At 47.0% G+C, this 70,122-nt stretch overlaps 3 protein-coding genes across 3 annotated transcripts; all 3 read left to right on the top strand.

The window, feature by feature from the left end:
• The first annotated feature begins 32,349 nt into the window (after positions 1 to 32,349).
• LOC130265064 (uncharacterized) lies at positions 32,350 to 38,282 on the top strand. The gene is made up of 14 exons (XM_056513837.1): positions 32,350 to 32,838; positions 32,969 to 33,033; positions 33,139 to 33,288; positions 33,472 to 33,620; positions 34,480 to 34,630; positions 34,858 to 35,045; positions 35,143 to 35,280; positions 35,539 to 35,653; positions 35,800 to 35,937; positions 36,152 to 36,614; positions 36,760 to 36,861; positions 37,206 to 37,308; positions 37,572 to 37,628; positions 37,924 to 38,282. Exons 1-14 carry the CDS (start codon positions 32,721 to 32,723, stop codon positions 37,943 to 37,945), a joined length of 1,959 nt encoding a protein of 652 aa, XP_056369812.1. The 5' UTR covers positions 32,350 to 32,720; the 3' UTR covers positions 37,946 to 38,282.
• Positions 38,283 to 40,235: 1,953 nt separating this feature from the next.
• LOC130264972 (maestro heat-like repeat-containing protein family member 7) lies at positions 40,236 to 46,171 on the top strand. Its single transcript, XM_056513671.1, has 15 exons — positions 40,236 to 40,724; positions 40,855 to 40,919; positions 41,025 to 41,174; positions 41,358 to 41,506; positions 42,366 to 42,516; positions 42,744 to 42,931; positions 43,029 to 43,166; positions 43,425 to 43,539; positions 43,686 to 43,823; positions 44,038 to 44,214; positions 44,346 to 44,501; positions 44,647 to 44,748; positions 45,093 to 45,195; positions 45,459 to 45,515; positions 45,811 to 46,171. Exons 1-15 carry the CDS (start codon positions 40,607 to 40,609, stop codon positions 46,008 to 46,010), a joined length of 2,007 nt encoding a protein of 668 aa, XP_056369646.1. The 5' UTR covers positions 40,236 to 40,606; the 3' UTR covers positions 46,011 to 46,171.
• A 1,966-nt stretch (positions 46,172 to 48,137) lies between these two features.
• Positions 48,138 to 54,049, top strand: LOC130265078 (maestro heat-like repeat-containing protein family member 7). The gene is made up of 15 exons (XM_056513871.1): positions 48,138 to 48,600; positions 48,731 to 48,795; positions 48,901 to 49,050; positions 49,234 to 49,382; positions 50,242 to 50,393; positions 50,621 to 50,808; positions 50,906 to 51,043; positions 51,302 to 51,416; positions 51,563 to 51,700; positions 51,915 to 52,091; positions 52,222 to 52,377; positions 52,523 to 52,624; positions 52,969 to 53,071; positions 53,335 to 53,391; positions 53,687 to 54,049. The coding sequence occupies exons 7-15, from the start codon at positions 50,970 to 50,972 to the stop codon at positions 53,884 to 53,886; spliced, it is 1,122 nt and encodes a 373-aa protein (XP_056369846.1). The 5' UTR covers positions 48,138 to 48,600; positions 48,731 to 48,795; positions 48,901 to 49,050; positions 49,234 to 49,382; positions 50,242 to 50,393; positions 50,621 to 50,808; positions 50,906 to 50,969; the 3' UTR covers positions 53,887 to 54,049.
• Positions 54,050 to 70,122: the final 16,073 nt, after the last annotated feature.

Below are 70,122 nucleotides of genomic sequence, written 5' to 3'. Positions count from 1 at the left end.
GGGTCTGCGGGCAGACTGAAAAGCCAGAGGAACCTTTGGAGGGACAATTACAGTCTTACTCTTCACTCTGGCAGGGGGAAGGTATAAAGGAGCGAGGAGTGTATCAGAGAAACACTGGAAAATAGGAGAGAGGGGACACCTGTGAGAGTAAGGTATTGTAATCAGATTCCTTCCTCTGGCATCTCACACATGAAAGTAGAATACATATTGCAACTTTTCACCATATTCTGCCAGCAAAAAGGTAGCTTACCCAGCTGAAGAGGTTTCCTTTCCTCCAGATCCCCTGGCAGATTGCACACAGTTCCTCCCCCAAACTGAGCACAGATGCAGAGCTCTGCAGGCAGCTCCCACCTGCACGCCCGTTGGACAGAAACAGAGCAAAGCTGCTTTCTCCCAATGTCAGAAGGGACAACCAATGCTGCTATGGAGTGAGATAATGGCTTTGTGTTAGTAATGAGACTAACAAAAATGATGTGAAACAGTAGCACGAAATTATTTAGCAGGTATGTGGAAGACAGCACAAATGCCAGGGAAAAAATAGCCTAGAATGAAAGCAAATTAGTGTGTTTACACCACTTTAAAAAAAACATTTAACTTTCCAGACAGACAAATCCATAGTTTTATAGCCTTAAAATCTCTAGACCTAATGGATATAAGTGTCTTCTGGCTTTACCTGTTTTTGTTTTTGTTGATAAAGGGTGAAGAGGAGAAAGAGCTCATTAGTGCAGCTATGAAGTAAAACTGGGAGGCCACAATGGTAATGGGAAGTACCAGGAGAGGGAACTTTTGAGGAAAGGCAGGAGAATCTAGAGACGTCATCTGCCATATTTCTTATAATTTTTTGGAGGGAGTTTATTGTAAAATTTCCCACTGTCACACTTTCACAGTGTGAAATGAGTGAATAAGATAATTCACTCTGGATGCAATCTCTTGCAGCATTTAGTCCAACCACTTCAGACCACAATTTCCCGCAGAGTTTTGACACAAGCAGAGCTCTGTGTGTGAAGCAGACACCTCTCTGGGAAAGGTGAAACCCAAGCTACTTTTACTTACCTCTCTAAGTGCTTGCCTAGTAAACAAACAAGCCCAGATTGGAGATACCTTCTAAGTTAGTGTGTGCTTTTTTCCCCATTACAGATGTTCTTCAGATGTTTTGACAAAAATATCTCAAGATTTCTGAGTGATCAAAGATATCTTTTCCCAAACAACTGTGTAATACTTCACATGATAATATACCTCAAAGATATATGGTAAACAGTGCATTAGGTCCTTCACTTTAGAACGGTATGAGAACTCTATAAACACATATTCAGGGGAAGGGAGAAGAAAAGGAATAATATTGCAGCATTGGAGAGCAAGACAGGAATTTTGATCTGTTTAATGATTTCCAGTGTCTAGTGAAATAACAGTTTGAATTGCTTGTTTGGAAAGGAGCTATTATTTTACTGAAAACTTATATTGAAAAGATTGATGTGCTCTCAAAGTCAATTTTTATTAATTTCCCTTGCAATTTTCTGCACTTTTTCAAAAGACAAGTCTTTCCTTCCCAAAACAAGCATCATAAACTCTATAGAGATTTCTCTTTTGTGCCCCTTTTAAGGAGGAATTCAACTATTAAATGTTGAAAGAAAGGCTGTCTGTACTCCACTTGCCACAAAAACCACACTAAGCAGAGCTGGCTATGTTGATTAAAAGTCAGTTCAGGTACATTTTCAGAGCAATCTGGTGGCTATTAATAGGTGTCCAATGATCAAGGTTTTGGGATTAAGGGGTATGTGCCAAAGAACTGCAACAAATGCCATTTGCCATTTTCCCATTTTGGCATTTGTGCAGGCTGTCTTTGGCACTGGTCCTCCAGATCTGCACAGGAGAGTTAAGTACATTATGTAAAGCAGATTGATTTTCTCATGCACTGCACAGCAAAGTGAAGGGAAAATTGTAGCAAGCATAAGCCTAGACAGCCTAGACAGATAAAAATAACAAAAGAAGATAACAAAAGAAATGAGATAACACCAACACAGGATTTTGTGTCAATTTCATGCTTATAGAATTTCCAAGGACCCCTAAATATGTCAAAATACTGTAGTTTCTGAGTTCTGTGAAATTCCTTGCTATTCTGCACCTATTAATTCTACCACTGCTAGATTATAATTTGTGCAGATACATTTACTCTGTGGCTGTGCAGGCACATCCAGGTAACACCAGAATTAGTTTATCTTTCCAAACCAAATTTTCCTGTGAGAGCAGCAGTGCCCACGATACCACAAAAGCACTGTATTCTGCTGAGATGTCACATGGACTGTTATGGTCCTGGGTTTTGAGGTAAGGGGATGCAAAGTGAAGGAAAAAGTGCTTTTTGGTTTGTCCCCTCTGCTGAGGACATATTTGGAAAAACACCCAAATGTGTCAGGCCAAAATAAGGGCAAAATACCACTTATGATGCCACTATTAATTCTCAGTTCCATGAAGCAGCAATTCAGCAGCCACACCTCTAATATGGTCTATTTCTGCATGGGCTGCTTTCCCTGAGGTATTGTGCTGATTTTTCACACTTCCTCGCAGATTTTCGAAGGTTTGTCATGGTTTAATTGCAGCCAGCAATTAAACAAGCTGGGACTGGGAAGGAAAAACAGAAGGGTAAAAGCTAAAAAAACTCATGGGTTGAGATAAAGACAGTTTAACAGGGACGCCCAGTACCATGCTTACAATTTTCTAGAGACATGTATTTTCAAAAAAATCATAAAACTAAACAGTGATATTTTTATGGTATTTTCAGCCTTGATTTCAGTTCAGTAATTGTCACAAAAATAACTCCCTAAAGATTATTATGTGTGACAGCTTCCCTATCTGTTCTATTTCAATATTCTTTCATATTTAATTTGCTCAGTTTAAGACCTCAAAGATGCATTTTCCTGCTGTTAGACAGCAAACCCAGCTGGGGATTTGAAAGATCAAGCTGAGACCTTTTTAATTCTTAAGTTTTCTGCAGGTACAAACTTGGCAGCTTGAAGTTGACTGACAATTTGGGTGTTGATGGGTAAGGTGGGGTGACACCCCACTCATTAGTTTGTTCTTCTGGTGTTAATTTCGGACTAGAGTACTGCAGAGATTGGAAGCTACAAAAATGCAGTTTTCCATGTGTATATTTTAGACCAGTGACTTCCATTGACAGTTGCGTGCTTTTTGTTAATGAATTAGTCCTGACTGGAAGTTTGCTGTTTAGAGGTCAGCAAATCACTGCAGAAGCACTAATTATATGGGTATATTGACATTATCTCTTGGGCTTGAAGTGTTTTGGTATCTCAGAGGATTTTTTGAAGATGAATACCTTCCATTCATTCATACCTCACACCCCTGTTGTGGTACTGTGTCTGCTGAAAGCTTCAACTCCTTCTGAAGGCGCCCAGCATGGGCATCAGCACCAGCATAAAAGTTGATATAATTCCCATCAGTTCTAGTCAGCTCAACTCATTATTTTTTGACATTAAGCTACATTTATGATACGATTATAATTTTGTCATTTCAGACATGGCTACGAAATTTTTTATGGCTGGGAGCTCGGTTGGGAGGACAATGTAAAAATGCAAGAATAGGCAAATGTGCGTGTTTTATCAGTTATATTACTAGTTCTGAAGAGTATTTTATGACGTGCTAGATGTGGAGTTGCAGTAGGCTAATTCAGGAAGAACATGCAGCTTGGTCCTTCCTTATGGAGAGATCACCTTGTATTCCAGAGCTTTAAAGCCTAAGGAAGGAAGCCTAACAAACATAGCATTAACCCAGGACAGGAGCTACTAAAGAGTGTACTTATGCTGTCATTCCAGGGTCCCCAGAAGGACTGAATTTGACTGGTTGTACTGAGATATACAAAAAACTCATCCCTGTTAGAGTCTGGACGCCCTCAATATCTCTGTATTCTGGGTAAAGGGTGGGTTTAGGCACACTTTTGAATATGTTGCATGTTTTCTGTTCAAATATGGAACTTCACCATAGACATTAACACATAGGAGGAATATTTTTCTGCTTTGCTTTTTTTTTTCTTGTATAGTTCTTCTCAACACATTTTGTTGTGAAGATTATTTTCATGTCTCAAATTAAGAGGAAAAATTGATAGCATAAATAAAAGACATTATTATGAGCTTTCAGAAGAAAAAAAAAAAAACAGAACAAAACAGAGTATTTCTTTTTTGGTCTCTTTTCATCAAGAATTCTTAGACTCTGTTGCATAAACAAATACAAGTCTTTTATGCTGTTATGAAAGACATGGTTACCTCTTTTGAAATTTGCCACATTAATTTTCTTTTTCAATTTGGCCTTGCCTATTTTTCTATTTCCTGAGTGGCAAAAAGGGTAGAAATATCATTAAAAATTTAGTATATAGTTGTATAAGGATCTTTTATGCAGCCTCTTATGCAATTAAATAAACATTTCCAATAAAATGTAAGAAAACACATATCCTGAGAGAGAAGGTTGAGGTGTGTGACTCATAATGTGACAACAGACAGTTTCAAATGCTTCCACTGCAATACAATCTCACACATCTAAACACTATTTTTCTATCTCCCTATTCTAGGTCTGAATAAAATTAATTTTGTAGAAGTATTAAAATGTGTATCCTTGGCTCTGCTTAGTACACTCCAGAATATTTACAAAATTCATCTGCTTAAACACTGAATTCATAAATGCAGCCAATATCTCTGTTAAATAAGGTGTTTGAGAAATATGTGTTCACTTTTCTGTGGTATTCTTTGTAGAAGGTCTTCTCATGAGGGTCCAGCACACTTCAGACTTGTAAATTATTAATGTACCTTGTATCTCATTAGCTGTATATTATATATGTATATTATGGAAATCTACCTAAGCTGCTACCCCTAGTTTCATTAAAATAGCAAATGGTTAAAAGAGGGGGAGAAACATTATTGTGCCTTTGCAATTAAACTGGATTTGTAAGAAAGGTAGAAGCTCACAATTTTGCCATTTCTTCAGCTGTAATTTAAAAGAACCATATGACATGCAGACTGATGAATAATTCATGCTTCATTTATTAGCCTGGTAACCCTATTGCTGGCCTCATAAAAATGAGGATAATAAGCTTTTCTTTCTCATGAGTAACTGGAGAACTGTGTGTGCATGTGTATGCATGTGTGTCTGTGGTTTTTGCGCTCACGTATTTCAGTGTGTGTTTGTGTATGAATACTTGTATCAAAAAAGAAGGCTCCCTAATAACTTCTGCTGTTCAGTACTTGCACAAACTACATTGTGGGTAGAAGACCTCACACTTATATCAGCAATACGGATCATGATACTGAAGCTCATCAGTATGAGACAAGTTTCCTCATGGGCTGGCATTTTCACACAGGCACTGAAGAACAGCTCAGCCCCAGATCATCCTTCTTGAAGCACAAAAGCCACCTACTTATCCTTGCTCACTCTAGCATAAAGTATGGGAACAAATCCAACAAATGTCGTCCTGAAATAACAGGAGAGAAAAGAGAAATGGAAGATGAGTATTTCTTAGTTTTTCCCTGGGCCAAAATTGTGACAATAAGGCAAAAGAATTGTTACTGAAGGAAGCTCTCCTGAAAGTTCTTTAGGTATTAAAAACTTTAAAAAATAAACTGAAACTGAAATACAATCCAGTTTCTTCCTATGGACATAGCTGACAATCTCATTAGTATCTAACCAATATTTTTCCTATCAAAAATGGGACTTTGAAGAAAGCAAATCCTCTTGCTGAGGATTGTAACACCATTCTCTTTTGCAAAAAAATTACTAAATGACTAAATAAGATTTGAACAGAATGTTTTGAGCTTTTTTGTTTCAGGTGACCTTATTAAGTTGGAAAGAATCAGAAGACAATTAACCAACATTACTTAAATTTACCATTTTCATTATGCTTTTTTTCCCCCTCTTATTATTTAATTTTACAGAAAATTTCTCAATGCCCAACTTCATAGCTCTTTTCACCTGCTGCAACTCAAAATATCATTACCTGGCAACTTGGAGAAAATTTGCTCTTGAACTTTTTCTTGTAAGTAAACATGCTTCTGATGTTGGTTCATTATTACAATTATTGAAGCATAGCTAAACGGGAAATCTTTATTGAAAGCAGTTAAAAACCGTTTTCAAGGAAAACATTTAGTTCACTGTCTTCAAAGAATATGTCAAAACCTGCAGGTAGAAAAAAAGGATTTATTTTACAGAAGGTGACGAGACACCTTTCACCTACAAATGCAGTAATTATAATTACTAGCACAAACGGATTGTTTCCTTGTGTCAGCAAGAGTGCTGCCATTGGTACCCTGTCTCAAGTACTGAAGCTGCACTGTATTTTATCCCACAATGTAGGCATTGCATATGTTGCCTCATTTTGTTATATTCTCTATAACTGACTTAAAAAAAAAAAACCAAAATCAAAAAAAACAAAAAAAAAAAAAAACAAACAAAAAAAAAAAAAAACAAAAAAAAACAAAAAACAAACAAACAAACAAAAAAAAACCCAAAAAAAAAAAAACCCGTTGGTCTAGGCTAGAAGTTCAAAAGCTGAAGACAAACTGCTTTGGCAGGATTGATAGTGATGAACATTAATTTTTCTAACATGATTTTCCAGTAAAGAGGTTGTAGTCCCCAGAGGTCTTCTGCAAAACTCATACTCTGATTAAAGAGTGAGATCACATTTACTCCATCCTGCAAACCCAGGGCAAATACCTTAGACTTTGCATACCCACCCTCACATCCATGTGCCTGGAAAACCTCCAAACATTAGGTCAAGTACATACTTTAATCCACTTTTATGGGTTCATTTACCCTTTGGGTGATCTTCAAGACATCCTTCCCCAAATCACACAGTGCTCAACACTATTTCTTAAACACTACTTTTCTTTATCTCAGGCAGCCTGGAGCTTTATCTGGTTCCATGTACAGCCAACATCTGCCCAGAAAGATCCTGATCAATAGCAAGTCAATGAGCTAAAGTGCTGAAAAATACAGAAAGAAGCTACTGGTTTTCTGTTAGGCTCCAACATCAGCAGTCCTCAACCATTCCTCTAATAATTAGCAATTTATGGTCAATTACATTAGAATCTCCATCTAAAGATGAACTCTGATAGTGGACTAGTGCGGGATACAAGACCCCCCCACCAGTCCATGATAGGGAATGCAGGTAGGATCTCCACTGCTCTTTTATGAGTGATTAGCCTTTAATCTGTAACTCGGTTCAAATTTATTTGTTTCATTGTTATTTGGATTTTTTTTCTGTTTGAAGAAATTACGTGCATTTGAAGGGTTAGCAAATCTTTTGATGAAGTACAGCTCAATATAGACTGAGACAAGCAAAATCAGGAAAACTTCCTGTGTCTACATAGTGGATGCTATTGCAAAGTTTGAAGGTAAAATTTTTAGGAACACTTAAGCGCGAAAAAGGAAAAGGGGCTAGACAAAACCAGATGAAAGCTGCAGGTAGAATGGACACTGGTTTTATGGCAGAGGACATCCTGTGTATCCTGTATCTACTTTTAATTGGAGTTCCCTTCACCTTGCTTCTAGATGCCTTAAGAAATTTTTATCAATCTGTGTATTTCTACTGTGAATGTGCTGAGCACAAAAAAGTCTTCCATGTCCTTAGTGCTATCAACAGGGAACATCATGAGTGATGCCCAGTCTCTGCTCTGCTGGGCACTGGCTCTTTCGAAGCTCTTATTAGGAAATAATCTGTAGCCCTGGTCCATAGTGGATTTCAAGCCTAGATGGTGAATTTTTATTCAACATCCTTTCTAGCAGTTATGGTATTTCTTGTGCAGTGCTCTGGGACCTTGTGTGAAGGGCACTATACAAGTATAGGGATTGGGTTGGCTGAGTAATTCTTTTTGACTTCATCAGGCTGTTAATCCTGCATGCCTGTGGTGATAAACCCAGAAAATCCCAGATAGTCCTACATAATATTCAGGGAGAGCTGGCAACAGCTATAAATACATATCAAACTGTCAAAAACCATTACCATTTAGACTACTCTGCAGTCCTTTCCAAATTACATTAGAATATCCAGGCTTGACTTCAACTCTTCTCCCCCACACTCTTTTTCTTCCCTCTTAATGACAAGCTGCTTAGCTTGCCAGCATAATAATGCATGCTTCCTGCACACCTACCTTTTTACTACAGCTCTGTGTTTACCCTGGTCCCCCTTCCATATGACTCACAGGCACAGTGAGTAGCTGTAGTTCTGTACATAAACAAACAATTTTTGGCAGTTTTCAAAACTAAAGCATCCCACTGCCAAAAGGCTTCTGTTTACCACACAGAACAAATGTTGTTACTACTGTAATTCCAAAACCGCATCTTAATACATCCTTTCATTAAAATGCCGTGGTAGTCTTAATGTCTAATTAGATATGTAACAAAATAACAGAAGAGGTTTTTCTTTTTCTTTTTCAATTCTATCTTGGATGCTAATCAAAGATAAATAACAGTTTAGCATCTGCCTTGCTCCACAGGAACACTGTACTGAATAAAATTATAATTATCACAAAAGTGTTACTCCCCCTGATAAGATGAAAAGCCCACATTCCCTTCAAATTGCCCAAAAAGCCCTTCTCCCCACCTTGTAAGGGAGGAATAGTCATCAATACCAGAAAGAATGTATTTGACAACCACCTTCACTGGGTAATGACAACAATGTAAATTAGGGATGTCTGTGCTCGGGTCAGTAGAAAAGCTCTGAAAAGAGATTAAATACTTTTCTCAGAAATATGTAAGTTCATGATGCCATTGTTTTCAGTGTTGTTTTCTTCACTTGGCTATATATGCAAAGGCTCAAGCAAGTACTCAGGCTGAGAAAACTGCAACGTAAAAACTGCACCCCAGAAGTTTTTGAAAGAGATCAGCTCTTGGGGCATAACCCTGTTCTAAAACCTTTTGAACCTGTTCTTTCAACTGAATGAAATTCAGATTTTACTCGCACTTTAATGGGGAGTGCATCTGCTTTCTATTTGGAAACTTTCTACAGGATGTTGAGAAATAAAATGGTGGTTAGATTTTTCCTGCCTCTCAAGATGAAATATTTCTATAGCTCTTTACTTGCTAGTATCCCATTGTCTCTGCTGCACTATCTTTCACGTCTCCATTCTTCCAGCACTGACTCTTCCAGCATTTAATTGGTCATGTACTAAATGAGCTGCATCCCTGAGCAGGCTAAAGTCACAATTAAATTCCTTCGGGTGGAGTCCTCTGGTGGATCTGGTGGTGGATCCTCTTCACCTGCAAGGAGAGGAGCTCACTCACAGTCAGGTTCTTACCTGCCCTTCCCCTCACCAACTACAGTCTCTGTTCCTGTTATTTCATTCACTCTACGGAAAGTTTTAATTTAAGAGTGAAAACGCATCAGCCAGAAACTACCAGCCTGCTCTTCTTTTTGTTTTCCTGAAAATGAGAATTTGACTCTTTAATGCACTAATGTTTGCAGGTGTTGCATTGCAGGACACTGTAATGCCATATAGTGGAACTTATGGAAGCATACCAAGATACTTAAGATACAGAGAAGGATTCATTTGGTGGGATTCATTCTAAACCTTACAGTACTTCTACACAGCATGTGAAAATGCAGACTTGTGTTAATGCACTCATCATGACATCACTACCTCCCTATTCTTCACTACTTTGGAAACCATGACCATTTGCACTGGTATTATGCTGAAATAAAAACCATTTCACAATATTTCATGATGGCATCTAAGTTGCTCCACAATGGTCCTTACCTAAATACGAAGACAGAGAGATGCAGTATGATAAAATAATATATGACACTGGGGAAACTAAAGCCAAGATGCCAAGAAAATGTGCAATGCTTTAGTACTGAGGGGAACAGTGCTGTCTCTCCCTATGCTCTCTATCAAATATGTAGCTTCACATTCTGTAAGAGCAGAGAGCTAAGGAATGAACTGGTATTTTCTACTACCAGGTACACTTCAAAAGTTTTGCCTATTACAGACAGACTAGTTGAAGTTTAAACAGGAGCACTAGAATGCAAAAAATGTATAAGAAAAAAACCCCCACTCATTAGCCTCAGCTTTGATATTTGACTGTTTATATCAATAACCTTATTCCCTGGAATGAGAAGCTGGTCCTGTAAAAAAAAATAGTTGTTCTCTTCAAACTAATACGTGAGGAAGCAGTGCATTCCTTCCAGAAATGCCCTCTCAGTTTCTGCTGTACTTTTAAAATGACCACTGACAAGGAGTCAGGTACAAGAGAAAAACAAATATACATATATTCATGTATGCATATATTCATATATGCATATATACATATATATATATACACACACACACACATATATATATATATATACACACATATATATACATAAGTATATACACACACATACACACATATATATAAGACCTTCAGGTCATAGTGGTAAAGGTCAGGAAATTGTTCAATATGCATTGTGTCTTCTCAAAGGAGACAGCCCTTAGGAAAAATATCAATAATCTTAAAATTTACTTAGGTCTGTAAAGGTCTGCAGTAAATCTGAGCTTTCTCAAAGCCTAAGTTTCTGTACTTTCCAGGGATAATGAGAAAATCATATAGAAATGAGCAAAACTTGAGTACAAATATTCCAATACTTTTTCTCTATACTATCTGTATCAAGATGTGAAAACATCTAGATAAAAACATGTATTTATATTGAACTCTGAAACTTTATTGTTCAACAATTTCTATCCTAATTAAAAACCTTAATCAGTAATTACATAAATGAAAAAAAATATTCTTGTATAACAGTCAACTCCCATTGTAAGGCTTCCCATGAAGAAAACTTTCATTTATTTGTGGAAAAAAAAATCAGAAGCATGAAAAACAGATAGACTTTACAAATAGATCAGTTTCTTGGGGGCTTATTATAGTCCTGAGTACTTTCTGAAAATAGATTAATGATGGAAATAGCAGCTGATTTAATTTGGATGATGTAATAGATATGTGTAATTGTCTGAGGAATATAGTGGGACTCAAATGACATTTTAAAAGTTCACATATATTATGTAGATTTGTGAACATAATGCACTTATTTGGGGTCTTTTTCACCCAAGGCTTTCAAGGACCTCTTTGTTTTGAACTTCTGTCTGTTTATACTTCTCAGTCTTCCCAGCTCATTTTCAGTGCCCTACAAAAATAAACTTATCAATCTGTTTTAAATAAACAAATATCATAAATTGTGAGGAAAAAAAAGCCATCACTCTCTTGATTCTACTGTTTAGTAAAATGCACTATTACAGATAATATGAACAAGCACCAAAGCAAACATGAAAACTGATCCATTTGTTGCTAACTTCTGCTATGAGATTACCACCTTGTACACCTTTTTGATACTCTATTCTGTCCCAATGTCCTTACATACATGTTTACCTCTGCTTGAGAATTTTCTTGTTCATCCTCTGACTTGGCTTTGTTGGGTGATTCTGATTTAGCTCAAAGCATTTCATTTTGGCCCAATGAGTGCTCTACACAAGAAGTGACTAACAAAATAAAAATACGGTTGGTAATTTTGAGCAGTTGAGAAATATGACCTCTGACTCCAGACACAGTAAAAGCTTGCTTGGAATAAAATATAGAGATGTCATATTTGCTTAATGTCCTCAACACACCTTTCAAAAGTAGGTTCTTTTTGTTTTCACAAAAATAAACAAAAATATAAATTTTAGGACTGCATGTCATAAAGATTCCATTCTGCAAAAATGAAGTTCAGAATTTAATCAATATTACTGCCTTTCAGGGATTTTAAGATTAGAATTTCAGTCACGGTGAAGTTAACCTTTTCATAAAATTCTGATTTAACAATGTAGTGAAATTTTCACAGTTAACAAGACCATAAACCTTCAATGTCTAAGAATTTCTCTGCAGCCTATGCCTTTGTCAGCATTCCACCCAGCAGTCTACTTCTTCTACATAAAGATTTATGTGACTGAGAAAAGATTCATAAGATAGTACAAAATGCTGCACAAAGCCCATTTTTTAAAAATACTTTTTATCTGCATACAGTCGATTAAACAAAACAAAACAAAACAAAACAAAAAACAAGGGGGAAAAAAAAAGAAAGAAAAATCACCTAAAACATGTAGAATTTAGAATAGAATTTAGAATCTTAAATGCAGGCAATAGAATTTTTTAAGCTCTCAGTGAAAAAAATTACTAGTACACTCAAATAAAATAAATGCTTGCAACAAACTTTAATTTTGCATTACAGGTTTGGGTTTTTTGGATAAATGTACTTCTAAAGGCTATGTAAAAATATTATACACAGCATTCGAGGAGTGAATATGAAACTGGAAAAATATTACAGGGCATCAAGTGTGATTTGTGATATAAGTTCCTTACCACTGGACATTTAGAAGGTAGAAAATAAGATGCATGATCAACCATGGGTTTACTAGTCCCAACTTCAGATTTTTTTTTTTTTTTTTTAATTCTTAAATAAGATATGCTATATCATCATTTTAAGAGTTTCTCAATAATATCCCAGACCTCATGTCCAAGGTACTGAAAACCAAAGAAGTTATGTGTCTTGGAAATTCTCATTTAACTGATAGACTTTTTGCAGATAATATTTCCATGAAGGCCAGATGAATCACCAAAGCACAATCACTGTAATTCTGAGATGTCTGCTTGGCTCAGCAGTTTTATTACACAGATCAATTTTGCATTACTTCCTTCTGGCCGTGAGTGCCTGCAAGTGCTCATAGAGGGAGGTCATAAAACATTTATAAGCCTAAGAATGTAAATTGCAGGAAAGAGTGAATCCTCAATTTGTAGACAGAGATTTGAAAAAGATTTTTCTGAGGAGTCTGTGGTAATTCGTCATTCGTCCCATTCCAAACTGTATATAATTTTGATTTTAATTTTCTTTACACAGAGTTTACCTTTGATTAGTATTTGGGATTCTAAAATGTAATTGTAAATTATAATTTACTGAAAATTACATGGACTTAAAATAATATGCAATCATTTGCTTATTAATAATGTTCCATGTACCAAGAAAGGTGGAAAAACAGACAAGGTTTCAGTTCTTTTCTAAGAGATAAAGCCAACAGACAATTAAAGAAAAAAACTAGAAAGATTAGACTGACAAAAGAGTGTGTAGTAGAACTCTGCAACACAAGGGCTGGTGCATTAAATGGGAAGAAAAAAATGGTTTATTTAGTTTTATTTTATGTTACAAAGTTAATATTGAGTGCTAAACATGTCCAACTTCTCCCTCAACATTTTGTCACCAAATAAGAAAATATTTTAGTTAAACATGCTATAGTCATTGATCTCCTAATTAAGAAGTCCATTTGAGGCCTTTGGCCTCACAGCATGAACACTCAACCCGTTCTGAAAGTCTACAGTATAAAAATAGAACAAAGACTTCAACTCCTGAAACATACAGTTATTCAGTAATAAGAAGCCCACAGAATTCTCAGACTCTTCTGTGTATGAACATTGTACATGAATTTTGGAATGGGTTTATTAATATAATAAAAGGGATGAACTTGGCCAGATAGAGAGGGTCATTCCTCCTTGCAATCATTAATAATGGGTGTGACCTCTGTCACAAATCAGTGCTAAAAATTAAGAAATGAAAAACAAGTAGAAAATGAACCATTAAACAACCATACAAATCCTGTGTCTAACCATAATGACCCAGCAGGTTGTAGGTATTGTCCACAATACACAGTTCTATTGGGAAGAAGCTATGAAAGAAGAAAGCTTAAAAAGTCAATAATGCTGACAAATTAAATCAGGAGAGCATCAATAAAATACACATCTTTATTTGTGGGAGGGGACTGATATACATATACATGAGAAAACTGAGTAGTCTGTCCTACTGAACCCATGCTTTGACCTCCTCTCCCACTAATGTTAAGAAGCTAAGCTATTAATTCAAAAACTAGAAAAGTGCTAATTTTGAGTCTGATTATAATCAAATTAATAAGAAGCAGGCAGGTATTCTATGCATATATACAAGTTCTTAGGCATTTATATACATATTTTTATACATATATACATGGGGATGATTTTTAGAAGGCTTTGGTGCTACAGAATCACACAGAAGTTGAACTTGGAAGGGACCTTTTGAGATGTTTTTGTGCAACTCATATAGCTTTTTTGCACATGCAGGTGCAACTTCATCAATTCCTAAGTTCCTTTCAATCTGCCTCATGCAAAGCAGAGTGCATTCCTATAATCAAGTGCACAGAATCCAAGAGAAAAATTTGCTGAGTTCAGTTAGAATGACATTTATTAAGCTCTGAAAGTCTCAAGTGAGTGTCAGTGAATGTCATATGCTGATCTTATATTTACTTCTTATATAATTAATAGGTTGAAATGACATTTATGTGTCTTGCCTTTCTATGATACAGAAAATTGAAATCTAATATCCAAAATGTCTCGCTTTTTTCTCCACAACTTACCAATAAAATTTGGGACCTTTAAACACAGCTTGAGTTTGGCCTTAGAAATTACAAATGAAACCTTTCCTATCTAGGCAGGGCAGGTACTGGAAGTATATGCAAATGAAGAAATGTAGGAGACAGGACACACAGTTTCTCTCCTTAGCAATATGATTTTTATTTTCGTTCAAATTTGGAAGTCATTAAGCCTTATCTCATAATAGGGGTAAAAACTACTTGACAGGGTGCTCAGTAACAGGTCCCATTCTTCAATCCCTGGTGAAGCAAACAACAGTTACACACTTTTCCTCCTCTGTCACCTCTGGCCTCCTACACGAGTTACCATCAGCTCCTTACCTCTCATCCCAATCTGCTTCTCACTTTTGCTCAGTACACTGAACTTCACTCTTCCCTTCCAAACCTTTCATTTCAGTACCTGTTCTTGCTAAGCTCTTTCCAAGGACTCATCAGTTACTTGCCTTTCTGTTATCTTTGGATTCTGTTATCTCCTAGCAAATGTATGTAGCAAAGTAAACAACACCAAAAGCAAAAGTTTTCTTCAGCCCTCTTCAATCCCAAGAAGAAATACTTACAGAACAACCCATCTTTCACATCACAAAATTAAATGCTGCATTCTAAAACTAAAATCTTTATGAATCACATGAAAACTGTGGGTTTGGGTTTTTTGGTTTTTTGTTTTTTTTGACTGGTTGGTTGCTTGGTCGGTCTACCTAAGAGAAACACATCATCTAAATGAAATACCTGCAAAATTATACAAAGCTTAAAAAGGATGGTTCAAAAGTTAAGTCTGCTACTTGAGGTAATGTGGTTGTCTGAACCTTCTTAACAATATTGGGTTATATATGACAGATCATAATTTTCAGCAAGAAGAGAGATGCACTCAGCAAAAGTCTATGAGTTGACTTCTAGAAATTTTAAAAGTCAAAATATTATCTTTTTTTTTTTTTTTTTTTTTTTCTGATGAAGTCAGGAAGATAAGGAAATAATACAGTATTTTTGAAGAAAAATCTGGAGCAAATAAATAAGTGCAGTTTTCACACTTCTGCATTCTGATCCTGAACACCAGATTCTACCTAAAAAAATATATATTCCTCTAGTATCAGTAATGGTACTAAATCAGCAAGTGCTGATTTTTGTCCATCACAGCACCATCATTCAGATTCTGTACTCATGTTTGTACTCATGTTAAAGCAACAGTTAATGTCAAGCATTCAAGATTATCATTCATTTCTACATCCAACACCAAGAGATTGTTCCACATCCAAGTGCACTTCTTCACCAAGAAGTGTAGGCAGGGTTTTTTGATCCCTCCAGATTATTTCCACACTTTGTCAAAAATTAGACCATGGAAGCAAGGCAATGTCTGCTTATAAGTAACTCAACAAGAACATCATATTTCAGTGCTTTGAGATGAATCATGAAGTGCCTGTAACTGTGAGAGTAAAGGCAGAATATTTCAGAAAAACTTTACAAAGTCCAGAGATTTTAGTTCCAGATAGTTTTGTTCCAAGAAAATAATGAATGATAATTTAGAACACTATTTTTTAGGATTACTTTGGTCAAGGCAAGTGTTATGCTAGTATTTCCTCATTTATGGTGCCAGTTATGATATTCTGGTAAATATTCTAGCAAAGATGGAGTTGGACTATTATATATTTGAGGCCTTTGTATCAGGGAGCATCTTACATGGGACTAAGGTAGAAAAAAAATGCACCTGTCTTGGAACAGAAGCCAATGTTTAAAATTTTGATTTCTGAGATGAACTTTCGGAGAACCTTGACAACTTCATAGGTATTGTCTGTTTACTGATCTTACTTATACAGGGATATTAGCATTAACTACTGTAACTCATACAGGGGAGATGTGTCATGCTACTATGGAATTTCACATGTAACATACAAATAACATTTGGCTCTGAATGACAAATGCATGCCCACAGTCATTGGTAATTCAGTAGGGAAAGAAATGTAGAAAGGGTGTGATGACTCATGAAGCTTCAATGTTTCAATAATTGGAACAAGCTGGCAGGAGGCATATTGTGACAAGGGAGGAGACATGAAGACATGGTGGAGGAACAGAAGTATCTTCCCACAGAATTCAACCTTTTATGTTTGCTACACAAAGCTGAATTAACCCAGTCTTGCTCCCTTTAGAAATTACCAGAGAACCTCAAGTCAAATATGATGCCTTCTAGGGAGCAGGAAAAGCCATTGAAGAAATATTTTATAAACAGTAGCAATGAATTGGTAAATAAGTTGAAACCTAAATGAGGTTTCATTGTCACTGCTTACACTGTATTTTAACTTGCTCATAGTTACTGTAGAATGAAAATATAATTCCACACGATTTTTATGAACACCATATTACATTTTCCCCTTCCTTTGGTTTATTTATGCTTAAATTTTAATATTTCTGAAAAAGTCTTATTTGGTAAGAATTTATCTCCATTTTGCCTTGTAGGTTCATGTTTATTATATAGAAGGATTTCTGCTAGATCTCGTCCTTCTTTTTTCAACCAAAATGCATGATAATAATGCAATATCAAACACCTCTTTTGGGGAAATCTACAAGTAGCACTAAATGAAAGAACAGCTTTTGCTTTTTGTTTAACTATCCACAAGTAAATGGGCTCTCTGTCTTCCATTTAGTCTGATATTTCCTTATTTTGTATTGTGTTCTTTTTCACGTGTTAGTCTTTCCTTATGACTCATGTATACATTTTTTTTTTTATTCTCTGGCTGAGTCTCCGTCTTATTCAGTATTTTGTGACATAAAATGTTAGCTTATAGAAACAAATACCACGAGGTACCATAGAGACAACAACAATAAAAGTTACTTCTTAAACAGATAATGAGAAAACTCCAAACTCTAATTCATGTTTCATTTAAATGTATTCCCTGGGAGTAAACAAGATAATTGTAAATTCTTCTCTTGAAGGCTCTTTCACATCTTTTGGTCTCCAAATTTCTTGTTTACTCTTCTGAACCAGGAATACATGAAGTTAACAGTAATATCAGATGTTATGTAGACTCCTCAAATATGGCTTCCTTATTTCTAAGTAAAACAAAACTATGCTTAGCATTCTATAAACAGAATATCTATACAGATTTTCTATACTAATTTTCTTTCTAAGGGCAATGACACTGATAATAAGGGTATTCTCATAAGTAATAACTGCTAGGGTGAAAGGATGGCCATATGTCTTCCAAGTAATTCTGACTCTGTAACTTGCATCTAGTATATTTCTGTGCTGCAAGAAGGATGGGAGGAATTGTCTTCCCCAGACATTCACTGCAGTTTCAACCAGAAGCACTGCTGAACTGACAATGGTTATACAATTCTTGAGTTGTCTGTTCTGTGGATGATGCACACTGCACTACAGCCAACAAGCATGAAGGTATCAGTATAAGCCAGAAAAGAAATTAATTATCTGAAGTTCAAATTGTGCAGGCATGGAAATTTTAAATGCAAAAGGCAAGGAGAGCAGTAATTTAGTGCTTCATGATTATAACCAGTGACTGCTTTAGTGAAAAGGTCAAAAGTCTATTTAGCAAAAAAAGATAAAACCCGCTCAATGTATAGCAATTATTTTCTCACTCAGACTTTCATATACTGTTCAGTATCCCTTGTACACATGCCACTGTCTCATAAGTAATGGATTCCATTTTGCCTTCCTCACAATTCATAGCAGGTCTCATCAATAAGCCCAAGCAAAGAGAAACTCAGTGCACATCTGACACTGCACACCTGGGGTTGTTTTACTTGGGATTCACTAAATATTATACTGGAGGAGACCTTCTTAGCCTTTAAAAAGGTTATGTACATCTGATGACAGCGTCTGCATCTTGTTCTGCACCATAAAAGAAGATAAGCCAATTTCTTTCATGTTCCAACCTTATTCCTAGGAACCTGAGCCACAGTGATAGTATCTCCTATCATTTGTATGATTTAGCATAATTTTACATGTAAAGTTTATGCCTCTTAAGTCTATACTAACTATCAAATAGCCTTACTTTCTGCTATACTAAAATATATTAAAAATTATTAATAAGCATATAAAAAACAGAGAGAAGTTAGCAATGTAAGTTAAGCATCCTGTGTCTCTTATACATGGAAAATATCATGTCATCTACTTTAAGTAAATACAGCATTTTACTAGATAAGCTGGAAAATGATACCTGGATACATGCTAAGTTTGTGTGACTAGCCCATACATATTTCTCTATGTGAAATTTAGTGTTATTTTAGTAATTTTGTTTTTGTTTAAAGACTTCCTGTTTTACTTTGCAATCTATGTCTATGTCTATATGTGCTCCATATCTACATCTGTATCTATATATATCCTACATATATAAGATATATAAGATATATATATAAGGTATAACTGATAAGGTATATCAGTTCTTGCATCTAATTCCACTAAAAAAAGATATCTAGGAAGAAGACATTGTACCCAGGCTTCTGCAATCTTATGATTCCAAGGAAATTACTACATCTGTACTGTAGAGATGGACTTGAGACTAATTGGGAATAATGGAGTAACAATAGCAAAATCCAATTTAAAAATATATTAATTAAATTAGTATATAATTAAATTAATAAATAAATTGTAATTAAAATAATAGTAAATAGTAAATAGTAAATAGTAAATAGTAAATAGTAAATAGTAAATAGTATTGTAATTAAATTAATGAATATCATTCCGAAATATCCAATTAAAAATATATTAAGAGCTGACTCAAAGAAGCAACAAACAATGATTCCATATCTGTACATTTGTTGGTAAAGGAACCAGCAAAAGGAAATATAGTTAAAAGATTAAGGGAGAGGCAGATGCTCTGTGCAGAAATAATAAAATGTCATATGCTCACAGGCTGTCATTACACATTCCAGTGAGAGACTGGGCTTTCTTCATTTTGTCAACTGAATTCAAAGGTGGAAATGTTGTCAGCAGATTTAGTGTAGATTCACCTGGACAGCAACAATGAAGGAGAGGAAGAAATATTAAAAAACTCAATCTGTCACATCTAGGTTTTTTATTAAATCTCTCATTTACAACACCAATGTTTGCTTTCTCCAGATTTGTAGAGTAACACACTTATAAAAACACTAAAACTGGAAACGATCAAGTCCAACCATTAACCAGCACCTCTGTGGTCACCACAACATCACATCCCCAAATTCCACATCCATATTCTTTGTGAACAATTCCAAGGATGTGACTTCACCATTTACCTGAGTAACCTATTGCAATGCCTGACTAATCTTTCAGTGCAGAAATAATTTTCAATATTCAATCTACACCTCTCCTAGTGCAACTTGAGGGCATTTTCCCTTTTTCTGTCTCCTTTCAGGTAGTTCATGAGGTAGTAGAATGATGAGGTCTCCCCTGAGACATTTTTCCAGGTTATTTAGCCTAACCAGTTTCCCTAACTGGTCCCCACCACATTTGTGCACCAGACCCTTCCCCAGCTCAGCTGCCCTTCTCTGGACATGCTCCAATATTTCCTTGCAATGAGGGGGAGAGAACGGAACACAGAAGTGGAGATGCAACCTCACCAATACTGACCACACCATTTCTGACAGAGGCAAGGATACCTTTGACCTTCTCAGCCACCTGGTAGCCAGCATACCTAAAGACAAGGCATGTAATTTTGTCTTCCTTTTCGTCTTCTGAAAATATTTGATACCTAAAGTCATATAAAAGTATAATCCAGTCTAAAGAAATATGTCCCTAGAAAGCATATTTTAAAGCACAAAATTTACAATCCTTCTTTTAATCTTAATTGAACCTTCAGATTTCAGTATTCTGTTTGAAATAAAGTCTTACTTTTGCCTATTTTATGTTTTTATTTCAAGCCTTTAATTTCTTTCCTTTCTTCTTTCTAGTGCCCAAGAGTTTTGCCAGTGCATAAGTAGAAATCTGTGGTGCTAGTGTGTGCTATGCAAGTACCAAAAATTAGATTGTTTTAAAATTATTTTGGTCCAGATCTGGTACATTTTCTGTAGTATTGTCTAACAAAATTTTAAAAATGTAGTAAGTAAAGTCACATTCAAGAATCTGGAACTTCAGCAGCTACGGAGGTTTGCTTCAATGTCCCTGTTCCATCTCACCTCATTTTTTTATAGACTGGCAAGTCTTCACCTCTATTTTTCATTTTCCTTCATTTCTCAGCTTTCTAGGTTAATGTTGTACTCTAGTTTACACATTATTTTCCTTAAATGTGATGATCCAAACCCATTCTCAGAAGTTACAGCTACGCTGCACAGCACTAGAGATGCCTTATTGCCTTAGCTAAGGGCCAACAGTTTGCAGCTCTGTAAACTTGAACCAGGCTGCTGTTGGCAAGTGTATTTCAGTTTTTCCACATTTCTTTCAATTAAATGCAGACAACATTAATTCTCATCCCTGAGCCATTTAATAAATAGGCAAGCTTTAGTTCTAGAGGCTGGACCAGCATACCTTCTACTTTAGCTATTGTAAGTTTGACCGATGCTGTTTTCTGCTACAAGAGCTTGATGGTGTATCAGTCTATAAATTTGTATAGCTTGAAAGAAAACACTCAAGGAATGTTGAATGAACTCAGTCAGCAACTGAGCCAGAGTGTGGACTGCAACATTCTTCAAAAACATTGCAAATCACTGTAACTGTCAACTCTAAACAGAAAAGAAGCATCAACAGCCCTGATGAGCTTTCTTCATCTTCTAATGCATTTAAGGAAATACAGAAAATTGATGCAAGTCAGAAAAACAGATAGGAATCAGAAATTATTACAGAAGCTTTTTGATATGTAGGACTGATGTTTCTCAGAACTTCTTTAATTCAGTTCTTGCAAGCACAAATGGATGCACCATGACACTCTTCCTGTGATATATCAGCATAAAATTTTCTGGTGAAAATTTTAGTCCTTAAATATATATTGACAGTCTTTGACACTTACTAGTCTACCCTTCTTTTTGATGCTCTACTCAGGACTTGCTGGCTGTTCACCACAGTTCCACTGTCAGCTCCTCAGTTTAGCTCCCAGCTAAACTGCAACAAAGGCAGAGAGTTAAAGCTTGCAAATCACTGATTAATTTCCACCTTCATCTATATTACATTATTCTTCATCCTTTTTTTTTTTTTTTTTAAATAAAATCACAACAAATTACTTTTGAAGTATTTTTAGCCTTTTCTTTTTTTAAAAACTACAATTCCTCTTTGTGGTCAAATTTATAATTAATAGTCATGCAACATAGTTCTTTTTACTGCTCTGCAGAAAAAGCAAGATTTATTCAAATTATTAGACACATGCCAGTGATTCAGGTCAGTATGAAACCTCCAAAGGCACAGTCAATTTCAGCTGCTCCTACTGAGCTGTCAGTACATCTTACCTCAAATGGAAGACATTTATCCCACTGTGCTCCTGGCAGGACACATACTTTCCTCAGATGCTTCATTCCTTGCTTCTTTAAAAGGCAACTGTCATCATAACTACTGGGCAACCCCAGCTCTTCTGAGAGGTGAGTTTTCTTGACCAGAAAGGTACAGTAAAGATAAAATTAGCGTCTGTTTTCTTTTCACATATAGAGTATAAAAAAAGAAAAGTTCCCCCTCCTGCAAATAAACCATGTGGACTGTCACAGCTTTGTCAGTGGGAAATTGGTTGGACTTGGCATGTAGGAGCAGGCTAAAACAACACTTCATTTTTTGGTAACTTAATCATGGTTCTATTTTTGCATTATGATACAGTTCCTTTAAAGTGACAAATAAAACAGAAACCCAAAACAAAACAACACAACAAAAAATGAAAACAAGAACAAACGCTAAAAAAAAAAAAAAATAAATAATAACCATCAAACCAACCAAAGAAAAAAACCCCCAAAACAATCCCACAAAAAAAGCCAAAACAAAAAACCCCAAACCAACCAACCAACCAAACCACAAAACAACACAAAAACCAAACAAGTAAGAAAACCTCAACCTGAAAGGAAAAGACCTTATTCTGAATTGTGATATACCACAAATATCTTGCATTTATTACATACTGATAAGGTATTCCTCAGAAAAGTTTCAGCTCCCTAGAAACAAGTGAAAACAGGTGACTTGTGGCCATATACTCTGAGATCAATGCACACAGAAGAATTAGTACACTCTGTGAATATGGAAGCAGAAGGATTAAATAACTGAAATTTGTATTCTATCTAATACAGATAATTTAACAGGAAAGAAGGTTCTCTTTTTTAAGCAATCCAGTTTACAATAATATTGATATGGGAAATTATGACCAGCAATAAAAGGAGGCATCCATCAATGTGAAGTGCAGCAACAGGAAAGGAAGTCTGTCAAGTATTCAGTAGATGAGCAAGGCACTTTAAAAAGAATCTATTTTATAGATGATAAATAAGGATTAATAATCATTCTTAATTCATAGCTCAGATTAATCACAAATTTGTGCTCTTCCTCATTCTTTTTAAGAATTCTGGTGTCCTTTATAACTCAAAGATTTTGAAAATTAAGTACTGCTTTCTATTTTAATTCTCCCTTATACAACTTTTAATCCAAATATTTTCCTTTAAAAGACTCCACAAACCTGTGTGCATTTAAACCAAGGCTAAATTCATTTATGGGGAGTTATTCTGGCTGCATCTCTATCTTGCTGCAAAAGCCTACACAGCTGGACAGCATTCCCATACCACATTGCCAGAAGGTCAGAGCAGGCAATCCTTCCCATGATCAGGGGATCAGCACCTGTGTCTTGTTCTGGCCCCCCAGTGCAGGGCAGGTACGTGCTTACCAGGGCTGCTCCAGCGAAGGGCTGCAAGGAGGATGAAGGGACTGGAGCTCCTCTCGTGTGCAGAGAGGCTGAGAGAGCTGGGACTCCTCTGGCTGGAGAAGAAAAGACTCAGGGATTTTATCCATATGTGGAAATACTTGATGGGGATGAGTGAAGATTGAGCAAATGTAATGACCATTGACAGGACAAGGCATAGATTGAAATACAGGAAATTCCATTTAAACATAAGAAAAGTATTTTTTACTGAGAGGATAGTGAAGTACTGGAAGAGGCTATCCATAGAGGGTGTGGAATCTACAACTTTGAAGCTATTCAAAACCCTTTGAAGCATCACAGAAGCATCACAGGATATTCTGAGTATGAAGGGACCCATAGGGATCATCAAGTCCAACTCTTAATTGAAAGGCCCATATAGGGATTGAACCCATGACCTGGGTGTAACCCAACTGCAAACAGCCCTCAACATTACCTGATTCTCCTTATTTGGAGGAGGGGATCAGAGAGTAGGGCAATGCCATCTGCAGGGCACCATCCTAGCCTTTGTAATTATTTTTTTCAGTGAAAGCAGCATTTAAAACTATCCCCTAAAAGAAGTGAATAAAAAGTCCAGGAATTGGACAGAAATCATGGATACCTTGTTCCTATACCTAAGAGTTTGTACAAACTTTTTGATTTGATTTAGCTTTAACCATCTGAGCATTTGATGTAACAATAGTTAGGTTTAATAGCAGTAGTTTCTTCATACTGATGAATATATTAATTTTTATATTCTTGACCTTTCTATACATTTATCTAGTAGAGAAATCAGCACAAGTGTTTACAGAGGCTCGAAAGCAATAAATCTAATGTTTATTTCTAAAATATGTTTGCTTGGATTTAGTGCATGTAAGTGGTAAGGAAATCAGCACAGTCAGGTCAAAACTAAAGGGCCCAATCTTTCCACTACAAGCTTCATAAACTTGAGTATAATGAGAACTTAGAAATTTTAGATGAGACAAACTAGAAGCACGTCCTTGAAAAAATCAGTGAGAAAATTAAATTCACCTAAGCTTCTGCTGGAGGTAATGGAAGTCAGAACTGAAAAATGAGGCAGTTAAAACTATCAGATAAAGCCTTCAAGACTAATACTCAGGTAGAACTTGAAGGTGTAGAGAATCTCATATATAATGCCTGTAGGCAAAGATGAATATTGTCAGCAACTTTTCATTTATGGATACAATTAAGAAGCACATCATTATGGGAATATGTTTTACTTTTGAATGTTGTGACATTTCAGATAAACACAGATATGAGTTAGGAGACGCTGTTAATTGTGTATCATCATCCTCGAATTTACACAATTTATGTTCTATACATTATAGGGCAAAACCAGATAATATTTTTTGTCATCTCTCCTCAAAATAATTGTGTTCGTTTTTCCCTTATATTTTCCCTTACAAATTCTGCATTAGGACTGTTAGAATTTCTTTCATATCATATCATACTTTTTCACATTCAAACATGGGTGTCACACATCTATCTTTCTATCTCCTCTTCCTTTGCCTGTGTTGCAGCTCTAGCCTCCAAAATCTCATACTCTTCTTCACATATCCTCCACTCTCACCAACTGAACTGCTGTTGAAGGCAGTGCTCATTACTATCCCATTTGGATTTTCATGGAGGGTTTAAGAGAACTGTGTGAGGAAAGACATTTATATCTCCTTTCTTTTGTCCCCTGGGAAGAATTACTATAAATTGTTCCTTTGCTTTCATATTGAAATAAAAGTTAATGACTTTAACATCCCTGCAGCACAGAGAGGGCACAGTTCCAAACTACACAATGACCCCTTCCACTTTTCACCTGTCATCCTCTTGCTCTCAACTTTCAGTGCTCCACTTCTTGAAATTGGACCTAATGCAGCAAATAAAATACAATGGGAGAAAGAAAAAAAAATCCCAAAATCTTTCAATTCTTTCTGTATCTCTTCTTAGACCAATTTCAGGGCAATAATTTTCAGTCAGTAAATAGGATGATTTTACTGCCCTACTGCAGATACAATCCATTGAATAAAATCAAACATGGCTCTGTAGAATGGAGAATCTTCCAAAGACCTCTGGTATCACATGAGCAACCTCTCCTCTGAAAAGACTCAGAGACACTGGAAAATAATGTCACAGGGTTACTTGGGTTTGCCAACCTTAATATATTTAATTTCTTTTAGAGACGGGACCCAGGAGTCAAGGACAAGGCAGGCTTAAAACTTAAAAAGGTACAAGAAGGAATGTATTAATAACACAAAAAGAATTATTCAGAATAAGATTCCTAGATTATTCCCTCCTCCCCTTTCCTTCATTCCACATTCCTTAACAACAACATACAGAGAACACTTCAGTCAGTTATCTACCCAAATAATCATTTCAGTTCACTTAAGAGAGAAAAGCTCCTTTTTTAGTTATGGCTTAGGGGGAGTCTTCACCTTCACAATCCACATTCGCCCAGGAAAATATTGCAGATTATGACACTCCTCCCATTCTTTCACAGTCCTTCCAAAGTTGTGCAATGGGTTATGTTACACACTTGGGGTGCCACTTTTAAAGGCAGGCTGCTGAAAAACAAAATTCTCTTCATCTCCTTCTCTATCAAATGTCTCTGTTCATATTCCAGTCCCAAAACAGACAGAGCTCCATTTCCCTGAGGCAAAAAGTCTTTTACTCAAGCATCCAAACCTCCCCAAGTATATTTCACAGTTTAAAGGAATTTTAGTGTAGCCACAATCCCCTTAGCCCACAAAAAAGGTTTTCAGCTACTTATCAGTTGCATCTTTTCAATCTCTTCCCACCAGAAACTTTATCTTCATTCCGCTGACCTCTGTAGTCTCCATGCTTCATTTCTTCTCATTTAGAGAAGCTCGGCAGATTGAAAATCTTATCCAGACATTAAGAAGTTAAAATTGTATCCAAGTCGTGAAGAAGCCAGGCCAGGCTGTTGCTGGAAAAACTCTGAGCCACGTGCATCATCTGGGGCCTCTCTTCTCAGAACGGGGGTGGGGGGAAAAGGGAGAGCCTTTGGTGGCTGCCCCATCCCTCCGCTCGGCCGTGCCACGTGGAAAGGGCAGCAAAGCCGAGCCGAGCCGAAAGCCACACGGGGCCGGGGCCTTGCGGAGCCGGGGCCACGCGGGCCAAGGCCGAGGCCAAGCCCGGAGCCGGGCTGGAGCCCCGGCCAAAGTCACCTCTCCTCCCGGGAGCCGGAAACCAAAAGAGAGGAGTTAACTTAATCCCATATGATTTGTGAAAGCGTAACAACCTTCCATTGGCTTCCCGAGCTGTCCATTACCAAATCAGCTCCCCAACTGGTGCCAGCAGCTCACAGGGGAAGCTGCCAGATACGGGAGAGTCCCTCCCACTCCCCAGCCTCATGGAGCCGTCCCCCCGAGGGGAATCCACCCATCCTCCCCAGCACGGGAAACCAACACATGCCTATATTAGTATGATCAAGAAAATGAGCATATGCCAATTAGAAGACAGCCCTGCTGAATAACGAAAATGTTCCATAAATATGAAGCATAACCTTGGGTAGAAGTAAAAATAAAGGAACACAAGAGAAGCTTTTGTTACAGAATTAATAATAAGGCAGGTGTCCTTTGGCTTACAAGGGTCATTTGACACATAATAGCATAGTCTAAACTGGGCTTCAATTGTTGGAGACACCGACAGATTTGTGGAAGAGCACCATGGAAAGTTTTACTTCCTTCCATGGAATTCTACCTTATTAAATTCTGAGGATTCCCTTTTTTTGCAATTTGTAGCACAGAGCATTATTACAGTATCAATTCTGAGTTCGCTAGTAAATCCCATACACCAAGAATCTCTGTAACATCAACTGCAATTCAAGCTATCTTCACTTGAACCTTTTAGAAATAAATTGTTGAAACAGAGAGACAAGTGAATTTACAAATTCAGATTATGTTCTTTCTTGCATTAGAGTTTTAGAGAATTTTCTGTAAAAAGCAGAACCACTCTCTCCAGTGTACTCTGCTGCTTCCATATGAAGGCTAGAACTTTGCCACCTTTCACTTCACTGCCACCATCGTAACACCTTGGGTTCAACACAGCTTTAGATGGTTACCTTCTGTATTTAAGACAGTTTGACTGTCATTTCTGTCTTACTCTAATCTTGGTGAAACACATATTTAAAATAAACAAGTCCTTTCCATAACTAGGCAAAACATATTCCACTATCTCTCAAGCTTTGGCCAAGTAACTTTTTCTGATTTCATCTTTTTCTCTTATAATAGTATTTAATTTGACAATAAAAAAAAAGATCTCTCTTCTTTAATTTTTTATTCCTCAGTCTCTTTATGATTTTCTCACATGTATCTAAGGTGCAGTTATTTCTCTCAGTTGCCAACACAAATGCCCTAGAAATTCTAATTATCATTTAAATTTATCAATAGTTTTGACTCTTGAAGTAAGATCAGATAAGAATTTCCTATAAGATAAACTTTCTGACATTCCCCACACCTGATTATTTTACTCTCTCTTGTGCTCCTGAGTGCACAACAAGTTTCAGAAATTGTACCATGCTTTCACTAGAAGAGAGCACCAGGCTAAAAGGGCAATTAGCTGAAATTAGAATCAAAGCCAAAAAGCTAAACCAAATTTTGGGTTTAGGTTACCTAGACAGGTATATTTTAAAATAATGTTTTACCAATCAGTGTAAGGCTTTTAGGAGTAGCATTTTTAAATTCATTAACTTTTAAGTTCTACTAAAAACATAATTTAGAGAGTTCAGTTTCAAAAAGTCAGTCCCTTGGAAAAAACATACTAATATTGAGGGTGAACAACTTTCCAGAAGAGAAAAATTGGACAGTAGAAAAAAAAAATTCAGGAGAAAGATATATTGAAATAAACAGAAAGACCAAAAAATAATAATCACATCCAACAAAACAAGCCAGTTTTCTATCCTCATAACCTGCCTTCACAGTTGATCAGTTTGTGTTACTTCAGAGGGAAGTGGATTAAAAATAATGGGTATATTTTTAATTTGAAAATTCTACAGTAATATCCAAAAAGGAATACTTTATTACCTTACAAAGATAAAAAGCAGCCTTAAGTCACTCTTCTTTCCATAAGTCAAGAATTTTAACAGAGTATGAAACAGACTATGACCTTGATTTGAGACCAAGGCCCATTGTTTTCCTATTGTAGGTAACAGAACTCAGCTTCTAACAGGGATCTCTTGAAAGATTATTTTGATTTTCCTTTTTTCCCCTTAAATTTTATTTTCTCTAACTATTGATGTAACACGTAACATAACTTCAAGACACCATCTCCCATGCAAGCATGTTTGTACTGTGGGCAGAACCCCGACCTGCCACTTTAACTCCCACTTCATTGTCTATTTTCCTCATGTTTTCATACTTTTTGCTGAAAACTTCTGGAAATACAAAGATTTCTTATTGCTTCTCTGAGGTCGAAAAGTTATAAAGCTAAACATTTACTTAAAAAGAAATTAATTATATGGTTTGGATTTACCACTTCTTGGGTTCTACTATTAAAAAAAAACCAAAACAAAACCAAACAAACTAAAACCAAAACCAACAACAACAACAAACAAACCAAAACCAAAATAAATTAGTATAAAAGCAAAGTCTACATTCTGAACACAGTGATGCAGTAGCTTTCAAATTCTCTTAAAATAATGTTGAGACCAAAGGCTTAGCAGAGTTAAAAGTAAATAATTATACATCTGTGCATATTTTGAAAACAATAAAATACTGGAAAAAAGCCCTCTAAAAGTTCAGAAAGGTTATTTTCTTACAGAAAGCATAATCCCCATGTTTCAAAGTATGTGGCAGGAAAAGGTGTTTCTCAAGCCTCTGGTATTTCTGGAACTATCAAGGAGATAATACTAATGCAGGTAAATCAATTGTCTATTCACTACAAGAATTTTGGCATCTATAGCAGGTATTTTACATGTCTAAGACAAAAGGTAACATAAAGACTGTACATAAAACTCAAAAATGTACAGAAAAAAATATCAGGCATATCAGGAATGAAATGATGACAGAACTGAAAAAGACCAATGCTCATAGTGTATATCAAGGGGAGCTGAAGTAAGGAGGGGGGATGAACAGAAAAGAAAATCAGACAGCTCATTATTAAATCAAGAAATTAATAAAAGTAGACTGTATTTTATCAAAACTTCTCAATTTATCAATCAATTTAAATGAGACTCTTTCCCCTACAATGGAAACAGTCAGCCTAAAATTATGACCACTGATTGATGGACTGAAAGTAGATTAATTTAGGATTGTAAGAAAAGCATAGAATGACTACTCCTCTTTATGTTATTAACCCCGTCAAAAGCTGACAAATGTACTGCAGTAGAATGAAAAAATAATAGAGATTGGGAACAGGACTCTTTTTTTTTCTTTGAATGGTCAAAATATGTATTCTTGCAGAAAATACAGTTTAATGTATTTGTCTTCCAGATTAACTCACTCACTAGTATTTATCAAAAATATCTATGACCTACTATGTCACAGGTTGTACACTTTTTTCCATACATATCAATGACATGAGTAAGTTCTGACAAATAAGCAGTTTTAAGATAAACTTCCATTATTTCTTTCCAGATATTTATTTTTAATCTTAAGATTAAAAAAAAAAAAAAAAAGGAAAAGAAAAATTAATAATATCAATTATTATTGCAATAACCTGAATCCTAATTAAGGTTGACTGATAGTTAATGATATCTCAATGTTATGTACAAAAGAGATGCACCAAAACTGAAAATGAACATGACCTTACATAGAATTTTATCCATCTAGATACATGCACATACACATGGTTTGGGCAGTCTGCAGAGTGTCAGAATGTGAAATTGTTCATGAAATTGGGCATTCCAAGTTGGGACTTTGGTCTTCACTAAAACTGCTCGTTGCCGATTCACCATGTAATGGTCTTTGGGCAGCACCCATGCCTGCACCTGCCTGCCACTGGCTTTCCATTATGACTGCTCATACATCCTTCTCCCCTTCCACCTGCTGCTCAGGCCTCAGATGACATGTAGTGCACAAGGAGAGACTTCAAAATGCTTGAAGTGACAGATTATGCTCAAAAGTCAGCTGCTCATGTATTTTAGTAGACAGAAGGAAATCTCTGAGAAACACCTGCAGCTGCTGCTGAGGCACAGTGTGCAGAGGCAGGGCTGGCGGTCAGCCCGGGCCCCCGTGGCTGCCCAGGCCACGGTGCTGTGCGGCCGAGACCTCCCTGACCCTGTGCTCAGGGCCCACTGAGCTACTGCTGCCATGACAGGGACGATGTTTCCTGCAGCTGGCCTGTGGTGTTGCTGCTGTCAACATGGCTCTGCACACCAGAGAAAAATCACCAGGGTGTGCACAGCAACAGCAGCACCCAGAAGGTTTGAACCTCCTCGGGAAGGCATCCACGCCAGCCAGGATGCCAAAAGACAGGATGCTGTGGGCGCAATTTTATGTGGCTTGGCAAAAGGTGTCAGGAAAGTGGTCCCCATGGCTTTCTCTTGCCTTGCCAGCCTCACAGCCACGCTTGGCAGCTGCAGCTGCAGCCTGTCCCCCTGACTGACTTCAGTGGCCGTGCTTGAGGGCAGACTCGCCTGCCACACCCGGCTGTCCCAAGGCAGCAGCGATGGTGCCATCGTTACAAACACTGATGGGACACAAGCCCTGGGCTGCAGCTGCTGACACTCTCCTCCACTCAGGCACCTTAAAAAAGGCAGCATGAGCTTCTAAACTCAACACAGAGAACTTCCTCAGAAAGAAGGAAGAAGCAGCAAATGCTGAAGGAAAGCAGGACTCGTGGCTGAGGTTCAGTGATGGAGGGAAGGAAGCACTTTGCTGTCTGCTGAACTGATGGCCAAGGTCACAAGCTCAGGCTCTGCTGAGAGGATTCTGCTCTGGTCTTGTTGGAGGCTGCTCCCTACCAGTGCATGGCCCTCCCTTGTTCCTGGATCAGGTCTCCTGGAGCCATGGGAACAAGTGTGTTCCGTGTCCATGGAAGAGCAGAAAGTGGCAGGATATGTTTGCTTCCAGCGCTTGTCTTGACTCTTCCTTCATGGTGCTGGCAGCATCATCAGAGACACAGAACAGCTTGTCTCATGCCTGAGTTATCCCTTTCTTCTGCACTTGCCCAGGTTCCTCGCCGGTTCACCAGGGAAAATCGCTGCGAGTGCCTGTCCATTCCCTTGCCCAGCACACAGCCAGATGTGTTTGGACATGAGCTGCTGGCCACAGGCAGACAGGCAGCAACCTGGAGCATTGGCCATCACACACTGGTCTGATATTTTTTTCCGGAAAGCAAGAAAAACAGTCAGAAGAACACAAGGAAACTTGACAGGATCTCTGTAAGAATCTAATTGTGCTGGGAAAGTCAACAGCTCATGGGGTTTTTGTGCCGCAGATAATCACTTCCAAGCAAAAATCATTCCAGGAAGGAGCAACAGCTTCTGCCTTCTGACAAAGACCAGGTGTTGCCACCAATTGCTCCAGGTGCTCCTGCCAACAGGCACCTTTAGAAAGGAGCACAGACACCAATGCACATGGGCTTTGGCTGTACTCTGGCACAGAAGTTCCCCGGGGGCACAGGTTTCTGTGGCAGGGTAGGCACCAGCACTGTCAGGGCTCGGGGGTAGCAGGTCTCCTTTAGCAGGGACTCTGCCACCTCTGTTGATTCCAGTACTCCCCAGGGCTCCGAGCAGCATTCGTGTCCTGGGCCATACGTCCCATGTCTGTGTCACAGCCCTGCGTGTGTGACGGCCACCCAGCACCGGATCATGTCCCAAAGAGGCCCTGGCAGCTTCTCTGGAAGGCCCCAGTGCCCTTCCTGCTGCAGCTGCGTCGGCAACCGTGGGGGCTCCTTCTGCTGCCCTGAGCAGGCAGAGCAGAGGAGCATCTGCTTGTTGTTTGACCCGATCCTCAAGTTCCTCTTTGGCTGTCCTTGACACTCGGGGAACATCTTCCTTCCAAGCTGGGGCAGTTTGGGGGGGTGGGGGTGTCCCCAGGGCACGTGGGGGTGTGTCCTAGGGCTCTTTGTGACACAGAGCACCGTGGTCACCGTGGGATGGAACAGAACACGGCGTACAAGGGTGACCCTTTGTGACACGCGGTGACATAGGTGCTGGCAGCGACACGGCCACGCCACAGTGCTCGGTGCACGCGTCGGGACAGGACGGAGAGAGCGGTGCTGTGAGGAGCCCCCGCACAGCCAGCCCGTTCCTTGCTGACCCGGAGCTTTCCCAAAGTGCTACCTGTGCAGGTGACCTCGAGGCCAGACTGCGGGACTCGGCGAGCCGGAGCATTTCCAAAGCATCTGCCGTCCCTGCGGCCGCTGCCCTCGAGGACAGACTGCAGGACTTACTGTCCTTCAGCCTTCCCAAGGCTTCTCTGTTGCAGCTGTGCTTTCAAGGCACACCTGCAGCACTTGATCTTTGAGTTTTTCCCAGGCATCTCTCCTGCAGGCCATCCTAACTCCAAAGAGAGACATGGAGCAGACACCCCCCAGGGTGCCCAAGCTGGCCTGGGTGAAGGAGGAGGAGGAGGCTGCAGCTACCTCAGCACAGCAGCCTGGAGAGCTGGAGCAGCTCCAGCTGCTGCAGGAGGGTGAGTGCCAGAGCTGGGCCACAGGGCTGGTGCATCCCGGGGCTGTCCCTGGCTGGGAATGCAGGGCTGGGCCCTGCTCTCCGGCCTCTCCCGCAGCCCCTCAGCCCTGGCTGCGCTTGCTCTGTGCCAGGTGCAGCCATGGACTGGACACAAGAGCAGGACCCTGCCCGTGGCCGCTTCCGCAGAGCAGCGCAGGTACTGCAGCCATCCCCACCTGGGCTGGGCCTGCTGTCACTGCTCAGCCCAGCACCGTGCCTGGAGCACTCCATGGATTCTCCCTCTCTTCCTGCCCTTCTGCAGATGATCTGTGAATTCATCGTGTGCGTTTGGCGGGAAGAGACCACCGGTGTGGGCACTGGGCCTTCGGCAAACTTTCACCTCTTCAGTGCTGAGACCAGTGCTGCCATGCTGGATTTGCTTGTGGAGAAGGGTGTCTCCAATCCAAAGCAAGTAAGCAGCCTGTGGCCAGGGCTTGATCGCCCCAGGAACTGTGTGGCGCCTCAAGCCGGCTTTGCTGGCTTCCCTCAGCCTCTGAGGCCCAGCCCAACGTGGTGGGAAGGGCAGCACTTCTCAGGGGAAGCTGGGGAAGTTGCTGCTCTGGCAGGTCTCCAGGTCTCCCCACGCCTTCTGCAGGTGCCAGCCATGGTGAAGTACATCCACAAGTGGCTCACGGCCAATGAGTCTGCTGGGCACAGGCTGGACAAGGCCCTGCTGGAGCTGACCAAGGAACACCCCTATGATGTGCTCATGACTCTCTTGCGCTGGGCCCCATCGGGTGACAGGTACCTTGGGCAGCCCCACCTGCCTTGAGGGCTTAGGGTTCATCCCCCGGTACCCTGCAGAGCCTGTCCCTGCTGAGTGCCACACAGGGGCACAGCTCCAAGCCCCTGCGGCCCCTCCGTTTGCAGTGCTGCCATGTCAGCCCCTGAGCGTGCTGCCACGCTCCCTCCCTACGGGGCTGCACCCCCGTGAGCTGGCTGGGCGCTGCTGGCCAGGGCCAGTGGGCAGAGGCAGGGCTGACGGCCAGTGCAGGTCCCTGCAGCAGCCCAGGCCACGGTGCTGTGGCCGAGACCCCCTGATGTTGCCCGATGCCCCAAACAGAACACTAACAGAGTTAGTTTATGCGGTGCTTTATTCAGGGCCCGGGGAAACCTGCGGACTAGCGTCCAAAGTCAGGATCCCACAGTTCCCTTTTTCTGTCAGGTTTTTATACCTTTTTACAAAATGGTCTACTTGCAAAAGTACACATTCTTCAAGACAATACAGATACATAAATCTTGTAGATATCATTCCTAAAAGTTATAAATTCTGCATGCTTGTCTACTCAGAACTATAGGCTACTCCCCTTAATCCCCCTTGCATGTTTTCCCATCACCAGAACCCTTTATTTATTATTATACTTTAGCCTTATCTTGTAAGTTTCTAAATGTCCTATATGCTCTACTAATTCCTTATTGTTTTCACAGTTCTAAATGTTCTATACGCTCTACTAATTTCTTTAACTATTGTTTCACAATGTTGGTTTCCAGGGCCTGTCCGAAAACTGCAGTTTTCTAAGCCTTAGCATGACTACTACTATATCTACATTAGTCCTTTTTCTCATTATTTCGGTATCACTGACACAGAGCTCTGACCCCACAGAGCTGCTGCGGCCATGTGGGGGGTGATCCTGACCTCCACGGGGACTGCGGAGCCGGCGCTGCAGATCCTCATCACTGTGCTGAGCGCCTGGCCAGTGGACACCTCCGTGTACACCTCTGATGGGGACAGCACAGGAGTCTTTGCTCTGGCTGTGAGTTCCTGCAACTGACTTCTGCTTGCCCCTAGGCCACCTCTCGAGCAGCCAGCTCTCTGTCCTCCCCACAACTGCATCTGCCTGCCTCAGGCACTGCGCTGAACCTGGGGCACCAGCCTGGCTGCTCCCACGGTGTCTCTCCCGGCCTCTCCCTCGCATGCTCAGGCCCTGCACATGGATGTCTTGGCACCTACTCTTGTCTCTGGGTGCTTTATTTCTTGTAGGCAACCGTGACACTGTGGAATGTCTTCAACTGGACCTGGTGCCCACCTATAGTGCTGGAGTACTCCCCCTCTCTGTTTCTGCGTCTGCTCTTCCAAGCTTTCATCAGCACACTGTATACACCAGAGGTGGTTGATACCTTCTGGAAGGAATGCCAGGAGCAACTTGGCCTTGCCACCAACCCCCAAAGGTGCTCCATCCCAGTCCCACCAGTCTCCCCATCCCTCCCATGCCCTAAGGCAGGAGTCAGAGCTGCCAGTGTGACCTGGGCTTTGCTCTGCACACAGGTTTGCAGTGCAGACTCTGAAGGTGCTGCTCTGCCGAGTGCAGTGTGAGCATGTGGTGTTGGCCATGGAGCGCAAGGGTGGCTGGGACACGCTGCTCTATGCTGGCACCCACCACTATGCAGTGGGTCTGCTGGCCAGGTGAGACCCCCTTCTCCATGCTGCTGCTGCCATTTGTGCCCAGAGTGCCCCACACAGTTCCTGTGGCCATGGGTGAGAGGGTCTTGTCACAAAGAGAATGAAAAGCAGACTGGAAAGGGCTGGCAGAGGGGGCCTGGGAACAGCCGCCTCCCAAAGAGCCCATGGGGTGCTTGGGAACAGACCAGGCCTCTGGGAGTCAGCCCTGGGAGAGCTTTGCCTGCCTGGCTCAGGGGCAATGGCGTCTTTTCCCCCCACCAGGGAGATGCACGGTGTCTCTGTGTATTGGCATCACTACATCATGTCCTACCTCTTGGAGCTCCTCAGCCAAGGCATTTCAGACTGGGAACTGCCTGCCATGGCGTTCCTTGTGGAGGTGAGCCCCATGGCCAGCGCTGCCCCGCTGAGCTGACTCCTACCCCTCTGCCCTCGCACAGCCGCTGCTGCCTGGAATGGCGCAGCCCTGTGCAGTTCTGAGCTCCTGCCAGCTGGGCACCTCGGTCACTGCTTTGTGCCTTCCAGCTCCTGGAGTTCGTGGACTTCAGTAAATGGGCTGACGGCATCCTGGAGATCATGCCAAGGCACCTGCAGAGCGAGTCCAAGGAGATGCAGCGCCTGGCTCTCAGAGGCCTCGTGGTGCTCAGCAGGGACCCCTCGATGGTGAGGAGGAGGCAGCGGCTGAAGCTGTGCTGGCAGCGTGGCACTGGGGAAAGCAACCCCTTGAGCTTAGCTGGGCTTCGGTAGCCGTGGCAGCTGCTCCCAGCTCTCCTGCGTTGCTGTCCAGCTGCCCGAGTGCTCCAGGACAGGCCTGCGGCCCCTGGGCTCCATGGCAGCAGCAGCAGCATGGGGTTGCCCAGCCTTGTGTTCCATGCAGAACAAAAGAATGCACACCCTGACTGAACGCCTTGTGGACCTGCTGCGGGATGCAGACGAAGAAATTGTTGAGACGAGCGCCGTCGTGCTCAGCGCTCTGCTGCTGCACAGAGACCTCGCCATACCCAGCCCCATCGCCCTGCGGCTGGCTGCAGCGCTCTGGCCACTCCTGGACAATATAAGGCTCTGTGTCCCCAGCCACGGCCAGTGGGAGCTGCCCCCAAGTGTGGTGTCCCATGGATTTCCGGGCCTGTGCACAGAGAGGCCTGGAGCAGCTGATGTGGAAGGCTTTTGCTTCTTTCCAACAGGACAAACGCCAAGTGCAGCTGCTCTCCATTCGCCTCTTCCAAGATGTGATGAGGTTGGTAGAGGCAAAGGGGAAAAAGGCCCTGAAGATGCTTGTGAGCAAGAGCCTGCTCCCGCTCTTCTTCAACTGCCACAACGAGAACGTGCGCGTGGCAGAGGTGAGGACTCCTGGCCGCTGGTGTCCCCATGCTCAGCTGTCTCCCTTCACCCTGGCACCTCATGGGCTCCAGTCTCCTCGTGGCCTTGGCACAGGGAGGCAGCTCCTGTGCCCTGGGCTGCCGTGCCATCTCTGGCTCTCTGCAGGCCTCTCGGGAAACGCTGCTTGCTGCAGTGTGCTTCCTCAAGAGGAGGGATCTGGAGCATCTGGTGCTGACGGATCAGATGTGGAGGTTTGGGGAGTGCTTGGTAAGGACAGCCTGCAAGCCCCAGCCCCAGCCTGGAGAAGCCCCTGCCCACGGTGCCCAGTCTGTGGGGCTGGCAGCTGTGGCCCCTGCCCAGTGCTGCACCCAGGGGCACCGGCCTGCGCCCCACACGCTGCTCCCTTCCCCGGGCTGCCCAGGCGGGCTCTTCTCCAGGCTCCTGTGGCCCCAGGGCAGGAGCTGATGGAGCCCCGACCCAGCCGGGCTCTGCTGCGGGGCAGCACCGCGCCTTGCCGGGCCCTCTGCTCCCCTCGGGGCTGTGCGGGCAGGGCAGCCCGGGGCCAAGGGGCAGAGCCCGCCCCGACCCTTCCCTCCCGCCGCTCTCCGCAGCTGGCACAGGACAGGGACCGAGCGGCCGAGCACCTGCGGCAGGCCCTGCCGTACCTGCGGAGCCCACAGGAGCCCCTGCGAGAGGCGGCCGTCCGCTTCCTGGGTGAGCACACGGCCGGCTCCCTCCCCGCCCCGCCGCAGCTCGGCCCCAGCCCCGGCAGCTGCTGCCATCCGGGCCGGGGCCGTGGAGCCCCGCCTGGCCTCGGGGCTGCTGCCGCCCTGTGCCAGCCGTGCCCTTGGGCGGCAGGGTGCGGCGAGGGCCCGGGCTGAGCCCTGCAGGGGAAGGAGGTGCGGCGGCCACAGGGCTGGCAGCGCCGCTGTGGGGCAGCCGTGCCGCTGGGGCCGTGACGGGCTCTGTGTTGCCAGGGCTGGCCGGGCGGTTCCTGAGAGAGCAGCAGCGAGAGTTGCAGCTCCTGAGCAGGGGTGAGTGAGGCCGGCGGGCTGGCAGCGGGGGCTGGCGCTGGCAGCTGCGTTCCCTGCCCCGCCTGCGGAGGGCTCTGCTCCCTGCGCGCACCAGGGGCGGCGTGGGCAGAGCACAGAGACCTTTCAGGGGCCTGTGCGAGGGAGAGTCGGGGCCAGCACCTTCCAGCTGCTCCTTGCTGTCTCCTGCTGCCTCCAGGCCGTGGCAAGAGCTGGCGGGCATGGACGGGTCAGGAGGGTCTCCCCAGGTCCCCGCAGATGCAGGCTCTGACTGTGCCTCTGTTTGTCTCTCTTCCAGCCCTTCAGGACATGGCAGATGACATCAGCCCTGCCATCTCATGCCTGGCACTTCAAACTCTGTACATAAATATGGCTGTACAGAGCATTCCCTCCTCCCGACTCGAGAGGATTCTAGATCGATTTCGCCGGCTCTGGAAGTCACGGCCTTCCCTGGGTGGCCGTGGCCAGTTCTCCTGCTGGAATGCTGTGGAGAACTGATGTGGGAGTGTGCCTCTGATGGGGCCACCAGAGCCTGCAGGAAAACCTCTCTTCTTTATGTAGTTTTATTTCAGCCTAGTGTAATAGTTTAGCAAATTAGTAAAGTATTAGATTAGTTAATTAGGAATTAGTAGGATTAATAAAATGCTGCTGTTATACACAGAGGTCCAGGAGCTTTCTTTTGGTGCCCGGAGTCTTCAGGCCATTGGGGAAGAGGGGAAAAAGGGTCCTTGTGCTCGGAAGGTTGGCCAAGGGAAAGTGGCCAAAAGCCCCTTGGCCTTTGGTGGTTCTGCCGAAGCCTTAAGGCTTCCAACAGAGCGGCTGGGCCGAGGCCGGAGCTGCGGCGGGGATCCCTGAGAGCCTGGTCCCTGGAGATGGCTGCAGGGGACAGTGGGAGGCGTGAAGGGATGCGGTGCTGCCAAAGCCTGCCAGGATAAGGCACAATTTTATGTGGCTTGGCAAAAGGTGTCGGGAAAGTGGTCCCCATGGCTTTCTCCTGCCTTGCCAGCCTCACAGCCACGCTTGGCAGCTGCAGCTGCAGCCTGTCCCCCTGACTGACTTCAGTGGCCGTGCTTGAGGGCAGACTCGCCTGCCACACCCGGCTGTCCCAAGGCAGCAGCGATGGTGCCATCGTTACAAACACTGATGGGACACGAGCCCTGGGCTGCAGCTGCTGACACTCTCCTCCACTCAGGCACCTTAAAAAAGGCAGCATGAGCTTCTAAACTCAACACAGAGAACTTCCTCAGAAAGAAGGAAGAAGCAGCAAATGCTGAAGGAAAGCAGGACTCGTGTGGCTGAGGTTCAGTGATGGAGGGAAGGAAGCACTTTGCTGTCTGCTGAACTGATGGCCAAGGTCACAAGCTCAGGCTCTGCTGAGAGGATTCTGCTCTGGTCTTGTTGGAGGCTGCTCCCTACCAGTGCATGGCCCTCCCTTGTTCCTGGATCAGGTCTCCTGGAGCCATGGGAACAAGTGTGTTCCGTGTCCATGGAAGAGCAGAAAGTGGCAGGATATGTTTGCTTCCAGCGCTTGTCTTGACTCTTCCTTCATGGTGCTGGCAGCATCATCAGAGACACAGAACAGCTTGTCTCATGCCTGAGTTATCCCTTTCTTCTGCACTTGCCCAGGTTCCTCGCCGGTTCACCAGGGAAAATCGCTGCGAGTGCCTGTCCATTCCCTTGCCCAGCACACAGCCAGATGTGTTTGGACATGAGCTGCTGGCCACAGGCAGACAGGCAGCAACCTGGAGCATTGGCCATCACACACTGGTCTGATATTTTTTTCCGGAAAGCAAGAAAAACAGTCAGAAGAACACAAGGAAACTTGACAGGATCTCTGTAAGAATCTAATTGTGCTGGGAAAGTCAACAGCTCATGGGGTTTTTGTGCCGCAGATAATCACTTCCAAGCAAAAATCATTCCAGGAAGGAGCAACAGCTTCTGCCTTCTGACAAAGACCAGGTGTTGCCACCAATTGCTCCAGGTGCTCCTGCCAACAGGCACCTTTAGAAAGGAGCACAGACACCAATGCACATGGGCTTTGGCTGTACTCTGGCACAGAAGTTCCCCGGGGGCACAGGTTTCTGTGGCAGGAGTAGGCACCAGCACTGTCAGGGCTCGGGGGTAGCAGGTCTCCTTTAGCAGGGACTCTGCCACCTCTGTTGATTCCAGTACTCCCCAGGCCCCAGGGCTCCGAGCAGCATTCGTGTCCTGGGCCATACGTCCCATGTCTGTGTCACAGCCCTGCGTGTGTGACGGCCACCCAGCACCGGATCATGTCCCAAAGAGGCCCTGGCAGCTTCTCTGGAAGGCCCCAGTGCCCTTCCTGCTGCAGCTGCGTCGGCAACCGTGGGGGCTCCTTCTGCTGCCCTGAGCAGGCAGAGCAGAGGAGCATCTGCTTGTTGTTTGACCCGATCCTCAAGTTCCTCTTTGGCTGTCCTTGACACTCGGGGAACATCTTCCTTCCAAGCTGGGGCAGTTTGGGGGGGTGGGGGTGTCCCCAGGGCACGTGGGGGTGTGTCCTAGGGCTCTTTGTGACACAGAGCACCGTGGTCACCGTGGGATGGAACAGAACACGGCGTACAAGGGTGACCCTTTGTGACACGCGGTGACATAGGTGCTGGCAGCGACACGGCCACGCCACAGTGCTCGGTGCACGCGTCGGGACAGGACGGAGAGAGCGGTGCTGTGAGGAGCCCCCGCACAGCCAGCTCGTTCCTTGCTGACCCGGAGCTTTCCCAAAGTGCTACCTGTGCAGGTGACCTCGAGGCCAGACTGCGGGACTCGGCGAGCCGGAGCATTTCCAAAGCATCTGCCGTCCCTGCGGCCGCTGCCCTCGAGGACAGACTGCAGGACTTACTGTCCTTCAGCCTTCCCAAGGCTTCTCTGTTGCAGCTGTGCTTTCAAGGCACACCTGCAGCACTTGATCTTTGAGTTTTTCCCAGGCATCTCTCCTGCAGGCCATCCTAACTCCAAAGAGAGACATGGAGCAGACACCCCCCAGGGTGCCCAAGCTGGCCTGGGTGAAGGAGGAGGAGGAGGCTGCAGCTACCTCAGCACAGCAGCCTGGAGAGCTGGAGCAGCTCCAGCTGCTGCAGGAGGGTGAGTGCCAGAGCTGGGCCACAGGGCTGGTGCATCCCGGGGCTGTCCCTGGCTGGGAATGCAGGGCTGGGCCCTGCTCTCCGGCCTCTCCCGCAGCCCCTCAGCCCTGGCTGCGCTCGCTCTGTGCCAGGTGCAGCCATGGACTGGACACAAGAGCAGGACCCTGCCCGTGGCCGCTTCCGCAGAGCAGCGCAGGTACTGCAGCCATCCCCACCTGGGCTGGGCCTGCTGTCACTGCTCAGCCCAGCACCGTGCCTGGAGCACTCCATGGATTCTCCCTCTCTTCCTGCCCTTCTGCAGATGATCTGTGAATTCATCGTGCGCGTTTGGCGGGAAGAGACCACCGGTGTGGGCACTGGGCCTTCGGCAAACTTTCACCTCTTCAGTGCTGAGACCAGTGCTGCCATGCTGGATTTGCTTGTGGAGAAGGGTGTCTCCAATCCAAAGCAAGTAAGCAGCCTGTGGCCAGGGCTTGATCGCCCCAGGAACTGTGTGGCGCCTCAAGCCGGCTTTGCTGGCTTCCCTCAGCCTCTGAGGCCCAGCCCAACGTGGTGGGAAGGGCAGCACTTCTCAGGGGAAGCTGGGGAAGTTGCTGCTCTGGCAGGTCTCCAGGTCTCCCCACGCCTTCTGCAGGTGCCAGCCATGGTGAGGTACATCCACAAGTGGCTCACGGCCAATGAGTCTGCTGGGCACAGGCTGGACAAGGCCCTGCTGGAGCTGACCAAGGAACACCCCTATGATGTGCTCATGACTCTCTTGCGCTGGGCCCCATCGGGTGACAGGTACCTTGGGCAGCCCCACCTGCCTTGAGGGCTTAGGGTTCATCCCCCGGTACCCTGCAGAGCCTGTCCCTGCTGAGTGCCACACAGGGGCACAGCTCCAAGCCCCTGCGGCCCCTCCGTTTGCAGTGCTGCCATGTCAGCCCCTGAGCGTGCTGCCACGCTCCCTCCCTACGGGGCTGCACCCCCGTGAGCTGGCTGGGCGCTGCTGGCCAGGGCCAGTGGGCAGAGGCAGGGCTGACGGCCAGTGCAGGTCCCTGCAGCAGCCCAGGCCACGGTGCTGTGGCCGAGACCCCCTGATGTTGCCCGATGCCCCAAACAGAACACTAACAGAGTTAGTTTATGCGGTGCTTTATTCAGGGCCCGGGGAAACCTGCGGACTAGCGTCCAAAGTCAGGATCCCACAGTTCCCTTTTTCTGTCAGGTTTTTATACCTTTTTACAAAATGGTCTACTTGCAAAAGTACACATTCTTCAAGACAATACAGATACATAAATCTTGTAGATATCATTCCTAAAAGTTATAAATTCTGCATGCTTGTCTACTCAGAACTATAGGCTACTCCCCTTAATCCCCCTTGCATGTTTTCCCATCACCAGAACCCTTTATTTATTATTATACTTTAGCCTTATCTTGTAAGTTTCTAAATGTCCTATATGCTCTACTAATTCCTTATTGTTTTCACAGTTCTAAATGTTCTATACGCTCTACTAATTTCTTTAACTATTGTTTCACAATGTTGGTTTCCAGGGCCTGTCCGAAAACTGCAGTTTTCTAAGCCTTAGCATGACTACTACTATATCTACATTAGTCCTTTTTCTCATTATTTCGGTATCACTGACACAGAGCTCTGACCCCACAGAGCTGCTGCGGCCATGTGGGGGGTGATCCTGACCTCCACGGGGACTGCGGAGCCGGCGCTGCAGATCCTCATCACTGTGCTGAGCGCCTGGCCAGTGGACACCTCCGTGTACACCTCTGATGGGGACAGCACAGGAGTCTTTGCTCTGGCTGTGAGTTCCTGCAACTGACTTCTGCTTGCCCCTAGGCCACCTCTCGAGCAGCCAGCTCTCTGTCCTCCCCACAACTGCATCTGCCTGCCTCAGGCACTGCGCTGAACCTGGGGCACCAGCCTGGCTGCTCCCACGGTGTCTCTCCCGGCCTCTCCCTCGCATGCTCAGGCCCTGCACATGGATGTCTTGGCACCTACTCTTGTCTCTGGGTGCTTTATTTCTTGTAGGCAACCGTGACACTGTGGAATGTCTTCAACTGGACCTGGTGCCCACCTATAGTGCTGGAGTACTCCCCCTCTCTGTTTCTGCGTCTGCTCTTCCAAGCTTTCATCAGCACACTGTATACACCAGAGGTGGTTGATACCTTCTGGAAGGAATGCCAGGAGCAACTCGGCCTTGCCACCAACCCCCAAAGGTGCTCCATCCCAGTCCCACCAGTCTCCCCATCCCTCCCATGCCCTAAGGCAGGAGTCAGAGCTGCCAGTGTGACCTGGGCTTTGCTCTGCACACAGGTTTGCAGTGCAGACTCTGAAGGTGCTGCTCTGCCGAGTGCAGTGTGAGCATGTGGTGTTGGCCATGGAGCGCAAGGGTGGCTGGGACACGCTGCTCTATGCTGGCACCCACCACTATGCAGTGGGTCTGCTGGCCAGGTGAGACCCCCTTCTCCATGCTGCTGCTGCCATTTGTGCCCAGAGTGCCCCACACAGTTCCTGTGGCCATGGGTGAGAGGGTCTTGTCACAAAGAGAATGAAAAGCAGACTGGAAAGGGCTGGCAGAGGGGGCCTGGGAACAGCCGCCTCCCAAAGAGCCCATGGGGTGCTTGGGAACAGACCAGGCCTCTGGGAGTCAGCCCTGGGAGAGCTTTGCCTGCCTGGCTCAGGGGCAATGGCGTCTTTTCCCCCCACCAGGGAGATGCACGGTGTCTCTGTGTATTGGCATCACTACATCATGTCCTACCTCTTGGAGCTCCTCAGCCAAGGCATTTCAGACTGGGAACTGCCTGCCATGGCGTTCCTTGTGGAGGTGAGCCCCATGGCCAGCGCTGCCCCGCTGAGCTGACTCCTACCCCTCTGCCCTCGCACAGCCGCTGCTGCCTGGAATGGCGCAGCCCTGTGCAGTTCTGAGCTCCTGCCAGCTGGGCACCTCGGTCACTGCTTTGTGCCTTCCAGCTCCTGGAGTTCGTGGACTTCAGTAAATGGGCTGACGGCATCCTGGAGATCATGCCAAGGCACCTGCAGAGCGAGTCCAAGGAGATGCAGCGCCTGGCTCTCAGAGGCCTCGTGGTGCTCAGCAGGGACCCCTCGATGGTGAGGAGGAGGCAGCGGCTGAAGCTGTGCTGGCAGCGTGGCACTGGGGAAAGCAACCCCTTGAGCTTAGCTGGGCTTCGGTAGCCGTGGCAGCTGCTCCCAGCTCTCCTGCGTTGCTGTCCAGCTGCCCGAGTGCTCCAGGACAGGCCTGCGGCCCCTGGGCTCCATGGCAGCAGCAGCAGCATGGGGTTGCCCAGCCTTGTGTTCCATGCAGAACAAAAGAATGCACACCCTGACTGAACGCCTTGTGGACCTGCTGCGGGATGCAGACGAAGAAATTGTTGAGACGAGCGCCGTCGTGCTCAGCGCTCTGCTGCTGCACAGAGACCTCGCCATACCCAGCCCCATCGCCCTGCGGCTGGCTGCAGCGCTCTGGCCACTCCTGGACAATGTAAGGCTCTGTGTCCCCAGCCACGGCCAGTGGGAGCTGCCCCCCAAGTGTGGTGTCCCATGGATTTCCGGGCCTGTGCACAGAGAGGCCTGGAGCAGCTGATGTGGAAGGCTTTTGCTTCTTTCCAACAGGACAAACGCCAAGTGCAGCTGCTCTCCATTCGCCTCTTCCAAGATGTGATGAGGTTGGTAGAGGCAAAGGGGAAAAAGGCCCTGAAGATGCTTGTGAGCAAGAGCCTGCTCCCGCTCTTCTTCAACTGCCACAACGAGAACGTGCGCGTGGCAGAGGTGAGGACTCCTGGCCGCTGGTGTCCCCATGCTCAGCTGTCTCCCTTCACCCTGGCACCTCATGGGCTCCAGTCTCCTCGTGGCCTTGGCACAGGGAGGCAGCTCCTGTGCCCTGGGCTGCCGTGCCATCTCTGGCTCTCTGCAGGCCTCTCGGGAAACGCTGCTTGCTGCAGTGTGCTTCCTCAAGAGGAGGGATCTGGAGCATCTGGTGCTGACGGATCAGATGTGGAGGTTTGGGGAGTGCTTGGTAAGGACAGCCTGCAAGCCCCAGCCCCAGCCTGGAGAAGCCCCTGCCCACGGTGCCCAGTCTGTGGGGCTGGCAGCTGTGGCCCCTGCCCAGTGCTGCACCCAGGGGCACCGGCCTGCGCCCCACACGCTGCTCCCTTCCCCGGGCTGCCCAGGCGGGCTCTTCTCCAGGCTCCTGTGGCCCCAGGGCAGGAGCTGATGGAGCCCCGACCCAGCCGGGCTCTGCTGCGGGGCAGCACCGCGCCTTGCCGGGCCCTCTGCTCCCCTCGGGGCTGTGCGGGCAGGGCAGCCCGGGGCCAAGGGGCAGAGCCCGCCCCGACCCTTCCCTCCCGCCGCTCTCCGCAGCTGGCACAGGACAGGGACCGAGCGGCCGAGCACCTGCGGCAGGCCCTGCCGTACCTGCGGAGCCCACAGGAGCCCCTGCGAGAGGCGGCCGTCCGCTTCCTGGGTGAGCACACGGCCGGCTCCCTCCCCGCCCCACCGCAGCTCGGCCCCAGCCCCGGCAGCTGCTGCCATCCGGGCCGGGGCCGTGGAGCCCCGCCTGGCCTCGGGGCTGCTGCCGCCCTGTGCCAGCCGTGCCCTTGGGCGGCAGGGTGCGGCGAGGGCCCGGGCTGAGCCCTGCAGGGGAAGGAGGTGCGGCGGCCACAGGGCTGGCAGCGCCGCTGTGGGGCAGCCGTGCCGCTGGGGCCGTGACGGGCTCTGTGTTGCCAGGGCTGGCCGGGCGGTTCCTGAGAGAGCAGCAGCGAGAGTTGCAGCTCCTGAGCAGGGGTGAGTGAGGCCGGCGGGCTGGCAGCGGGGGCTGGCGCTGGCAGCTGCGTTCCCTGCCCCGCCTGCGGAGGGCTCTGCTCCCTGCGCGCACCAGGGGCGGCGTGGGCAGAGCACAGAGACCTTTCAGGGGCCTGTGCGAGGGAGAGTCGGGGCCAGCACCTTCCAGCTGCTCCTTGCTGTCTCCTGCTGCCTCCAGGCCGTGGCAAGAGCTGGCGGGCATGGACGGGTCAGGAGGGTCTCCCCAGGTCCCCGCAGATGCAGGCTCTGACTGTGCCTCTGTTTGTCTCTCTTCCAGCCCTTCAGGACATGGCAGATGACATCAGCCCTGCCATCTCATGCCTGGCACTTCAAACTCTGTACATAAATATGGCTGTACAGAGCATTCCCTCCTCCCGACTCGAGAGGATTCTAGATCGATTTCGCCGGCTCTGGAAGTCACGGCCTTCCCTGGGTGGCCGTGGCCAGTTCTCCTGCTGGAATGCTGTGGAGAACTGATGTGGGAGTGTGCCTCTGATGGGGCCACCAGAGCCTGCAGGAAAACCTCTCTTCTTTATGTAGTTTTATTTCAGCCTAGTGTAATAGTTTAGCAAATTAGTAAAGTATTAGATTAGTTAATTAGGAATTAGTAGGATTAATAAAATGCTGCTGTTATACACAGAGGTCCAGGAGCTTTCTTTTGGTGCCCGGAGTCTTCAGGCCATTGGGGAAGAGGGGAAAAAGGGTCCTTGTGCTCGGAAGGTTGGCCAAGGGAAAGTGGCCAAAAGCCCCTTGGCCTTTGGTGGTTCTGCCGAAGCCTTAAGGCTTCCAACAGAGCGGCTGGGCCGAGGCCGGAGCTGCGGCGGGGATCCCTGAGAGCCTGGTCCCTGGAGATGGCTGCAGGGGACAGTGGGAGGCGTGAAGGGATGCGGTGCTGCCAAAGCCTGCCAGGATAAGGCACAATTTTATGTGGCTTGGCAAAAGGTGTCGGGAAAGTGGTCCCCATGGCTTTCTCCTGCCTTGCCAGCCTCACAGCCACGCTTGGCAGCTGCAGCTGCAGCCTGTCCCCCTGACTGACTTCAGTGGCCGTGCTTGAGGGCAGACTCGCCTGCCACACCCGGCTGTCCCAAGGCAGCAGCGATGGTGCCATCGTTACAGACACTGATGGGACACGAGCCCTGGGCTGCAGCTGCTGACACTCTCCTCCACTCAGGCACCTTAAAAAAGGCAGCATGAGCTTCTAAACTCAACACAGAGAACTTCCTCAGAAAGAAGGAAGAAGCAGCAAATGCTGAAGGAAAGCAGGACTCGTGGCTGAGGTTCAGTGATGGAGGGAAGGAAGCACTTTGCTGTCTGCTGAACTGATGGCCAAGGTCACAAGCTCAGGCTCTGCTGAGAGGATTCTGCTCTGGTCTTGTTGGAGGCTGCTCCCTACCAGTGCATGGCCCTCCCTTGTTCCTGGATCAGGTCTCCTGGAGCCATGGGAACAAGTGTGTTCCGTGTCCATGGAAGAGCAGAAAGTGGCAGGATATGTTTGCTTCCAGCGCTTGTCTTGACTCTTCCTTCATGGTGCTGGCAGCATCATCAGAGACACAGAACAGCTTGTCTCATGCCTGAGTTATCCCTTTCTTCTGCACTTGCCCAGGTTCCTCGCCGGTTCACCAGGGAAAATCGCTGCGAGTGCCTGTCCATTCCCTTGCCCAGCACACAGCCAGATGTGTTTGGACATGAGCTGCTGGCCACAGGCAGACAGGCAGCAACCTGGAGCATTGGCCATCACACACTGGTCTGATATTTTTTTCCGGAAAGCAAGAAAAACAGTCAGAAGAACACAAGGAAACTTGACAGGATCTCTGTAAGAATCTAATTGTGCTGGGAAAGTCAACAGCTCATGGGGTTTTTGTGCCGCAGATAATCACTTCCAAGCAAAAATCATTCCAGGAAGGAGCAACAGCTTCTGCCTTCTGACAAAGACCAGGTGTTGCCACCAATTGCTCCAGGTGCTCCTGCCAACAGGCACCTTTAGAAAGGAGCACAGACACCAATGCACATGGGCTTTGGCTGTACTCTGCACAGAAGTTCCCGGGGGCACAGGTTTCTGTGGCAGGGTAGGCACCAGCACTGTCAGGGCTCGGGGGTAGCAGGTCTCCTTTAGCAGGGACTCTGCCACCTCTGTTGATTCCAGTACTCCCCAGGGCTCCGAGCAGCATTCGTGTCCTGGGCCATACGTCCCATGTCTGTGTCACAGCCCTGCGTGTGTGACGGCCACCCAGCACCGGATCATGTCCCAAAGAGACCCTGGCAGCTTCTCTGGAAGGCCCCAGTGCCCTTCCTGCTGCAGCTGCGTCGGCAACCGTGGGGGCTCCTTCTGCTGCCCTGAGCAGGCAGAGCAGAGGAGCATCTGCTTGTTGTTTGACCCGATCCTCAAGTTCCTCTTTGGCTGTCCTTGACACTCGGGGAACATCTTCCTTCCAAGCTGGGGCAGTTTGGGGGGGTTGGGGGTGTCCCCAGGGCACGTGGGGGTGTGTCCTAGGGCTCTTTGTGACACAGAGCACCGTGGTCACCGTGGGATGGAACAGAACACAGCGTACAAGGGTGACCCTTTGTGACACGCGGTGACATAGGTGCTGGCAGCGACACGGCCACGCCACAGTGCTCGGTGCACGCGTCGGGACAGGACGGAGAGAGCGGTGCTGTGAGGAGCCCCCGCACAGCCAGCTCGTTCCTTGCTGACCCGGAGCTTTCCCAAAGTGCTACCTGTGCAGGTGACCTCGAGGCCAGACTGCGGGACTCGGCGAGCCGGAGCATTTCCAAAGCATCTGCCGTCCCTGCGGCCGCTGCCCTCGAGGACAGACTGCAGGACTTACTGTCCTTCAGCCTTCCCAAGGCTTCTCTGTTGCAGCTGTGCTTTCAAGGCACACCTGCAGCACTTGATCTTTGAGTTTTTCCCAGGCATCTCTCCTGCAGGCCATCCTAACTCCAAAGAGAGACATGGAGCAGACACCCCCCAGGGTGCCCAAGCTGGCCTGGGTGAAGGAGGAGGAGGAGGCTGCAGCTACCTCAGCACAGCAGCCTGGAGAGCTGGAGCAGCTCCAGCTGCTGCAGGAGGGTGAGTGCCAGAGCTGGGCCACAGGGCTGGTGCATCCCGGGGCTGTCCCTGGCTGGGAATGCAGGGCTGGGCCCTGCTCTCCGGCCTCTCCCGCAGCCCCTCAGCCCTGGCTGCGCTCGCTCTGTGCCAGGTGCAGCCATGGACTGGACACAAGAGCAGGACCCTGCCCGTGGCCGCTTCCGCAGAGCAGCGCAGGTACTGCAGCCATCCCCACCTGGGCTGGGCCTGCTGTCACTGCTCAGCCCAGCACCGTGCCTGGAGCACTCCATGGATTCTCCCTCTCTTCCTGCCCTTCTGCAGATGATCTGTGAATTCATCGTGCGCGTTTGGCGGGAAGAGACCACCGGTGTGGGCACTGGGCCTTCGGCAAACTTTCACCTCTTCAGTGCTGAGACCAGTGCTGCCATGCTGGATTTGCTTGTGGAGAAGGGTGTCTCCAATCCAAAGCAAGTAAGCAGCCTGTGGCCAGGGCTTGATCGCCCCAGGAACTGTGTGGCGCCTCAAGCCGGCTTTGCTGGCTTCCCTCAGCCTCTGAGGCCCAGCCCAACGTGGTGGGAAGGGCAGCACTTCTCAGGGGAAGCTGGGGAAGTTGCTGCTCTGGCAGGTCTCCAGGTCTCCCCACGCCTTCTGCAGGTGCCAGCCATGGTGAAGTACATCCACAAGTGGCTCACGGCCAATGAGTCTGCTGGGCACAGGCTGGACAAGGCCCTGCTGGAGCTGACCAAGGAACACCCCTATGATGTGCTCATGACTCTCTTGCGCTGGGCCCCATCGGGTGACAGGTACCTTGGGCAGCCCCACCTGCCTTGAGGGCTTAGGGTTCATCCCCCGGTACCCTGCAGAGCCTGTCCCTGCTGAGTGCCACACAGGGGCACAGCTCCAAGCCCCTGCGGCCCCTCCGTTTGCAGTGCTGCCATGCCAGCCCCTGAGCGTGCTGCCACGCTCCCTCCCTACGGGGCTGCACCCCCGTGAGCTGGCTGGGCGCTGCTGGCCAGGGCCAGTGGGCAGAGGCAGGGCTGACGGCCAGTGCAGGTCCCTGCAGCAGCCCAGGCCACGGTGCTGTGGCCGAGACCCCCTGATGTTGCCCGATGCCCCAAACAGAACACTAACAGAGTTAGTTTATGCGGTGCTTTATTCAGGGCCCGGGGAAACCTGCGGACTAGCGTCCAAAGTCAGGATCCCACAGTTCCCTTTTTCTGTCAGGTTTTTATACCTTTTTACAAAATGGTCTACTTGCAAAAGTACACATTCTTCAAGACAATACAGATACATAAATCTTGTAGATATCATTCCTAAAAGTTATAAATTCTGCATGCTTGTCTACTCAGAACTATAGGCTACTCCCCTTAATCCCCCTTGCATGTTTTCCCATCACCAGAACTCTTTATTTATTATTATACTTTAGCCTTATCTTGTAAGTTTCTAAATGTCCTATATGCTCTACTAATTCCTTATTGTTTTCACAGTTCTAAATGTTCTATACGCTCTACTAATTTCTTTAACTATTGTTTCACAATGTTGGTTTCCAGGGCCTGTCCGAAAACTGCAGTTTTCTAAGCCTTAGCATGACTACTACTATATCTACATTAGTCCTTTTTCTCATTATTTCGGTATCACTGACACAGAGCTCTGACCCCACAGAGCTGCTGCGGCCATGTGGGGGGGTGATCCTGACCTCCACGGGGACTGCGGAGCCGGCGCTGCAGATCCTCATCACTGTGCTGAGCGCCTGGCCAGTGGACACCTCCGTGTACACCTCTGATGGGGACAGCACAGGAGTCTTTGCTCTGGCTGTGAGTTCCTGCAACTGACTTCTGCTTGCCCCTAGGCCACCTCTCGAGCAGCCAGCTCTCTGTCCTCCCCACAACTGCATCTGCCTGCCTCAGGCACTGCGCTGAACCTGGGGCACCAGCCTGGCTGCTCCCACGGTGTCTCTCCCGGCCTCTCCCTCGCATGCTCAGGCCCTGCACATGGATGTCTTGGCACCTACTCTTGTCTCTGGGTGCTTTATTTCTTGTAGGCAACCGTGACACTGTGGAATGTCTTCAACTGGACCTGGTGCCCACCTATAGTGCTGGAGTACTCCCCCTCTCTGTTTCTGCGTCTGCTCTTCCAAGCTTTCATCAGCACACTGTATACACCAGAGGTGGTTGATACCTTCTGGAAGGAATGCCAGGAGCAACTTGGCCTTGCCACCAACCCCCAAAGGTGCTCCATCCCAGTCCCACCAGTCTCCCCATCCCTCCCATGCCCTAAGGCAGGAGTCAGAGCTGCCAGTGTGACCTGGGCTTTGCTCTGCACACAGGTTTGCAGTGCAGACTCTGAAGGTGCTGCTCTGCCGAGTGCAGTGTGAGCATGTGGTGTTGGCCATGGAGCGCAAGGGTGGCTGGGACACGCTGCTCTATGCTGGCACCCACCACTATGCAGTGGGTCTGCTGGCCAGGTGAGACCCCCTTCTCCATGCTGCTGCTGCCATTTGTGCCCAGAGTGCCCCACACAGTTCCTGTGGCCATGGGTGAGAGGGTCTTGTCACAAAGAGAATGAAAAGCAGACTGGAAAGGGCTGGCAGAGGGGGCCTGGGAACAGCCGCCTCCCAAAGAGCCCATGGGGTGCTTGGGAACAGACCAGGCCTCTGGGAGTCAGCCCTGGGAGAGCTTTGCCTGCCTGGCTCAGGGGCAATGGCGTCTTTTCCCCCCACCAGGGAGATGCACGGTGTCTCTGTGTATTGGCATCACTACATCATGTCCTACCTCTTGGAGCTCCTCAGCCAAGGCATTTCAGACTGGGAACTGCCTGCCATGGCGTTCCTTGTGGAGGTGAGCCCCATGGCCAGCGCTGCCCCGCTGAGCTGACTCCTACCCCTCTGCCCTCGCACAGCCGCTGCTGCCTGGAATGGCGCAGCCCTGTGCAGTTCTGAGCTCCTGCCAGCTGGGCACCTCGGTCACTGCTTTGTGCCTTCCAGCTCCTGGAGTTCGTGGACTTCAGTAAATGGGCTGACGGCATCCTGGAGATCATGCCAAGGCACCTGCAGAGCGAGTCCAAGGAGATGCAGCGCCTGGCTCTCAGAGGCCTCGTGGTGCTCAGCAGGGACCCCTCGATGGTGAGGAGGAGGCAGCGGCTGAAGCTGTGCTGGCAGCGTGGCACTGGGGAAAGCAACCCCTTGAGCTTAGCTGGGCTTCGGTAGCCGTGGCAGCTGCTCCCAGCTCTCCTGCGTTGCTGTCCAGCTGCCCGAGTGCTCCAGGACAGGCCTGCGGCCCCTGGGCTCCATGGCAGCAGCAGCAGCATGGGGTTGCCCAGCCGTGTGTTCCATGCAGAACAAAAGAATGCACACCCTGACTGAACGCCTTGTGGACCTGCTGCGGGATGCAGACGAAGAAATTGTTGAGACGAGCGCCGTCGTGCTCAGCGCTCTGCTGCTGCACAGAGACCTCGCCATACCCAGCCCCATCGCCCTGCGGCTGGCTGCAGCGCTCTGGCCACTCCTGGACAACGTAAGGCTCTGTGTCCCCAGCCACGGCCAGTGGGAGCTGCCCCCAAGTGTGGTGTCCCATGGATTTCCGGGCCTGTGCACAGAGAGGCCTGGAGCAGCTGATGTGGAAGGCTTTTGCTTCTTTCCAACAGGACAAACGCCAAGTGCAGCTGCTCTCCATTCGCCTCTTCCAAGAGGTGATGAGGTTGGTGGAGGCAAAGGGGAAAAAGGCCCTGAAGATGCTTGTGAGCAAGAGCCTGCTCCCGCTCTTCTTCAACTGCCACAACGAGAACGTGCGCGTGGCAGAGGTGAGGACTCCTGGCCGCTGGTGTCCCCATGCTCAGCTGTCTCCCTGCACCCTGGCACCTCATGGGCTCCAGTCTCCTCGTGGCCTTGGCACAGGGAGGCAGCTCCTGTGCCCTGGGCTGCCGTGCCATCTCTGGCTCTCTGCAGGCCTCTCGGGAAACGCTGCTTGCTGCAGTGTGCTTCCTCAAGAGGAGGGATCTGGAGCATCTGGTGCTGACGGATCAGATGTGGAGGTTTGGGGAGTGCTTGGTAAGGACAGCCTGCAAGCCCCAGCCCCAGCCTGGAGAAGCCCCTGCCCACGGTGCCCAGTCTGTGGGGCTGGCAGCTGTGGCCCCTGCCCAGTGCTGCACCCAGGGGCACCGGCCTGCGCCCCACACGCTGCTCCCTTCCCCGGGCTGCCCAGGCGGGCTCTTCTCCAGGCTCCTGTGGCCCCAGGGCAGGAGCTGATGGAGCCCCGACCCAGCCGGGCTCTGCTGCGGGGCAGCACCGCGCCTTGCCGGGCCCTCTGCTCCCCTCGGGGCTGTGCGGGCAGGGCAGCCCGGGGCCAAGGGGCAGAGCCCGCCCCGACCCTTCCCTCCCGCCGCTCTCCGCAGCTGGCACAGGACAGGGACCGAGCGGCCGAGCACCTGCGGCAGGCCCTGCCGTACCTGCGGAGCCCACAGGAGCCCCTGCGAGAGGCGGCCGTCCGCTTCCTGGGTGAGCACACGGCCGGCTCCCTCCCCGCCCCGCCGCAGCTCGGCCCCAGCCCCGGCAGCTGCTGCCATCCGGGCCGGGGCCGTGGAGCCCCGCCTGGCCTCGGGGCTGCTGCCGCCCTGTGCCAGCCGTGCCCTTGGGCGGCAGGGTGCGGCGAGGGCCCGGGCTGAGCCCTGCAGGGGAAGGAGGTGCGGCGGCCACAGGGCTGGCAGCGCCGCTGTGGGGCAGCCGTGCCGCTGGGGCCGTGACGGGCTCTGTGTTGCCAGGGCTGGCCGGGCGGTTCCTGAGAGAGCAGCAGCGAGAGTTGCAGCTCATGAGCAGGGGTGAGTGAGGCCGGCGGGCTGGCAGCGGGGGCTGGCGCTGGCAGCTGCGTTCCCTGCCCCGGCTGCGGAGGGCTCTGCTCCCTGCGCGCACCAGGGGCGGCGTGGGCAGAGCACAGAGACCTTTCAGGGGCCTGTGCGAGGGAGAGTCGGGGCCAGCACCTTCCAGCTGCTCCTTGCTGTCTCCTGCTGCCTCCAGGCCGTGGCAAGAGCTGGCGGGCATGGACGGGTCAGGAGGGTCTCCCCAGGTCCCCGCAGATGCAGGCTCTGACTGTGCCTCTGTATGTCTCTCTTCCAGCCCTTCAGGACATGGCAGATGACATCAGCCCTGCCATCTCATGCCTGGCACTTCAAACTCTGTACATAAACATGGCTGTACAGAGCATTCCCTCCTCCCGACTCGAGAGGATTCTAGATCGATTTCGCCGGCTCTGGAAGTCACGGCCTTCCCTGGGTGGCCGTGGCCAGTTCTCCTGCTGGAATGCTGTGGAGAACTGATGTAGGAGGGTGCCTCTGATGGGGCCACCAGAGCCTGCAGGAAAACCTCTTCTCTTCATATAGTTTTTTTTCAGCCTACTGTAATAGTTTAGCAAATTAGTAAAGTATTAGAGTAGTTAATTAGGAATTAGTAGGATTAATAAAATGCTGCTGTTATACACAGAGGTCCAGGAGCTTTCTTTTGGTGCCCGGAGTCTTCAGGCCATTGGGGAAGAGGGGAAAAAGGGTGCTTGTGCTCGGCAAGTGGCCAAGGGAAAGTGGCCCAAAGCCCCTTGGCCTTTGGTGGTTCTGCCAAAGCCTTAAGACTTCCAACAGAGCGGCTGGGCCGAGGCTGGAGCTGCGGCGGGGATCCCTGAGAGCCTGGTCCCTGTAGATGGCCAGCACGGGACAGTGGGAGGCGTGAAGGGATGCGGTGCTGCCAAAGCCTGCCAGGATAAGGCAGTGGGAAGGATTGAGGGGGATGCGTGTGGCGGTTGGTGGCTGGAGGCTGTGATGAGTGGTGGGGGAAACAAAAGACTAGAAAGCGGTACCCATCCTTCGAATCCAGTTCTGACTCTGACAGCAGCAATACATCAACTGCACCCACCAAAATTACCAACCCTCTCATCCCACGCACAAATAAAAAGGGCCCTTCTAAGTCTATGCCGTAAACGGACTGGAAGGAAATTCAGTCGGCAGTTGCCGATTTACCTGACGCAGCGGCACGGATATTCCCAGTCAGGAGAACTGACAACAATTTACCAACCTACTCCCTGATACATCCCAAAAATGTCCAAGCAGTCGTTAAGGCCATTGCTGAAAAAGGCATCAATTCCGCCATGGTTTCTACTCTAATTGATGGTCTTTTTGGTAACGATGACATGTTCCCGTTTGATATTAAACAAACGTGCCGCATGATTTTTGATGGGGCAGGGATGATTGTATTTAAGCAAGAATGGGAAGACAACTTAGAAAAAATGCTTGCCCGAGTCAGTGGAGACCAGCACCCGCGCTGCATCATTCCAGCCTGCCACAGCTGATGGGATGACCCGCAGATGGATAGCCCCCAGGCCCAAGCCCAGCACCTGCGAGCCTCCGAAATTGCAGCCACAACCCGCGCAGCCAGATAAGCCATCCGCACTGCCTGTTGAATCGCAGCCAAGCCAGCCCCATGGACCACCATCAGGAAAAGTGAGAGCAAACGCTTCACTGAATTCGTGGACCGCCTCCAAGCAGCCGTAGATGCCTCCGACCTACCATCAGAAGCAAAGGGCCCAGTTCTCGAGGGATGCCTCAGACAGCAGTGCAACCAACCCACCAAAGAGCTTCTGCGTTCAGTACCACCTGGTGCCAGCCTCGCGGCAATGATTAAACACGTGGTGAGAGAAGAAAATTTAGTCCCAGTCCAAGCCGCAGTCGGTGCCGCATTGGCTCCACTCCCAGCTGCAGTTAGCGCCGCCGTGGCCGAGGTCATGGCTGTCTTAAACTATCACGACCACAGTCAACCACCGCCAACAGGCCCTCCACGTTTAAGACCGAGGGGACCCTGCTGGGTCTGTGGCAAAAAAGGTCACATTGCCCGGGAGTGCCGCCAGAATCAGGGAAACGGGCGGGGGAGGGGGCAGATGGGCCGCATGCAGCCTCCTCCCAGATGGGACGTCCGGCGGCCCAACTACGTGAGCCCCGTGGAAGCGGAACATCTCCCGAACCCGCTGCCCCCCAGGGAAGTAACCAACTTCATGGCTCAGCCGATACCCGACTCCGTGGCTCAGGCAGTGCTCCAGCAAGGATCAACTACGCAGAGTAATATAACAGCCCAAGCACAGAACAGCTCGGCGAATGGTCAGGCGGTAGCCCCTGGGTGGCCTTGGCCATAAAATGTGACATGTTTAACCCTGGAATAGTTTGGGGAGTTTGTCGACCGTCTCGCCAACCAGACAGCAGCCCCATCGCTGTTCTGTTTATAGTAGACACCGGAGCAGATGTCACTGTAATTCCTAAGACTAACTGGCCTCCGACCTGGGAACTGGAAGAAGCTCCAACAGTAGGTGGAACTGGGGGAGTTTCAATTGCCCAAAAGAGTGTGGAGTTAATAGCAATAACCACCCATACCAAAAATGGAACAGAGAAGACCATCAACCTTCACGTTTATGTGCTTTCAAATGCTCCACCACTGTTAGGACGAGATGCTCTGGCTCTATTAGGGTGCAGAGTGACAAATTTACCCTAAGGGCCACCTGCAGCGTATCTGCCAATTCCAATCCCACTAACCTGGAAATCATCAGACCCCTTCAGGCCACGTTGAGCAGTGGCCCATACCAGAGCCTCGAATGTCTGCCCTTCTCCAACTGGTCCAACAATAATTAGAAAAGGGACATATTGAACCATCTGTTTCTCCCTGTGTTTGTTATACCTAAGAGCAATGGTGAATGCTTTCACTTCCTCCATGATCTATGAGCAGTCAACAAAAAAAACCCAGCCAATGGGACCCGTGCAAACAAAACTACCAGGCAATTCCTTTATTCCAACAAACCAGACCTGCGCGGTAATTGACATTAAAGACTGCTTCTTCTCCGTACCTTTGCACGAACAAGACAAAGAGCGATTCGCCTTTTCCATCGTGTTCCCCAACGGACAACAACCAAACCTCCGGTTCCAATGGAAAGTCCTTCCCCAGGGAATGGTAAACTCACCCACCATCTGCCAAATTGTCATAAGCCAAGCCCTAGCCTCAGTTCAATCCGCAAATCCTCAAGCCACCGTTTTTCAATACATGGATGACATCTTAATAGCCACTCCTTCACCCAGTCAAGTAGACAGCCTTATAACGGCAGTCTCCGAAGTCTTAAAAGCTAACGGCTTTGAGATAGCCACAGCAAAGATAAAGAAGGGTTCGTCAGTCACGTTCCTGGGCGTGAAAATTAACGATTCCTACGTGTCACCACCTATAATTAAAATCCGCCGTGATATCAAAACACTGCACGATGCACAACGGCTAGTAGGATCGTTACAGTGGCTACGCAATACCGTTCTCATTCCTCCCGAGGTGATGTCCCCGTTATACGACCTCCTTAAAGGCAAACACCCATGGGAGCAGAAAAACATTTCAGAAGAAGCAGCCCATTCACTTGACTACATTGAGCAACAGCTGTCCACCGCAGCCCTTTCTAGGTGGAACCCAAGCCTCTCTCTGGACTTGTAGGTGCATTTCACGAACGAAGGGGGAGTTGGGGTGTTGGCACAAAGACCTCCTGACTCAGCCAAACCAATACAATGGGTAGTCCTGGGAAGACTGTCACGAGCCTTTACCCCAGGAGTGGAATGCCTCGGAGACCTAATTATGAAAGGCAGGAAACTTGCCCTGAGTTACTTGGGTCGTGAACCGGCAAAGATATACCTACTTTTACGAAAACAGATCCCGTCATTGTCTGTGGCAATCTCAGAGTGCCTCGCATTGGCTCTGTTCCGTTTCGCGGGAGAACTCTGTCATGCTGTTAAACCTCTGTGGACTCAACTACTAGCTATTGTGGACATTGACCTCCCTCAGAAGGTCAAGGAATGACCCTTACCAGGCCCAACCGTATTTACCGACGCGTCTTCAACAACTTCCACTGCAGTCGTCGTGTGGCAGGAGCAAAACCAATGGCAGTGTGTCAAGAAAGAAGACAAATCCCTATTGGTCCAGCTGCTTGAAGCCTCAGCAGTGGTGCTGGCATGCAATCTGTTCCAAACCGAACAACTCAACATCGTTACTGACTCTATGTTCGTTGCAAAACTCTGCCAAGCAATGTCCAATCCAGGTGTTTCCACTTCACCCGCTGCCATCATGATTGAAGAAGCGCTCTATTCCTGTCAAGTCACTGTGTCAGTCGTGCATGTTAACAGCCACGACCCGGTTAAAGGGTTTTTTCAAACAGGCAACGACAAGGCTGACGCAGCAGCAAAGGGCCTGTGGACTCTTCAAGAAGCACGCCAATTGCATGAATCGCTCCATGTAATAGCAAAAGCACTCGCCGAACGGTGCAACATCCCTATGTCAGATGCCAAGCACATAGTTGCTACCTGTCCTTACTGTCAAAAGTCACCCTTGTGGTCCAGCGGCATCAATCCCAGAGGCCTAAAGGCCTCGGAAATTTGGCAAACAGATTTTACTCTGTGCCAGCTGTTAAAACCAAGAGCGTGGTTCGCCGTGACGATTGACACGTACAGCGGCATGATTGTTGCGACTCAACATGCCAAAGCTAACTCCAAAGCCACTGTTCAACATTGGCTAACAGCCATGGCTTGGCTTGGTATCCCAAAGCAAATTAAAACCAACAACGGAACAAACTTTGCATCTAAATCAGTGCAGTGATGAGGCATCACCCTAAGGCAAGGTATTCCATACAACAGTACAGGGCAGGCTATAGTTGAAAGGGCCAATCAAACCTTAAAATCTAAGCTAGAAACCTTAGCCAAAGCTGAAGTATTTTCTAATGCCATTCCTCCACCTGATCAGCCATGTTTGTTAGCCACTGCCATGCTTGCATTAAACCAGTTTCCCAGAGGGGACCATAGCCAGGCCCCTTCCCAAAAGTATTGGGCCGCTGAAGTCACCAGGGACGGCCCACCTGTGAGTATTAAGAACGAGCTAGGAGAATGGGAAACAGGTTGGAAGCTAATTGTCACAGGCAGAGGGTATACAGCAGTAAAAAGAGATGATGTTATTAAGTGGTGTCCTCTAAAATCCATAAAGCCCGTGGTGCCCAACAAAACTAACAAGACCTCTGAGTTTAACAGGCTTGCTGCTATGACCTGCTTTTTCAGCCTCGAGCTCTGCCCCTGTGCCTCAGCATTTTGCTGTTGTTGAGCCTGCCTCCAGTCTTTCAAGCGAAGGTGAGTAACCATCCCTACCAACCCCACGTCTGGACGTTCCGCCATTTCCTTACAGGAAAAATCATAGGGCGTTCAGAAACTAACACCCTCAGCTGGACAGTGCGCGTACACGACATCGTCTCTAATGACCAAAGCGACACCGGAAGTGGCTTGTACCCAATTGGTCAGGGAACATACTGGTGCCCCAGTATTAATTCCGGGAAAAGCTATCATACCTACCCAGGTTATTGGTTCTGTGGGTATTGGGGTTGTGAAACCATTGGAACTGGCAACCGGTGGAAACCACCTAAGAAAGATGACTTCTTAGAGGTAACCCATTGGCCCGAAAGCTGTGTACCAGCCTCCTTTATTAAACACGGTCGGGGAAGAAACCACCCCGGAAACTGTACCCATCTTACAGTCACTGTTTTGCAACCCCAACACCAAAGCTGGGCCTTAGGCAGAACATGGTCAGTGTTTCAGTATCGAGGTCCATCCTACCCTGATCCAGCCACAGTTATACAAATTATTAGAGCCCTACCACCAACAAAGTACGTTGCCATAGGTCCCAACAAAGCCATTGCTTCAAGGAAAAGGGTGACAGCTACCGCAGTAACATCCAACCCTATTGCAGCCATTACCATATCTAAAAATAATTTACCACTCCTTAGCTCAACACCTGAGGCGCTTCCCCACAATTTGTTCACTCGAATGCTGCAAGCTGCATTCGTTTCTCTAAACACCTCATGTCCAAATCTTCCTAAGTCCTGCTGGCTTTGTTACAATGCCAAACCACCCTTTTACAAAGGAGTGTCCCGAACAATGCAAATGGGACACCCATCATAAGGGAATTAACCTGGAAATGGTCTCAGGTCAAGGGATTTGTATAGGCAGCCAACAACTTATAAACCAAAACAAACACCTTTGTAACACCTCAGTTACTCTTAATAAGCAGTACCAATGGGCCATTCCTGCAGTTCCAGGCACATGGGCTTGTCATACTACAGGTATCACACCTTGTGTCTCAATTAAGCACTTTGACCAAACTAACGATTTTTTATTCAAGTTGTTGTCGTCCCCAGAATTCTGTATCATTCTGACGATGAAGCGCTTCTCCACTTTGATGATGGACCTTATTGACAAAGGCGAGAACTGGTAACTGCTGTTAGCCTTGCAGTGCTCCTGAGCTTAGGAGCGACGGGTACAGCGACAGGCGTGTCAGCATTGGTATGGCAAAAGCAAAGCCTATTGCAACTACAAAAGACCATAGACGAGGACTTACTCAAAATTCAAAAAAACATCCTAAGATCGGAAGAATCCCTTTTTTCCCTATCCGAAATGGTCTTACAAAACAGACGAGGTTTGGATCTCCTACTAATGCAGAAGGGAGGCCTGTGCGTCGCTCTAAATGAGGAATGCTGCAGTTATGTGAACCATTCCGAAATAATTAGGAAATCTATGGCAGAGCTCAAAGATAGGCTCCAACGACGTAGCCAGGAGCTCCAACAACAAAGTTGGTTTGACTCCCTCTTCACCCAACACCCCTGGATTACCGCCCTTATTTCCACCCTTATGGGACCAGTTGTGGTCGTTGTGTTGGCGTTTGTGTTTGGCCCCTGTTTACTTAATAAAATAGCCCAGTTCGTTAAGAACCGCCTAAGTAAAATTGGTATTATGCTTTTAGAGCAAAGGCAGTTAGCCTAAAGCAAATTTAGCCGCTTGTTCAGTTTGTAAGTTTGACAAGGTACGAAACCAAGTTGTAGTTGCGTTCGACATTTAAAATAGTTTATGCCTTTATTACTAACACGTTCTGTAAGTTACTACTAACACAAGTTTAATACAGTTGTAAAGTTTAATTGTTCATGGAGAGGGGGGAAATGTGGTCAGCTAGAAAGTCGCCCGGAAGATCTCGCGATGTACGAGGAGATAGGCCCCCTCCTTCTCCATAGCTTTAACCAATCATATTCAGCATTTTGGAACTAAGGAAGTGATGTAAGCATCTTACGGTTATTTAAGCCGGTGCTTACCGGAAATAAATGCATTTCGCCATCCACCATATTGGTGTCGTGAGCATTTTGTCCGGCCAGTTTGTAAGTTCGCCGTGGTCTCCCTCTGGACCAGGTCTCCCTTGCCTTGCCCCCCGGCGTAAGGCAACATAGAAGGAATGCTTTAACTGTTCCTAGGTTCCTATCTCATTGGCAGGAAAGCCATAGGGGCCTCTTTCCTCCCTGATCTCTCCTGTTACCCTAACTCCATGTCCACATCCTATTGGCTTCTTTCCAAATCCCCTCCCTGACCTTTTCCTAGAAAAGGACCTTAGCTGAAACCCTAAGCCTCTTTGTTCCCTGGAGTCATCATGCAATAAAGAACAACCCTAAGACAAAGAGCCTCTTTTGGATTCCTTCATTTATCTAATGTAGCAAACTCTAGCTCCCTCAGAGTAAGTAGCTAGGAGGGAGTTACAGTGTGTTACAGGAAACTTTTAGGTCTGTTCGGCTATTGCAAATTTTGGTTAGCATATTCTCAAATTGTTAAATTTCTCTATGACAAGTTGGTGGATTCTGAACCTATAAATTGGACAATTAAAGATGAAAAGCAATTAAATGAACTGAAAGAAAAATTATCCTCAGCACCAGTTCTAAGCTTACCCAACCCTAAAAAGGAGTTTGATCTATTTACCAATACAGAAGAGAGAGTTGCCTATAGGGTGCTAACCCAAGAGTGGGGAGGCTGCCAAAAACTGATAGCTTACCTCTCAAAATTATTAGAACCGGTAGCAAAAGGATGGCCTACATGTCTCCAGGCAATAGCAGCTGCAGCTATGCTGATAGAAGATACCCAAAAATTGACTCTGCAAGGAAAAATTAGAGTACATACCCCACACAACATTAAAACAATCCTAAGACAAGGGGCTCAGAAGTGGTTAACGGAAACTAGAATATTAAAATATGAAATCATATTAATGAATACTGGTAACTTAGAATTAGTCACCTCCAAGAGTATAAATCCGGCCCAATTTCTTTCGGGAAAACCTTTACAGGAGCTAGAGCACAATTGTCTAGAACCTATAAATTTACAAACCAAAGTAAAGGAAGATCTGGAAAACATACCATGGCCTTACGGAAAAATATTATTTATTGATGGGTCATCAAAGGTAGTAAACGGAAAGAGGGCACCCGGCTATGCTGTAGTAGAAGGACCAGAAGGGAAAAACCTAGAGGTTTTAGAAAAAAGAAAACTGCCCTCTAACTGGTCAGCCCAATGTTGTGAAATTTACGCTTTAAAAAGAGGATTAGACTTGTTAGAAAAATAACAAGAAACCAGTTACACCAAGTCAAGATACACATTTGGGACAGTCCATACATTTGGAAAAATCTGGGAAGAGCGTGGGTATTTAAATTCAAAAGGAAAAGATCTAGTACATAAAAATTTTATAAAGTCGGTATTAGAATTTCTACTAAAACCTGCAGAAATTGCAGTAGTCCATATCAGGGGGCATCAAAAAGGAAACACTTTTGGAGAAAGGGGTAATCAGTTTGCCGATCAGATGGCTAAGGAAGCCACTTTGAGCTCAGAAGAGCCTGCAAAAGTCCTTAAGTTAAACGAAGCACCAAAGGAATCCTAAAAAAAGAAGTCCACATTCAGTGAAAAAGAACTAAAAGTGATAAAAGAACTGGAATTACATCAAGGAAACCAGTGGGAGTGGTTAATGTCTGATGGGCATAAGTTTCTAAATAAGGCCCTAGCACGGAAACTACTATCGGAAATACATGAATTAACCCACTGGGGAGTTGAGGGATTATGTGACCATTTCCTAAGAGAAAATTTTTGTGTTAGAATATATGACCTGGCAAAAGCAGTAACAAAGGGATGTCTAATCTGTCAAAAAGTAAACCAAAAAGTAATGCGTAAGACCGAACCTGGAGGAAGAGAACTAGCCAAAAACCATTCGAAAGTATTCAAATAGATTTCACCGAAATGCCCCCAGTCCAAAAATACAAACATTTATTAGTTATGGTGGACCATCTCACCCATTGGGTAGAAGCCTTCCCAACAGTGAAAGAAACATTAGAAGTGGTCATAAAAATAATTCTGGAACAAACTATCCCCAGGTATAGGCTAATTAATAATACTGATTCTGAGAGAGGCCCACACTTCACCTCCCAGATATTACACCAAGTCATCGGGGCCCTGGGGATGAAATGGAGATTACATCCTCCATGGCATCCCCAGAGCTCCAGAAGGGTAGAGAGGATGAATAAAATCTTAAAAAAATGTGTTAATAAAATTAATTGAAGAAACACAAATGAATTGGCTTAAGTGCCTGCTCCTTGCTTTATTGCGTATTAGAACGAGACCATGCGCTGACATAGGGGTTTCCCCCTATGAAATGATGTTTGGGCTCCCCATTCTAATTACCCCCTTCAGTTCAGCGAACTACTTAGAGGGAGAAGCTGCCACCCAGGAATACCTAAGGGCTATTGGGAAAACCATAGAAGTTCTTAAGAAAAAAGGATATCTACCTCAAACCCAGGGGATTGGGTTCTCGTTAAATCCTGGAATCATACTCCTTTATCTCCTAGATATGAAGGTCCCTTCCAAGTCCTACTAACCACACACACGGCAGTGTGAACCAAAGAAAAAGGCTGGACTCACACTTCCCGAATCAAAGGACCAATTTCACCTCCCACCAGCAAACCAGACCCCGTAATATCCCAGCCAGAGACACCCGAATGGACCATTGCCAAAGGCCCTACGGACCTTAAACTCACTTCTAAAAAGAAAGCGAACAACATTTAAGACAATCCGAACAGTTTCTGTTTTAACATGAAGTTTAAAAGCAAGCTCTTACTTGTTTAATATAGTTCCTATTGTTGTTACTATGAGGTTTAAAAGCAAGTTTGTATAACGTTAAGTTCTTACTTGTTTAGTATAGGTCCTGTTATAGTATAAATTCTGTATGTAAAGTTCACACATTCTGCTCCAAGTTTAAGTAGCACCTAGTCCTCTGTTGATCCTAGTCACCAAATTGAACTCCAGTCATAATACAAGGCCAGTTCTCCTGCAGAGCATCCCCAAGAGCCAATAATTTAATAAACTGGAAAAAATGAAAATACTCTGAGAAGCTGTTATTTTACCCAAAGGGATCTCCATCCTCAAGAGGCAAGACCGGGTGAGACCAAAGAAGGTTCATACCGGACTCTTGGGAGGGATTCTGCTAGCCCTGCTTATAGACAACCTAGCAGGAAGCGAGGAAACCAAATGCAGTAAGTGTTACCACCCGCTGTATGATGGAGAAACCCTAGGGACTTTAATCAGGGTCCATACTAATATAAATCCAAGTTGTTTTAACCACTCTCAAATAATCACCTGCCAGGAGGGTGCAAAAACCTATTGGATTGCTAGAAACACAGCTACCTTTCGGCAGCACTTACTTGGGTAAGTGCCCTGTAGGGGAAGCTTTGTTTTGCTTTGAACATAAAGAAAACCACGAAGGACTAACAAACCTAATCAAAGAGAAACAATTGGTAGTAGCCACTAAAAAAGAAAATGAGTTAGAGATGCCCATAGGGAAAAATTTATTTATAGATTTAGTTGAAAATATTAGTAAGGAACTAAATATAAATTGTTGGGTATGTGGAAATACACAAATGTCAGAAATTTGGCCTTGGGAGGGAATTAGCTTAGGACCCCTAGAAATCTTAAAATGGAAACAAACAAAGCAAACACTTCAAATGCCAGAAGGAAGACGAAAAAAGAACAATGGAATTTAAGATATAAAACAATCAGAGAAGGATGTATTAAAAGAACAGGAAACAAGTACAAAACGTTTGCAGGAACCATGGCCTGTAAAAGGTACTTAGCAAGAAAAAATTCAAATACAAAGTGGATACCTCAAGGGCCCAATAGATATTGATCAACAGATAAAAAAGCAAAAAGGTGTATCTATCATGAAGGGTACAACTTGCATGAATGTGCTGAAAAAGGACATTTCCTTCTGGGAAATAAAGGAACTCTCCAAATATTGGGAATGCCCTACTGACAAAATGAAACATTCTGGAGAGTGTCTAAACATCTCTTTTGGCTATGTGGGGATGCAGCGTACACCAACCTTCCCAGAGACTGGACAGGGAGCTGCACTACAGGAATTATTAAGCCTGCCTTTTTCCTACTCCCCAAGGACTCAGGGTCAACACTAGGAATTCCCTTATATGACGATTTAGAAAGAGCTAACCGAAAAAGAAGAAGTGTAATTGACATAGGGAGCAGCCAAAAGTGGAAAGCGGAAGTTTGAACACCTGAGCGAATCATCGAGGTCTACGGGCCAGCCGCTTGGGCACAAGATAGGTCCTGGGGATATCATACCCCAATTTATATGTTAAACAGAATTATTCGACTCCAAGCGGCACTAGAAATAATATCAAATCAAAACAGCCCTCACATTAGATCATATTACAGACCAGTTAACTCAAACCAGAGCAGTAGTCTACCAAATACGGCTCGCAGTAGACTATCTGCTAGCAAATGAAGGTGGAATATGCGGAAAATTCAATACATCAGAATGCTGTCTAGAAATAGACAACAAAAGCGAAGTAATACGAAACATCTCTAAAGAAATACTTAAAGTAGCATATGTTGGCATCCAAAAACGGACCCCCTTGGTAGACTCTAGCTGGTGCGATGACTTCTGATCTTTTAAGACAAAATGGTGGAAAAAGGCAGCCTTCCTAATTATGAGTGAAGTTATAAGCTTTTTGTTCCTACCATGTTTACTCAGTATAATCAAAACTGTAACTTCCACAGTACAAGCTAGTATCTCAAATGTAGCTGAGCAAACAAAAACTAAAATAATGATGATAGAAATCCAAGAACAATAACACAAGTCTGGAAGAGCAATTTTTAATCAATACCAAAAATTAAGAAAATTCTATTCCCAAGAAACTAAAATTTCAAATTGATGCGGGCAAAGCCCGATCAAAAAGAGGGGGGACTGTAATAGAAGAATTCTTGGAAAACTGAGTTGTATGTTTCCATGAAAGTCCCTAGCTGTTGGTAATGTTAGCTGTTAATGTTAACAGTCCTTACACCCTTGCCTTGTTACACACCAATCATCCTGCCCCATGTCCCTTTCCCCTTATCCGTCTGGTCATTTGGTCGCTGCTCCCCCAAAATGGCACAGGTGACAGAGGAGGAGGAATTACGTCAGTAAAACGTATGCTAATGAAACGAAATGCAAGGAATGCCAGGACTCCTTCGAGAACTAGAACCCCTGAGATAACAAACCCAAACAACATCTAAGACTAAAAGTGGTGTTTGCCAGTCGGAAAGGGCAAGGTCATCACCCAAAGTTGCTCTGCCCTCTCCCTGTAACCTAAACAGCACCCTACCACCAGGACTGCCCCCCCAACAACGAGCCATTCCTAGTTCCTGGAAACCCTCGTGAGGACAGAACCCCCGACTCTGCAGCGTCAGTAGCACATTCGGCTTGCAGCTTCTCCTCAGCGCTGTCCGGCGGGAGCAGCAGCCGTGTGCGCAGCCCCCCGAGTTCCCCTCCCACAGCTGTCTTAATAAAGGCCTCTAAAAGGCAGATTAGTCTCCTGGCCCTGTTTTTAACATAGGTGATAAGCTGTGTCCTCAAAGGTAGGAGGAGATGAAGGCAGTTGACCGCAGAGCATCCAGCTCTTCTGCATTCTCTCCGTGTGGGCTGGAAATAAGATCCTCTTCTTCCCAGCTCGCTGGAAACACGAGTAGCCCCTCCTGGAAACCGGCCCCCACCTATCTATTTGTCTAGAATCCTTGTAAGATCCTAGGTAAGATCACTGGGCTCCATTAGCACGATAATGGGAAAAATGTTTTAAACTGGGACAAAAACCCCAACCCTTAATACCCTGCCGATGGCTGCTGTACTCTGGCCACTCCTAGACAATGTAAGGCTCCGTGTCCCCAGCCAAGGGCACTGGGAGCTGCCCCCAAGTGTGGTGTCCCATGGATTTCCGGGCCTGTGCACAGAGAGGCCTGGAGCAGCTGATGTGGATGGGTTCTGCTTCCTTTCCAACAGGACAACCTCCATGTGCAGCTGCTCTCCATTTGCCTCTTCCAAGAGGTGATGAGTTTTCTAGAGACAAAGAGAAAAAAGGCCCTGAAGATGCTTGTGAGCAAGAGCCTGCTCCCGCTCTTCTTCAACTGCCACAACGAGAACGTGCGCGTGGCAGAGGTGAGGACTCCTGGCCGCTGGTGTCCCCATGCTCAGCTGTCTCCCTGCACCCTGGCACCTCATGGGCTCCAGCCTCCTCGTGGCCTTGGCACAGGGAGGCAGCTCCTGTGCCCTGGGCTGCCGTGCCATCTCTGGCTCTCTGCAGGCCTCTTGGGAAACGCTGCTTGCTGCAGTGAGCTTCCTCAAGAGGAGGGATCTGGAGCATCTGGTGCTGACGGATCAGATGTGGAGGTTTGGGGAGTGCTTGGTAAGGACAGCCTGCAAGCCCCAGCCCCAGCCTGGAGAAGCCCCTGCCCACGGTGCCCAGTCTGTGGGGCTGGCAGCTGTGGCCCCTGCCCAGTGCTGCACCCAGGGGCACCGGCCTGCGCCCCACACGCTGCTCCCTTCCCCGGGCTGCCCAGGCGGGCTCTTCTCCAGGCTCCTGTGGCCCCAAGGCAGGAGCTGATGGAGCCCCGACCCAGCCGGGCTCTGCTGCGGGGCAGCACCGCGCCTTGCCGGGCCCTCTGCTCCCCTCGGGGCTGTGCGGGCAGGGCAGCCCGGGGCCAAGGGGCAGAGCCCGCCCCGACCCTTCCCTCCCGCCGCTCTCCGCAGCTGGCACAGGACAGGGACCGAGCGGCCGAGCACCTGCGGCAGGCCCTGCCGTACCTGCGGAGCCCACAAGAGCCCCTGCGAGAGGCGGCCGTCCGCTTCATGGGTGAGCACACGGCCGGCTCCCTCCCCGCCCCGCCGCAGCTCGGCCCCAGCCCCGGCAGCTGCTGCCATCCGGGCCGGGGCCGTGGAGCCCCGCCTGGCCTCGGGGCTGCTGCCGCCCTGTGCCAGCCGTGCCCTTGGGCGGCAGGGTGCGGCGAGGGCCCGGGCTGAGCCCTGCAGGGGAAGGAGGTGCGGCGGCCACAGGGCTGGCAGCGCCGCTGTGGGGCAGCCGTGCCGCTGGGGCCGTGACGGGCTCTGTGTTGCCAGGGCTGGCCGGGCGGTTCCTGAGAGAGCAGCAGCGAGAGTTGCAGCTCCTGAGCAGGGGTGAGTGAGGCCGGCGGGCTGGCAGCGGGGGCTGGCGCTGGCAGCTGCGTTCCCTGCCCCGGCTGCGGAGGGCTCTGCTCCCTGCGCGCACCAGGGGCGGCGTGGGCAGAGCACAGAGACCTGCAGCTGCTGCTGAGGCACAGTGTGCAGAGGCAGGGCTGGTGGTGACCCCGGGACCCCGTGGCTGCCCAGGCCATGGTGCTGTGTGGACGAGACCCCCCCGACATTGTGCTCAGGGCCCACTGAGTTATTGCTGCCATGGCAAGGACGATGTCTTCTGGAGCTGGCCTGCGGAGTCATTGCTGTCAACGTTATTATAAACGAGGCCAACTTTTTCTAAAGACCAACTCGTTTACTGGAAACAACAAGCGAGAACGGGGGCTCAGAATAAGCCTGAACGGGGCAAACTGGAGAAATTTAAACTACAACGTTGTACCACCGGGCGTTTTCTCAGGCGCCGAACACCGTCGGAAGGTGGGACTGCGAGCCCCGAGCAGCGTTTTATACCCGCTCCGCTCGGCGGATTAGATCATCTCTCACTCTCTCTTGGGATTGTCTTTCTGTTCAGTGGCTAGTCTTATAGGTTAGAGGGCCGTCCAATCATTGTTTAAGCTGGTGCGCTCACCTGATAACGTCGTTCTTCCAGAAGGTTCCAGCTGAACCTGTCAGTTAACTGTCAGTCGGCCCTCCCCTTGACGAAACCGCCCACACTGCAACGCCCACCCATTGACAGTCGGTCCCGCCCACTGCAGCTTCCCCAACGACTTTCAAGCCGATAAGTCACTAACAGTTTACAAATTATTAACTAAGAATCCCCAGTCCCGCCCTGCTACCTGAATTCATTCCTAACAACATGGCTCTGTACACCAGAGAAAAGTCACCAGAGTGTGCACGGGAACAGCAGCACCCAAAAGGCCTGTACCTCAGGAAGGCATCCACACCAGCCAGGATGCCAAAAGACAGGATGCTGTGGGCATGAGTGTTTGTGGCTTGGCAAAAAGTGTCAGGAAAACTCACCATGGCTTTTTCTTGCCTTGCCAGCCTCACAGCCACGCTTGGCAGCTGCAGGTGCAGCCTGTCCCCCTGACTGACTTCAGTGGCCGTGCTTGAGGGCAGACTCGCCTGCCACACCCGGCTGTCCCAAGGCAGCAGCGATGGTGCCATCGTTACAAACACTGATGGGACACGAGCCCTGGGCTGCAGCTGCTGACACTCTCCTCCATTCAGGCACCTTAAAAAAGGCAGCGTGAGCTTGGGTGGCAGGGTGCAGCGAGGGCAGGGGAAGGAGGTGCTGTGGCAGAGCAGGACAATCCCCTTCCTTGCCCAACTGTGATGCTGTGCCTGGTGATCCCCAGGACACTCTTGGCTCTCCTGGCTACCAGGGCACTACTGGCTCATGTTCAACTTGTCTTTGACCAGGCCCCCAGGTCTCTTCACACTGTGCTGCTTTCCAGCATTTCATTCCCCAGTATGTCTGTACATCCTGGGTTGTTCATCCCTGATGCAGAATCTTGACCTTGATAAATGTCAGGTGGTTGGTGATTACCCATGCCTCTAATTTGTGGATGTTGCTTTATAAGGCCTATGTTCCTTTAAGGAATCGACATCTCCTCCCAATTTAGTGTCAATCGTAAACTTACTGAGTATCCCTTCAAGTCCTGTGTTCAAGGCAACTACAAAGATGTTTGAAGAGAACAGTGCTTAAAGTGGAGCTCTGTAGAACCCCACAGCTGACAGGTCACTAGTCAGATATAACCCCACTTAATATAATGAATCTATGTCTTTTGTTATATTTATTATATGGATATAAAGCTCACAAATGTATAAGGAGTCACAGACAGAGGAAAATATTGTGGTTTGAAGTTGATAGTGATAGCTGACAGCATGCTGTCTGTTTCTAGAGAGCAAAAGATTATTTTTCCCATCCATCACCAGCCTGCTGAGTAGTGTTTCTTTTCTTCTGTTCTTGGCACTAGGTGAGTGTAGAAAAATATAAGTCAGTTACCTCTGAAGGATCTCCTGGAATATACAGATCTTGTTTACTTTCTTTTCCTATTTATTTTTTATTTCTTCTGCACTTGATAGTTTTCACAGAGACTTCACTAGTCAAAGTCATAAAATTAACCAACCATTCAAAAGGAAGCCAGGCATAGTATTTTTTGAATGATTGAAAG

This window comes from Oenanthe melanoleuca, chromosome Z, assembly GCF_029582105.1.
Source record: "Oenanthe melanoleuca isolate GR-GAL-2019-014 chromosome Z, OMel1.0, whole genome shotgun sequence".
NCBI lineage: Eukaryota > Metazoa > Chordata > Aves > Passeriformes > Muscicapidae > Oenanthe > Oenanthe melanoleuca.
The sequence above is the reverse complement of the archived record's forward strand: the minus strand, read 5'-3'. Positions and strand labels throughout refer to the sequence as shown.

Coding starts and splice junctions, on each gene's coding strand:
- LOC130265064 (XM_056513837.1), top strand. CDS start 32,721: ATGGAGCAGACACCCCCCAGGGTGCCCAAGCTGGCCTGGGTGAAGGAG. Junction 35,938..36,151: donor TCAGCAGGGACCCCTCGATG/GTGAGGAGGAGG, acceptor TGTTCCATGCAG/AACAAAAGAATGCACACCCT. Junction 36,862..37,205: donor GGAGGTTTGGGGAGTGCTTG/GTAAGGACAGCC, acceptor CGCTCTCCGCAG/CTGGCACAGGACAGGGACCG.
- LOC130264972 (XM_056513671.1), top strand. CDS start 40,607: ATGGAGCAGACACCCCCCAGGGTGCCCAAGCTGGCCTGGGTGAAGGAG. Junction 40,725..40,854: donor GCTCCAGCTGCTGCAGGAGG/GTGAGTGCCAGA, acceptor GCTCTGTGCCAG/GTGCAGCCATGGACTGGACA. Junction 44,215..44,345: donor TCTGGCCACTCCTGGACAAT/GTAAGGCTCTGT, acceptor TCTTTCCAACAG/GACAAACGCCAAGTGCAGCT.
- LOC130265078 (XM_056513871.1), top strand. CDS start 50,970: ATGGAGCGCAAGGGTGGCTGGGACACGCTGCTCTATGCTGGCACCCAC. Junction 51,417..51,562: donor CCATGGCGTTCCTTGTGGAG/GTGAGCCCCATG, acceptor TGTGCCTTCCAG/CTCCTGGAGTTCGTGGACTT. Junction 52,378..52,522: donor AGAACGTGCGCGTGGCAGAG/GTGAGGACTCCT, acceptor GGCTCTCTGCAG/GCCTCTCGGGAAACGCTGCT.